This window comes from Caloenas nicobarica, chromosome 28, assembly GCF_036013445.1.
Source record: "Caloenas nicobarica isolate bCalNic1 chromosome 28, bCalNic1.hap1, whole genome shotgun sequence".
Lineage (NCBI taxonomy): Eukaryota > Metazoa > Chordata > Aves > Columbiformes > Columbidae > Caloenas > Caloenas nicobarica.
Window position 1 is genome coordinate 1,064,622 of NC_088272.1, and position 60,948 is coordinate 1,125,569.

At 52.0% G+C, this 60,948-nt stretch overlaps 2 protein-coding genes across 2 annotated transcripts; one reads left to right on the forward strand and one right to left on the reverse strand.

The window, feature by feature from the left end:
• Positions 1-17,722: 17,722 nt before the first annotated feature.
• LOC135999550 (olfactory receptor 14J1-like) lies at positions 17,723-18,625 on the reverse strand (the record flags this gene model as incomplete). The annotated part of the gene is made up of 1 exon (XM_065653120.1): positions 17,723-18,625. A coding segment is annotated over exon 1 (903 nt), but the record flags the coding sequence as incomplete, so codon positions are not given.
• Positions 18,626-31,261: 12,636 nt separating this feature from the next.
• LOC135999333 (olfactory receptor 14A16-like) lies at positions 31,262-60,277 on the forward strand. The gene is made up of 2 exons (XM_065652893.1): positions 31,262-32,152; positions 60,239-60,277. The coding sequence occupies exons 1-2, from the start codon at positions 31,262-31,264 to the stop codon at positions 60,275-60,277; spliced, it is 930 nt and encodes a 309-aa protein (XP_065508965.1).
• Positions 60,278-60,948: the final 671 nt, after the last annotated feature.

Sequence of the window (60,948 nt, forward strand, 5' to 3'; positions counted from 1 at the left end):
CAGAGGGGACAGAGGAAGGGACATCGTGGGCTGCTCCTGTGCTGCTGAGCTGGGCTGGGCTCCTGGGACAGAGGGAGCTCATGGCAAGCGGCAGCGCTGCAGAGAGACAGCTCTGCCCAGGAGCAGCTCCTCTGCAAAGCGCAGCAGGGCTGAGGGCTCTGCCTGCAGCACCGAGGGCAGAGGAGCCAGGGTGACAGGGGGAACGCAGTCTGGGGTGGGAGGACAGATGAGAGCTCACTTGGAGAATAATCCTCACAGCCCTTAGCATGGTAAGTTTCTGGCTCCAGGGCAATGCAGTTGCAGTTCCTGGAAAGATCTAAAGCTGGTACCTCTTACAGTTTATGAGACTTTTCAGGAGGGCTCTCTCAGTGTCTCTAATATTGAGGAGGATGTTCCCCAGAGCAGGGCTTCCCTGCTGCACCATCGGAGGGACAGGACATGATGGCTTCTTTCTCCCAGGGATGGTTGTAGAGATGTGCATCTGCAGAGCAGGGTCCCTGTACCCCAGGGCTGTGCCGGGGCAGGGACTCTGCCGCCTGCCAGGGTCAGCGCTCAGCCTGCCTGGGGACATCCCCACGGTGCTGTGGGGAGAAGCTGTGGGGGAAGTAGTGACCCCTATCAGGGCAGGAAAGGTGCTTCTGCTGTTAAGGGGGTGCTGTGTGGGTCAGGGCTCCTCACAGCTCCAGATGACCCACAGGAGTTTTCCAAGGATTTTCCCCAAGAGTTTTAATGAAAACTCCCCACAGGAGTTTTTTCCAAGAGTTTTCCCCAAGGACAAGATCAATGCAAGGATTAGCAGACAGATAAGGAGCTTTCCTGAGCCTGCCTTTCAGTTTCTTATCCCAAGGGGTGGGGTGTGCAGTAAAGGATAAAATGAAAATGAGCCCTCATGCTTAAAAAAGTCATTGAGACTCCTGAACTGCAAATTTGAGTGATGAGTATGTCTGCCAGAAGGCTGATAACATCCCTTCACCATCCCTCTGCCTATGGACAGCACTTGCATCACCTTTGCTGCACCCCTCAGCCTTTATCTGACTTGTCCTATTTCCCAACCTGCAAACAGGAAGATGCCCCCAGGCAGTGCCCTGTGAACAGGCAGGATCTGTAGGGCCAGCCTGAGGGCACAGAGCATGGGATGACCTGTGAGCACTAACAGGGAAGAGACATGGACAGGGAAACACCTCCCAGGAGGAAAATCTCCAGACTCAGAGATGTGATAAGGGAAGAAGAAACCAAAACCAGAAATGTTGTGGGAGGGAGAATTCAGAAATCTTTGTATGATCCCCTGCAGTGCAGATCCCCCCTGTGAGCAGCCCCCTCGCCTCCTCTCCCACCCAGCAAAGCCTCTGCCCTCAGGGCCGGGGGCTCCAAGGCATGAAGCAGCTCCTGTGCAGCCAGAGCTCCAGTTCCCTCTGCAGAGCACAGGGGCTGAGAGCAGCTGCCCGGCAATGCTGGTGTGTGGGAGGTGGCTGCACAGCTGGGGAAGGGTGACGCTGTCTGAGTGCCCGGCTGCCTCTGCCCTGGCCTCTCTCACACCCACCCTCACCGCAGTTTCCTTCTTGCTCCACTGCTCTGGGTCACTGTTGGTGTGATCTGGTTTTTGCTGTCAGGCTCTCTGGGGATGGGAGTTTCAGCTGCAGAGTCACAGCCTGATCTTGTGGGTCCTTTCCTGCAGCTGTGTCCATGGGAACACGTGTCCCAGCTTTGCTCTGAGCTGTGGGGCTGTGGGCAATGCAGTCTGTGGGGCTGGGGAATGAGCTGAATCTGCCTGAATCAAATGCCATTATTAGGACTCTTGGCTGTCTCATTGAGTTTTTCTTCCAAGCTGTGAGCTTCCCTCCAGGATGCAAACCTGTCCTATAGCACGTTAGCATTATCTGAATTCCCCATGCGGAAGTGCAGAGATGCTATGATGGAAGAAATGCTGTTTGGTTTGTGAAATGAGCCGTGTGTGTCCTGGGATAGAAGTGGGGTGCTGAGACCTGAGGAAAGGGTGAGACATGTCGAGGTCTGAGGTGGGTCCCTCTGCTCTCAGCAGTGCCTGGTGGCTTTTCAGGGTAACATGGCAGTGTGATCACCCTCCATCTCAGAAAGGTGCCAGCCCAGGGCAGCTGCAGCAAGACAGAGGGACAGAGCAGCTGACAGTCCCTTCTGCACCAGGAGCGGTTCCATCTGACAAAGCTGAACCCCAGGACTGGCCCCTGCCCCACCCATCACACAGGCTCAGGCGGACTCCTCAAGAGCCCCTGGGCAGAGACCCTGCTCTTCATTGCACACTCATCAAGCACCGACGAGGGCTCCAGCCAGGACGTTCTCCTGGAAAAAGAAAAGGGTCTCTTTGTGGGAGGGTCTGTGGGAAATGGCTTTGGTTTTTCCCAGACAAGTCTCATCTGAACCGTCACTGTCTTTTCCTCCTTGCACAGGTCCTCATGCCCACAGGCAGCAAATGTCCAACAGCAGCTCCATCACCCAGTTCCTCCTCCTGGCGTTCACAGACACACGGGAGCTGCAGCTCTTGCACTTCTGGCTCTTCCTGGGCATCTACCTGGCTGCCCTCCTGGGCAACAGCCTCATCATCACCACCATAGCCTGTGACCAGCACCTCCACACCCCCATGTACTTCTTCCTGCTCAACCTCGCCCTCCTCGACATGGGCTGTATCTCCATCACTGTGCCCAAATCCATGGCCAACTCTCTGTGGGATACCAGGGTCATTTCCTTTGCAGGATGTGCTGCCCAGGTCTTCTGTGTATTTTTCTTGTTAGGTGCAGAGTATTTTCTTCTCACCATCATGTCCTACGACCGCTACGTTGCCATCTGCAAACCCCTGCACTACGGGACCCTCCTGGACAGCAGAGCTTGTGTCCACATGGCAGCAGCTGCCTGGGCCACTGGGTTTCTCCATGCTCTGCTGCACACAGCCAATACATTTTCACTGCCACTGTGCAAGGGCAATGCCCTGGAGCAGTTCTTCTGTGAAATCCCCCAGATCCTCAAGCTCTCCTGCTCCGACAGCTCCGTCAGGGAACTTGGGCTTATTGTGGTTAGTGCCTGTTTAGTTTTTATGTGTTTTGTGTTCATCATACTGTCCTATTTGCAGATCTTCAGGGCTGTGCTGAGGATCCCCTCTGAGCAGGGACGGCACAAAGCCTTTGCCACGTGCCTCCCTCACCTGGCCGTGGTCTCCCTCTATGTCACCACTGCCTTGTTTGCCTACCTGAAGGCCCCCTCCATCTCCTCCCCATCCCTGGACCTGGTGGTGTCTGCTCTGTAGTCGGTGGTGCCTCCAGCAGTGAACCCCCTCATCTACAGCATGAGGAACCAGGAGCTCAAGGATGCCCTGTGGAAACTCATATCTTAGTGTTTTCTGAAGCAATAAACTGCTCATCTCCTTCTACACAGCAGTTTTAATGTAACCAGTTACAGGTCCAGCCTCTCATCTGTATTTTCTCTTGTTATTAGCCTTTTTTTAAATTGTGATAACATTTTCATCCCCTTTCTAATTCACTGTCTGCTTTTCTTTTATAACCCCTGGCTGTGTAAATGAGGAGCCATGATCTGTGTGTATTTAAACAAAATAAAGCATCCTGTAGTGACTTGTTTTTCAATATATATCCTTCCTGCAAGGCCTGTTTGGAGCTGCAGGGACAGCTCCTGTGTGCATGGGAGGAGGGGAAAAGAGTCCAGCCTGGCAGCCCTGCCAGGGAGCACCAGCGCTTGGCCTTCCAGAGCTGTTCTCGTTCCACTCCCACACTCTCCTTCTCATCCCTTGTGTTGGTGCAAGGCCTGAGTGCTCTGGCAGCCTGGTCACCGTCCTGCTGTGTGTGAGTCCTGTGAGCGCAGGCAGGGACAGGCCATGGGCACTGCTGTGACAGAGCTGGCCTCTGAACGGCCTTTCCAGAAAGAAAGGTGATCTCCTATGGGCAGGGCCAGAAGGTTTAGGTCTTTTTACAAAGCTTCTCTCAAAAACTTGGCCACGAAAGTGGCTACAGACGCAAACAGCAGGGTACAGCTGCACAGTGTGTGTGTGCAGGGCTGGGCACTCAGCAGTGTCCTCTCACAGCCAGGCCTCCTGCCAGAGACCTGCAGGACCAGCAGAGCAGGGGCTGGGCTGTGCCCCTGGGCTGCACCCCTCACAACCTTCCTTTCCAGCACTGGTCCCTCACCCACAGAGGTTGTTCTTCCCTCCATGGATGGACACTGAATGAGGAGGTCAGACGTCCATGTTTGCATTGTTCATATGAGATGTGAGCATGCACATCATGTATGAGAGGTGAGATGAACCCGAGTGAGCACAAACACCATCAGCTGTTCCTGGGGGTTCCATGAATGTCTGTGGGACAGACATTGTCTCGAGGTCACTTCACATTGAGAGTAACAGCCCATGGGAAACCACCCACTGGGATCTTCTTCCTTGAACTGAGATCCCCGTGTCCATTCCTCATGATGTGGAACATCTCAGATGAGTGCAGAGCAGGGTGACACACCACAGGGCTGAGGTGTCTCCCATCCCTACTGGCTACAGGAGGCCAGAGACCCACTGTGACTCCTGCCTCTGCGAGTAAAAGGGACAGACTGTCTCTGAACATCCCTGGGTGCATAAGGAGTCCTGAGACCAGCTCCGACACGGATGCCTGTTTGAACCCTGGCATTTCTGTGTGTGACTCCAGGAATAAACCTCAGTGGCCCAGTGAGATTCATCTCAGCTGCTGGGACAGGCTCATTGCAAGTGCTCCTGTCTGCTACATCACCCTTGCCCATGATTCTTGGTTGTGCTTTCAAAAGTGACAGCAGAATCAGAGAAGTTCTGAGTTCCTTGGGAAAGGAAGATGTCAAACCCATCTTCAAGAAGGGCAGGAAGGACAATTTGAAGAATTACGGGCTGGTCAGCCTACCTCTGTCCCTGGGAACGGGATAGGCCGCATCTTCCTGCACCAATCTGCAGGCACCTGAAGGACAAGGAAGGGATTGCTGAACCGAAAGGAGCGGAAAACCCAATGAGTCCCAAGAAATGCTCTGAACCCATTCCAGAGCTTTAGACCCCCAGGAAAGAGCTCAGTGACAGTGCAGCCCATGCAGTTGCATCTGTGTCCCTCACTGAGCAGCACAACCAGTGTGGAGTCACCCCATGGTCCTGCAGCCAACCTGCTCTGTAGAGCATCAGTGCCAGGTTGGGGCCCTGTGGGGAGCACAGGGAAGGGGCCAGGAGCACCAGACCAGATCAGAGGAGGGATGGGGGGAGATCAGACAGGAGCTGACCGGGGCTGGAAATTGCCTTGGAGAGAAAAATGCTGGTGTTCAGCTGCCCCAAGATAATACCCAGAGTTCAGGGTGCAGGGCCAGAAGTCCTTGCTGTCCTGGTGCTTCACCAGGCCGGGGAAGTAGCTGGAGAAGGATCGGTGTCCCCCACTTGCCATCTTTTAGTGCATCATCCCTTGTGAAGGGTGGCATGGAAAGCAAGTCTGGGACCCTGTTTCAGGATTTGCACCGAAGAAAGTATTCACCCAGAAGCCACATCATTTTGCTCTGGTACTTCAGTCCTGGTGCTCATCACATGTCCTTAAGACAAACTTATGCACCCCTCTTGTCAACCTTACCCCAAAAGTCACCCCTAGACAAGGCTCCTGAGCTGGGGCCGAGCTGGAGAACTGGGGTCCAGCTGTGACCAGAGGAAGGACAAGGCCTGTCCTGGGTCCTCTAAAGGGCCAGCAGCCTCTGTGATCTCCACCAGAAAAGGCAGCATGCAGGAAACTGTAGACCATCCCCAAGCCCATTGGAGGCCCTTAGGAAGAGTTCCTCTCTCCAAATATCCAGCCCAGCTTGTTGCTGCATGAACAACCAGGAGAAACTGCCCCAGGACCCTCATTCCAGACCCCATCTCCTCCACCCCATACAGGCAGTGCTCTCCCCCTTGTCACTGAGGTGGTTCCAGGGACCCAAGAGACACCTGTGGGGAGGAGATGCTGGATAGGGATTCGATGTCCTTCAGTGCTCCTCATGGCACCTCCTGCTGGGCTTTGTGCCGCTGGTCACAACCCTCTGAGCCTGGCTGTTCAGTCAGTTCTCAGTGGTGCTAAACAGGAATATGCCCATGAGCACATTGGGCTGCACTGGGAGGAGTCACACAACTGGAGTGTTCGATGTCAGTCTGGCCTTTTGCCGTTCTGCCATTTTGCAGTTGGCCTTTGGGCCTTTTGCACTTTTACTTTCTCTTGCTGGGATCGGCTGTTCAGGACCAGGGCGCTCCCTTCTCTTGGGCTGTCTGTTTGGCACAACTGGAGTTATGTGAGGGACTGCACTGAGTATCATATATTTTACTTTATGTATATTCTAGTATATTAGTAGTAGTAGTGTATTATTTTTATTGTCTTATTATTTTTTTTTTCTAAACCCACAAGTTTCTCCCTTCCCTTTCAGTTCTCTCCCTTACCCCACTTGGGGACTAGGAGCAGGATATGAGCAGCTCTCATGGTCTTAGTTGGTGGCTGTGGTAAAACCACGACAAGAAAGAGTACTAGTAGCTTCAGAAATCTTGAAAATCACTTTCCAAGATGATGGCACTTTTTTGGGTTTGGTTTTTTTTTTTGGTAGAGGGAAACAACATGAGAAAGGAAAACCGTCAGAAACTGCAGCTCTGGAGGTCCAGAGTGGACCTCAGGATAAATAAATGTCATTCTGAGCACAGTGCTGTGGTCATTCAGAAGGACTCTGGATCAGCCATGGCTTTGTGTTTCAAGGAACAGCGGGTGGGGATGGAGAGACAGCAGCACAGGTGGGGACACACTGGGGTGAGAACAAGCTGGGGAAGCGCATGGGGTGTCTGCAGCCTGTGGGGAAACAGCCACAGGCCTGGGACAGTGTAGGATGGACCATGGTGGAGATGGCCAAGGGCGCTGGCAAGGCTGCATGTCCCTGAAAGCCCCGAGGTCTTTGTCCCCTTGGCTATGGCTGATGTCCCTGACAGCGAGGCCGAAGAGGAGACACATGGTTGTCATGGCCATGGCACCCCATTGCCTCCTTGCACCCCCCAGGGAGTGTCACACCATTGTCCTGCACTGGGCATCACCCCCACATCCCCAGGAAGAGCCCTGAGACACACGTGAGGGACAGGATCTCCCTTCCCAGGGGCAGGGGGTCAAGGCTTGGCCATTCTCCTTCATCAAACAAATCAAGGGTTTTCTCAGCATCAGAGCTGCTGCACTTTGCCTTTGCCTGATGCAATCACTGCCTCCAATTATCTGCTCTAACGAGTCCCTGGGGAGGCTTTGTCAGTAACAGCCCTCAGTGGGGCCCATTAATGCTTCAAGGTACTTTGGGCTTTGCTTCTGACTTGGGCTTCTTGAGGAGATTCTTCAGTCTGTCCTTGGTATCTGAGGTTCATGGACTCAGCACCAAATACGCCATGGGGCTCATTAAAACACAGAAAGCCCTAACAAGCCATGTTTCTTTCCTAATTTTCTTCCAATCTTCAAGACTTGTAGAACTAACTGGAGAGGTTTCAATGGGACACTTACTGATGAAGATTTCAAAGAAGATTTCATAAAGGAGGGTTTTTTCTTTCAAGGGTATTTTCTGTCATTTTTCAGTGTGTAGAAGTGACAGCAGCATTCTGCAATGGACATTGATCCAGAGGGTCTCCTGAAGCCATCTGGACAGGCAGGAGAACAGTCCCTTGAGGCTGGACACTGTATGGACACTCTTGCTGCTCACCGCCCACCCCCAGTCTGCCCGTTCCCTCATTGGCCACCTGGGACTTGCATCACTTTTCCTCACATCAGACTTCTGCACTGAGCTCTGCAGGTGGATGCTGCAGCTCCTGCACACCAGCTCCCACCTGCTCTCCTGTGTAAACACTACACAATTTCATAAACACTAAACCACTTTCCTCAACTGTGTGTGTGAGCTGGATCTAATGAGGTCCACCATCCACACGGGACATCCACACAAGAACTGTTTTAGACAGAGAGATAGGAAAGGATATATATAAACACAATTAACACGTTAACTACCATGTTAATTAGACTTCTGAAGAATGAGGCAAGTTTGTAACTCCCTGAAGCTCTGAAGCAGAAAGCAGACAGTTGAGAGGCAACTGAGTGACCAAAGAGCAAGTGGAGGAGGAAACCTGAGAGCACTGGGAAGGGCAAACGTCCAGACAGTCTGCTGGAAAGTTGTCCTTTGACATGGACATTTAATCAGGAGAGGTGGAAACTCCTGAATGATGAGGGAGATGAAATAAAGGAGTGTTGGTAATAGAAGTACAGGGGAAGACCAACATTTGTTTTCATACTCTTAGTACACTTCCTGGTAATTCACTTTTTAGCATTTTTTTGCGTTTCTGGTGGGGGTTTTTTTGTTTGTTTTGGATTTTTGTGTTAATATGTTAAAAAAGAAACAAACAAACAAAACCAGAAACAAACAAACAAACCAACCAAACAAAAAACAACAAAAAAACCCCTACAAACCAAACCAAACCACAAAACAACAACAACAACAAAGTGCACCTTTCGAGGCAGACATCAGTCATCAGTTGTCTCACCATAAACAGCCAGTGCCATTTTCGGGGCCCCAGTGCACGGGAGGTGCTGGCCTGGGATTGGCATCTATCACAGAGGACCTGGGGGAGACCAGAGCACCTTGCGATGCAGGGGGAGCCTGGGCAGGGGTTCCCGGGGCATCTACACTGGCACCAGGTGTTTGTGTCCCTGGAGCTGAAGACATTTGTGTCCTAAATCCATTCCCAGTTCTGGAAAACTCTTTCCTTTACACAGAAAAGAAACCCTGCCCAAAAAAAAAAGAAAAATAAAGACAAGTATGTTGACACCTTCCTTTGCTTTGGATCTTTGTCTTCAGTTCTTCTTATTTCAATTTTCATTGACATTAAGTGACATCTGTTGGGCCTACAGGTATTAAGCCAAGATCATTTTGTGTCTTGCATAGCACCCCATGCCCTCTAAACCTTCCCTACCCAGGACTCCTCACACTTTGCCCAGAGCAAGTCACACTGAGCTGTTGGCTGGTTCACTGGTTGAGATGTTGGTTTAGATGGTCACCTCCAGCACAGCTGGACTCATGGCCCATAATCGTCTGCTCTGACCAGTTAGAAACAGAGCCCAGCATCACAATGGGATCATATGAGAAGTGAGGTTGAAGGGACCTCAGGAGTCTGCAGTCCAACCTGTCACAAACTGGGTCAGACCAAGGTGTTCAAGCCTTAATTCAATCAGAGATTGAAAACCTGCAAAGACAGAGCCTGTGCAGCCTCTCTGGGTGACCTGAGGCAGCACTTGGCTGAGCTCCTGGGGAAAAAGCTTTTCCTTATGTCCTGGCTGAACCTCTCTCACCTTCCACCCATTCTCTTTTGTGCTTCTACCACACACCATGGTGAAGAGCCTGGCTGTGTGTTCTCCATGACCTCCTGTAAAAGCCGGTCCGAGGAACAGTATTTCCCTCAACATCACCATCAGGGACTTGGAGAACAGATACCCTGACAGAAAGAATTGGACAATGGCTTGGAGAGAGGCCTGAGGAAAAGAACTGTGTTGCACAGGTCTCTCCAACCTGGGGGCTACAGGTAACAATGGCTGCTGTACGGATTCCACCTGCTGCCGCAGCCAGACTTGCCCCCACCTCCTAAAAGGAATTGTGTTGTACAGGTCTCTCCCACCTGGGGACAATAACTGCTGTCCAGAAGATGGATTTCACCTGCTGCCTCAGCCAAACTTGCCCCCACCTCCTCCCTGCTACTAAGGCCAACAAAGAAGAGCATGCGCAGAGGCTTGACGAAGGTCTTGATGTCACCCAATGGACCAGTAAGAGACCCCTGAACCGAGGCGACGCAGTCGGGTTCTGGCAAGCGAAGCGGGGACTCTTCAGACCTGCGCAGTTAAGCCTGGATGGCGAAAAAAAGGCGGTGATTGGCCTCAATCCCTGGGAGCGAGGTGGGGCGAAGAAGCATAAAAGACAATTCCGAAGTGGACATCATGGAGCTCACACCACCAAAGGATCACGCGTCATGACGGAGGACCAGCAGGACGCTGCTTTCGGGACCTGAGACCATAGGGACGCCTTTGGAACTCATGGTGGTAGCTAATCCTCTTTCCCCCTTTTTTTTTCTCTTTCTCTTTTCTCCACTTTCTCTATCGCGTGCCGATTTACAGACAAAATAATAAAGTTAACACTGTTTGGTTGGATTATGGCCCCTTGGTATTTTGGTCGCTTCGAGATCAAAGTAAATGAACCATCACGAGTCCATCAACGAATGGACTGTGACATTAAATTTGTGTCATGGACAGGAGTACTGTGTGGTCTATAATAGGGGAAGAAAGTTTCACTCCATTCACACCTGGCCCTACACCCGATAAGGTGAGAGGTGTCCAGAAAGCAAGGGGGGGCGATTCAGATTTCCCACACACCATGCACACCTTGGTGTTGAGTGCTCCAAACTTGACTTGAGGGCTCTGTCTCTCGGATCTCAAAGTGCAAATATAGGTGTTGTTCTCATGTTGATGAGAATTGCCTGCCAGGGAGAGTGAAGGGGCAATCCTGTGTCTTCGCGTAACTATGTTGAGCCTTCCCATAGCAGATTTTTGGCCCCTCCAACCACTCGGGAAAGAGAAGGGTGACACAGCAGTTGCTGTGCTTTTGTATAACTAAGTTGTCCCTTCCTGAAGTGGGTTTGGTCCCTTCATAATAAGAATGACTGAAAAGGCTGATAATCAAGATTTTTGGTTAGGGAAAGATAGAGACTCGTTCTACACACTTTTAGCAAAGTATGGGGCTCGACCCTCTGTATCTGGAGAAGATTGGGCTCGTGATAATTGGGCTGATTTACAGAGTGTAGTGGACCGAGTGATTTCTCTACAGGCTAAGTCTAAGTTTAGATCAGATAACAGCAAAGCTACAGCCTGTGCTGTCCGAGGAGCCAGCCTAGTCGCAGTGATTGAAGATCGCCTCAGGCAGCGTAGTAATGAAAGCAAAATTATAGAATCCCTTGAAAATCTGGTGCAGATTTTGCGAAAAACAATATCCAATTTAGAACAATTAGAAAATTGTTCACAACAATTAGAAAAAGAGGGAAGAAAACTGCTCATTAAAAGCTACTCTAAAGGAAGAATGTTTAAGAAACACGGGAGTGCTGAGGGAGCGGGAGCTAGAGGAGAAAAGTATCCAACAAATAAATCAAATTTACCCTCTGAAAGAATTGGAGGAGGTGAGAAAACGTGATGAGGAATACCCACACGTGAGACCCTTAGTGAAAACAGAATATTTTTATGCAAATGAGGAGGATACTGACCCTCACATTACAACTAAGCAAACACCTTACACTGCCACGAGCTGGCAAACTAAAGAAAGAGTATGGGCGCCTCCCTAAAGAACCTGAAATGGAGTACATGTGGCACATATCCCTAACTGGGAGAGACCAAATTCAGTTGAGTGAACAGGAAGCTCATGGTTACTGGGGGCATGAAGTTTTCTTAACAACTGGTGACAGACGTGCCCCGTGGTCCCTAACCCAGTGAGCTGCTTATTGGGCTGGAGGGCTAAACCCTTTCGATAGGGGAGAGCCCCTGGCAATCACTGTCACACCTGATCAATTGCTAGAAAGTGTACACAAAGCAGCCTGCTTGCAAATGATGCATGAAAGAAAATTGATTCCCGAATGTGAATCCCCAATGATGATGCCAGTGAATCCTGACATGATCACTCCTTTGATAAGGGGACTCCCAGAGTCACTTGGAAGGTTTGATCAGAAGCCAGGGTACCAGAAGTGGGAGCCAGAGGGATGGACCTGACACTGCCGTTGATTCACTGTTCACCCCTGCCCCGACTTCCCCCAGCCAACCAAATACTAAAAAGGTGTGGATGTGGGGGGAAGCAGCACAAGAATTGATACATTATATAATAGGAAATATGGCCCTGTAAAAATCCTAGAAGAAAGGTCGAGAGGAATCTGTCATGTTGAAGTCAAGAATCTGCCCCTTTCTACCAGTACTGCTGCTGCTACCAGTGCTCCAAGAAAGAAGCATCCGCATATTAGAAGAGGAAAGGGGGAACAACCTAAGATCCGACAACAATGGTGGGTTTTGGGAATTAAAAAGGGAGTTCCCGGAGATATAATGGAGGGCTTACTTACCCCTTGATAAACTGAGTAAACAGGTGTCAAGGTGGCATAATCCAAAAGAACATTCACAGAGCATGAAAGAAGTCCTACCTGGTACACCTTCAGCTCCCTTCTCCACCAAGGATGAAACTCTCCCAGAAACAGGAAAACGAGAACCTGCATTCCCTCCATTCCGCACTCATACCTGAGGGCAGGACGTGACAGGCTGTGGATATTACAACATAGTCCAGAAGCTTCTCAGTCTCTCTGGGCACCTCCTTTGCTGAGGACCCTGTCAACTGACTGAGGGTCCCACCCCTCCTGCCCCCCAGCTGGTGCAGGTGAAGTCACCCTGCCCGGGGCAGGGGAGGATGTGACTGTCAGCACCTTGGTACCACCCTGGTGTGTACGTGGGGACAGGCACAGTGGGGCACAAAAGGTGCGAAGGAGCCATCGACTGCCCCATTGAAGGCTCTGGATCTCAGGGGGATGTGCAACTGCCACAGTGGGGCATTGTGATGTCACTGGTGATGTCACAAAGGGCCCCACCCAGGCACCCTTTAAAAGCGGGGCTGGGGGTGCAGAGCTGCATCCTCTGGCAGGACAGGGAGGTGGCCACTCCACCATGGCCCTGTCCTGGTGAAAGAGGAGACGTGGTGGCAGCCGGACACGCTGCCATGGCCGGCACTGCTACCGGAGTCATTCTCGCTGCCGCTATGTCCCATCCCTGGAAACTGTGAGGCCACTAAGAGCCAAAATCTCCCATCCCTGGACACCTTGGGCCGCTCAGGGTTAAATTTCCTGTCCCTGGACCCATTAGGGCCCCAAAACTTAAAATGGCACGTCCCTGGACTCCTTGGGCCACTGAGAGCCAGAATGTCCCATGCCAGACACCGGATATCCCATCCCTAGAGACTTTGGGACCAAGACCTAAAATGTCCCATCCCTGGATCCAAGATGTCCCATCCCTAGACAATTTAGGCCACCCAGGCCCAGATATCCCATCTCTGGACCCCATGAAGCCTCCGAGACCCAGGATGACCCATTCCTGGAAACTTTGGGGACACCAAGTCCTAAGATGTCCCATCTCCAGCCCCCTTGGACCACCCAGACCAAGATTTCCCATCTCTGGACAACTTTGGCCACAAAGACATAAAATGTCCAATCCCAGAACCCGGATGTACCATCCCTGGAGACTTTGGGTGATCAAGACCTAAAATGTCCCATCTCTGGACCCCTCAGACCACCAAGACCAAAAATGTCCTATCCCTGGACCACTTGGGCCACAGAGAGCAAGGGTGTCTCATCCCAGACCCCGGATGTCCCATCCCTGGACATTTGGGCCAACCAGAGCCAAGAGGTCCCATCTCTGGACCCCTTAGGCCAAAGTGACCAAGATGTCTCATCCCTGGACACTTTGGGCCAACAAGACCCAGGATGTCCCATCTCTGGACACAATATGTCCCATCTCCAGCCCCCTTGAGCCACCAATACCTAAATGCCCCAATCCATGGACCACCCAGGCCAAGATGCCAATTCCCTGGACACTTTGAACCACCAAGACCCAGGATGTCCCTTTTCTGGACCCCTTAGGCCACCAAGATATAAAACGTCCAATCCCAGACCCCTGGACACATTTGGCCACCAAGACCTAAAACGTCCCATCCCTGGACACTTTGGGACACCCAGGCCTAGATGTCCCATCCCTGGACACTGTGAGGACACCAAGACCAAGGATGTCTCATCCCTAGACCCTTTGGGGACACCAAGTCCTAAGATGTCCCACGTCCAGCCATCTTGGGCAACCAAGACCAAGATGTCCCATCTTTGGACTCCTTGGGCCACTGTGAACCAAAATGACCCATCTCAGAGCTCCGATGCCCCATCCCTGGAAACTTTGGGCCACTGAGACCAAGATGTCCCATCCCTAGATCCAAGACGTCCCATCTCTGGACACAAAATGTCGTATCCCTGGACACTTTGGGCCATCAAGATGCAGGATGTCTCATCTCCGGAACTTTTAAGCCACCAAGACCCAAAATGTCCCATCTCCAGGCATCTTGGGCCACCAAGTCCTACAGTGTCCCAACCCTTGGGCCCATTGGACCACCCAGGCCAAGATGTCCCATTCCTGAACACAAGAAGTCCCATCCCTGCACACTTTGGGCCACCAAGACGAGGATGTACCATCTCCAGTCATCTTGGTCCACCAAGACCAAGATATCGCATCACTGGACCCCTTGGGCCACCGAGACCAATATGTCCATTTCCTGGAGCAAAGATGTCCCCTGTGAGCAGGTAAAACTAAGCTGGTTTCATCAAATTTATCTAATAGATTTCCTATCAAGGGTTTGAGTAGAGAAACGTTCCTCAGAGGAGCTGCTGTATTTACACTGGGGCATTTTATATCTCTGCTTCTGCCTCTTTTTTCCATTCTTCCTCTTCCTCTGTCTATTCTGATGTGCAAGAGCTCTCCAAGGAAAAGATTCATGGAATCCTACAATAACACAGGTTAGAAGAGATCCCTGAACACCACCTCTGTCCAACTGTCATTTATGGCACTCTAATGAATAGCTGATAGCATTTGTGCTCCCTTGGGTTCATCTCACCACATGCACGCAGTGGACATGCACATGATGTGTATGTTTACAACTCATCTGCACAATGAAAACATGGATTTTTAACCTAGTATTTCATAGAATCATAGAATGTCCTGAGCTGGAAGGGACCAACATGGATCATCGAGCCCAACTGCTGTCCCTGCACAGGACACCCCACAGGTCACACCGTGTGTCTGAGGACGTTGTCCAGTCTCTTCTTGATCACTGTCAGGTTGGGGTGTGACACCTCCCTGGGGAGCCTGTTCCAGTGCCCAGCACCCTCTGGGTGAAGAACCTTTTCCTCATGTCCAACTGACCCTCCCCTGGCACATCTTCCTGCCATTCCCTTGGGTTCTGTCACTGGTCACCAGAGAGAAGAGATCAGTACCTACTCTTCCTTCTCCCCTTGTGAGGAAGCTGTAGCCACCATGAGGTCTCCTTTTAGTGTTTTCTTCAGCTCTGATGGTGAGAAACCCCTTGGTTTGCTTTCTGCAGCAGAAAGGAGAAGCCATGAGCCCCAGGCAATGGGAAGGGGGATCCTGTCCCTCACACACGGCTCAGGGCTCTTCCTGGGACCGTGGGATGTGGGTGTGCAAGGCCGAGGGAAGGACAACGCTGGGACAACAACTTCCAGCTTCCCCATGGGGCCGCAAGGAGGCAACGAGGCCCCAGTGCCATGAGGACAACATGTCTTCTCCTAGGCCTCAGTGGCAGGGACAACTGCCATGGCCAAGGGGACAGAGACCTGGGTTCTGTTGGTGCCTTGAGCCTCTCCAGCGCCCTTTGCCATCTCCATCACAGGCTGTTCTACACAGTCCTACACCTGCCCCTCTTTCCCTGCAGGCTGCAGACACCCATCTGCTTCCCCACCTGCTCTCACCCCAGCATTTCTGTCCCTTCACTGATGTGTCTGCACCCTCCCTGCCTGTTCTTTGGAACACAAAGCATGGGCTGATCCAGCTCCCTCTGGGTGACCTCTTGCACCACAGCACTGCCCTTCCAGTGACATTTTTTCCTCCTGATATCCAGTCTCCACTTCCCAATCTGCACTTGGTAGCTTTTTTTTCCTCTCCTGGTTGTTCCTACTACTTGGGAAAGCTCAGCCACCTCAGAAACTGCCCATCAAGCAGGGAACCCTACCTGTTAGTCTTCTTGTGGTCTTCCACTAGACCGGAGAGAAGTAACCTCACCATGACTGCTGCTGGACCTTCACCTTCTCTGATAGACATGAGCATATCCCTGTTTCTGTCCCATCATGTACTCAGGTGGGATGGACATGACAACCTGTCTCCAAGGCCTCTTCCTGGGTAGGGCCTGTGGGTACTTATGCAGAGGTTCTTTCCCAGCCACGTTCCTGCTGCTGGGCTGTCACCTCCAGAGACAGAACTGACCTCACTGTCCCCTTCACAGTCACATACTGCTTACTGGATTATGAGTGCCTGAGACACAACTGATGTCATAACACACCATACCCATCCATAAAACCCCTATGGCCCAGGACCTGACCAGATGATTGTATGTTTCTTTTATCAAAGTTATCAAATACATTTCCTACTAACGATTTAAGTGGGGAAATATCCCAGTGCTGCATCTAGGCTGATTTCTCTGGTATGTAACATCCAACATGAAGTGAGCTCTAGACACTGTCTGCCCCACAGGCCTTCATGGAATCTCAAGGAATGGCTGTTTGTTTTCACCTGGGCTCATCTCACCTGAGGTTCCTCTCACCTCACATACATGACGTGCATGCTCACAGCTCATCTGTTCGATGAAAACCTCCTGTTGCCACTCCGAAGGGATGGGAGGTACCTCAGCCCTAAGGTGTGTCCCCCTGCTCTGTATTCGTCTGAGATGTCCCATGTCACGTGGAATGGACACAGGGAGGGATCTCAGTTCAAGGAAGCACATCCCAGTGCTGCATTCTGGTGGATTCCCATGGGATGTTATTCTCAACATGAAGTGACCTCGAGACACTGTCTGTCCCATGGGCCTTCATGGAACCCCCTGGAATAACTGATGGCGTTTGTGCTCACTTGGGTTCATGTCAACTCATGTACATTATGTGCATGCTCACATCTCATCTGTACAATGCAAACTTGGACTGCTGAGCTACTCATTCAGTGTCCCTCCATGGAGGGAAGAACAACCTCTGTGAGCTGGGGTGAGAGGACAGGGCTGGAAATGTTGGTTGTGAGGGGCCAGTCCATGACGATGCCCTGGGGCAGCTTCCACGGGGTGTCCAGTGCACATGGCACAGCCCAGCCCCTGCTCTGCTGGTCCTGCAGGTCTCTGGCAGGAGGCCTGGCTGTGAGAGGACACTGCTGTGTGCCCAGCCCTGCACACACACACTGTGCAGCTGGACACTGGTGTTTGCATCTGTGGCCACCTTGTTGTGCATGTTCTTGACAGAAACTTGAAGAAGACCTAAGCCTTCCGGCACTGCCCTGAGGAGAGCACTCTTCTTTATAGAAGTACTGTTACAGAGGCCAGCTCTGTCACAGCAGTGCCCATGGCCTGTCCCTGCCTGCGCTCACAGGACTGACACACAGCAGGACGGTGACCAGGCTGCCAGAGCACTCAGGCCTTGCACCAACACAAGGGATGAGAAGGAGAGTGTGGGAGTGGAACGAGAACAGCTCTGGAAGGCCAAGCGCTGGTGCTCCCTGGCAGTGCTGCCAGGCTGGACTCTTTTCCCCTCCTCCCATGCACACAGGAACTGTCCCTGCAGCTCCAAACAGGCCTTGCAGGAAGGATATATATTGAAAAACAAGTCACTACAGGATGCTTTATTTTGTTTAAGAGAAAAAGAGAGCACGGCTCCTCATTTACACAGCCAGTGGTTAAAAAAGAAAAGCAGATAGAGATTTAGAAAGGGAATGAGAATGTTATCACAATAAAAACCAACTTCAATAAAAACAGAAATTACAAGTGAGAGGCTGGACCTGTAACTAGTTACATTAAAACTACTATGTAGAAGGAGAGAAGCAGTTTATTGCTTCAGAAAACACTAAGATATGAGTTTCCACAGGGCATCCTTGAGCTCCTGGTTCCTCATGCTGTAGATGAGGGGGTTCACTGCTGGAGGCACCACTGAGTACAGAACAGACACCACCAGGTCCAGGGATGGGGAGGAGATGGAGGGGGGCTTCAGGTAGGCAAACATGCCAGTGCTGACAAACAGGGAGACCACGGCCAGGTGAGGGAGGCACGTGGAAAAGGCTTTGTGCCGTCCCTGCTCAGAGGGGATCCTCAGCACAGCCCTCAAGATCTGCACATAGGATACCACAATGAACACAAAACACCCAAATGATAAACAGACACTAACTACAAGGAGCACAGCTTCCCCGGAGTGGGACTGTGAGCAGGAGAGCTTGAGGATCTGGGGGATTTCACAGAAGAACTGGTGCAGGGCATTGCCCTTGCACAGTGGCAGTGAAAATGTATTGGCCGTGTGCAGCAGAGCATTGAGAAACCCAGTGGCCCAGGCAGCTGCTGCCATGTGGACACAAGCTCTGCTGCCCAGGAGGGTCCCATAGTGCAGGGGTTTGCAGATGGCAACGTAGCGGTCGTAGGACATGACGGTGAGAAGTGAATATTCTGCTGTAGCACAGAAAAAGAAAAAAAAGAGTTGGGCAGCACATCCCGAGTATGAGATGGCCCTGGTGTCCCAGAGGCTATTGGCCATGGATTTGGGGACAGTTGTGGAGATGGAGCCCAGGTCGAGGAGGGCGAGGTTGAGCAGGAAGAAGTACATGGGGGTGTGGAGGTGCTGGTCACAGGCTATGGTGGTGATGATGAGGCCGTTGCCCAGGAGGGCAGCCAGGTAGATGCCCAGGAAGAGCCAGAAGTGCAAGAGCTGCAGCTCCCGTGTGTCTGTGAATGCCAGGAGGAGGAACTGGGTGATGGAGCTGCTGTTGGACATTTGCTGCCTCTGGGCATGGAGCACTGTCACAGGAGGGAATAAAAGCGACATGTTAGGGGAGACTTCTCTGAGCAAAATCAAAGCCATTTCTCACACACCCTCCCCTGCTCCACACCCCTTGTCCTTTTCCAGACCTCCCTTCGGGTCCGTGGCTGAGCCCTGGGTGGTGCTGGCTGGAGGTGCCGTGAGGAGCAGGGCCTGTGCCCGCTGGCTGCCCAGGAGTCAGCCCTGCTCTGCAGCAGGGGTCATGGAACTGGGGGCAGGGGACGGAACTGGGGACAGGGGACGGACCTGGGGTTCAGCTGTGTCAGATGGACCCGTTCCTGGTGCAGAAGGGACTGTCAGCATCTGGTCTCCTAGTGATAATGAACCAAGACGGAACAAGGCAGTTTGAGAGGCTTGTTTTTTTCCAGCTTCCTGCAACTCCCCTGAAGAGTGCTGTTGGGTGTCAGAAACCCTCAGCATTTCTGCTGCACTCAGGGAGAACAGAGCGAGTCCTGCGAGACGAGAGGATGCCTGTGGGTCAGTGCAGAGTGAGGGCAGCTGCTCTGTCCCTCTGTCTTGCTCCAGCTGCCCTGGGCTGGCACCTTTCTGAGATGGAGGCTGATCACACTCCTATGTTACCCTGAAAAGCCACCAGGACTGCTGAGAGCAGAGGGATCCACCTCAGACCATGACATGTCTCATGCTTTCGTCAGGTCTCAGCACCCCACTTCTATCCCAGGACACACACGGCTCATTTCACAAACGGAACTGCATTTCTTCCATCATAGCATCTCTGCACTTCTGCATGAGTAATTCAGATAATGCTAACATGCTATAGGACAGGTTTGCATCCTCGAGGGAAGCCCACAGCTTGGAAAAAAAACACTCAAGGAGACAGCCAAGGGTCCTAATGATGGCATTTGATTCAGGGAGACTCAGCTCTTTCCCCAGCCCCACACACTGCATTGCCCACAGCCCAACAGGGCAGAGGAAAGCTGGGACACGTGTTCCCATGGACACAGCTGCAGGAAAGGACCCACAAGATCAGGCTGTGACTCTGCAGCTGAAACTCCCATCCCCAGAGAGCCTGACAGCAAGAACCAGATCACACCAACAGTGACCCAGAGCAGTGGAGCAAGAAGGAAACTGCGGTGAGGGTGGGTGTGAGAGAGGCCAGGGCAGAGGCAGCCGGGCACTCAGACAGCGTCACCCTTCCCCAGCTGTGCAGCCACCTCCCACACACCAGCATTGCCGGGCAGCTGCTCTCAGCCCCTGTGCTCTGCAGAGGGAACTGGAGCTCTGGCTGCACAGGAGCTGCTTCATGCCTTGGAGCCCCCGGCCCTGAGGGCAGAGGCTTTGCTGGCTGGGAGAGGAGGCGAGGGGGCTGCTCACAGGAGGGATCTGCACTGCAAGGGATCATATAGATTTTTCTGTGTTCTCCCTCTGATAACAATTCTGAGTTTAGTTTCCACTCATTTCTGATCATTTCCCTGCTTCCTGGAGATTCTCCCCTGGGAACTGTTTTCCTGTCCATGTCTTTTCCCTGTCAGCACTCACAGACCATCCCACCCTCTGTGCCCTCACCCTGGCCCTACAGATCCTGCCTGTTCACAGGGCACTGCCTGGGGGCATCTTCCTGTTTGCAGGTTGGAAAACAGGACAGGTCAGACTAAGGCTGACGGGTTCAGCAGATGTGATGCTGGTGCTGTGCACAGGCAGAGCAGCAGCTGAAGGGACGGTATGAGGCTTCTGGCAGACGTACTGATCACTCAGAGTTGCAGTTCAGGAGTCTCAGTGACTTGTTTAAGCATGACAGCTCATCTTCATTTTATACTTTCCTGCACCCCCCACCCCTTGGAAAAAGCAACTGAAAAGACAGGCTCAGGAAAGCTCCCTATCTGTCTGCTAATCCTTGCATTGGTCTTCTCCTTGAGGCATCAACTTGCAAAAAATCCTGGGGGTGATCTGGAGCTGTGAGCAGCCTTGACCCACGCAGCACCTCCTCAACAGCAGAAGCACCTTTCCTGCCCGGATAAGGGTCGCTCCTTCCCCCCACAGCTTCCCCCCACAGCACCGTGGGGATCTCCCCGGGCAGGCTGAGCGCTGACCCTGGCAGGCGGCAGAGTCCCTGCCCCGGCACAGCCCTGGGGTGCAGGGACCCTGCTCTGCAGGACAGCCCTGGGCACCCCTGGGTGCTCACCCAGCTTCACAGCTGTTCAAAATTGCCTGACAAGAGCCCCCTCCTTACAGATCCCTCAAGCTGTGCCTGTGCTAACTTGAGGAGATGCCTCCAGGAGCTACAGCTGCATTGCCCTGCACCCAGAGACTTACCATGGCAAGGGCTGCAAAGATTTCTCCTCCAGTGAGCTCTCAGCCGTCTCACTACCCCAGACTGTGTTTCCCCTCTCTGTGCCTGTCTCCTCTCCCCTCGGTGCTGCAGGCAGAGCCCTCAGCCCTGCTGCGCTTTGCAGAGGAGCTGCTCCTGGGCAGAGCTGTCTCTCTGCAGCGCTGCCGCTTGCCATGAGCTCCCTGTGTCCCAGGAGCCCAGCCCAGCTCAGCAGCACAGGAGCAGCCCAAGGCGCTTTAATGACCCCTCTGGTGGGTTTGCTGCTGAGTCCATGAACAACAGACCCTGGAGGAAGCTGAAGAAACCTCTCAAGAAGCCCAAGTCAGATTCAAACTCCAAAGTTTCTTGTAATGTTACTGCGTCCCCCTGAGGAACACTACTGAGGAACTGACCCCAGGGTCTGGTTAGAGAAGAAAACTGGAGGCAGGGATGACAGGTCCGGACAAGCAATGTGAAGGTCTCTCTGATGATCAGTAAACCTGGATGTGTTTCATTAACCAAAGGGCCAAGCCCTGACCCCCAACCCTGGGAAGGCAGATCCTGTCCCTCCCACGTTGCCCAGGGCCCTTCCTGGGACAGTGTGATGTGGGGCTGTGCAAGGCCAAGGGCAGGACTATGGTCCCACACCTCCCAGGTTCCTGGCTGGGGACAAGGAGGCCATGAGGCCCCTGTGCTGTAAGGACAAGGTGTCTCCTCACAGGCAGCAGAGCTGGAGACAACAGCCACAGCCAAGGGGAGAAGAAGCTCCAGCTGTTAGTGTTCACATGCAGACGGTTTATCCTGATGAGAGCGTCTATCCCAAGATAACATCATGAGCAGTTACAGGACACTACGAATACCACCTGCAGGAGAAACTTTGCGGTCTTGGGGGGCTAGTGCTCGTAATGCCAGAGGTCTGGACTTAGAGGGGAAGTTTCCCTTCATGTGGGAGAACATCAGGAATGCGTGGAGCTCTGCCCGGGGACAGAGAATATCAGCTGAAATTTGAGGATTCAGCGTGATAGGGCAGAGCAACATGGACAATGTTGTGGTGGGTGGACATCAGCTGCTGACTCACTGATGAGGAAGAGGAATTAGATGAGGCCTCCTTCAGACAAATGAAAGAAGCCTCATGTTTCCAGGCAGTGTCCTCATGGCAGACCTAAGATATCCCAATATCTGCAAGGTACCAGCCATGCAGGAGGGTTTTGGAGCTCATGGACAACATCTTCCTGACACGGGTGGCTGAGGAGTCAGTGAGGTGAGGTGCCCTGTGGGACTTCACACTTACAAACCAGAAAGGGTTGGTCAGGGATGGAACAGTCAGGGATGGGAAAGTGGAGTTGAGGCTCCTGGAAGATGCTAACAAGGCAAAGAGCAGGATTTCAGGAGAGCAGGCTTTGGCCAGCTGAGGGACCTACTTGGGTCCTATGGGATATGACCTTGGTGTTTGCAGTGTTTTTTCTCTCACATTTCCTCCCTGCTCTCTCCCACCTGCTGTTGTGCAGCGGTTTTTACCCTTTCTCAAATACAATATCACAGAGGTGCTGCCAGCATCCCTGAGTGGCTCAGATTTGGCAAGGAGTGGGTCCATCTTGGAGCCAGCTCATATCGGCTCTGTCTGACATCAAACTCCTGTTGTCTTCTCAGAGAGGTGACAACTGTAGCACACCCACACTCACTCCAGTTCCAAGACTTTGCCATGTAAACCCAATACAGGGTGATAAAGTGTCGGATGTTACAAACTTCTTGATCATGGAGAAGAAATGGAAAAGATCTTATGTTAGTAACCTGAGGAAGTCTCCAGTCAATGAGCAGGTTCCTATGGGGAACTGTCATTGCCCTGACATTCACTGGCCAGGCAAAGCGGCAGCTGCCAACAGTCCAGAGGATCTTGGGACAACTTCTTAACGTGACTGCCTGGTGGGACAACAAGGGTGATGCTCACCTGGATCTGGAACTGGGAGACAAAGAAGAGCTGGTGAGGGATGTGAACATCAGTGTCCACCTTGGCTGTGGTGACCAGGCAACAGTGGGATTCCAGGCACCAGAGGGGAGGGAGGAAGGCCAGCAGCAGAGCACGGGCTGGTGGGCTCCAGAGGAGAAGACACGGACATACTGGGAGACGGTGGCCAATAAAGGTGGTGACATGGAAGTAGGTCTGAAGGGTGAAGGAGCTCAGGAAATCCGAGAAGCCTTACAGGACAGCCTGCTCCAAGCACAAGAATGATCTCTCCAAGTACCTATGAAAAGAAGACTTTACGTCATGAGGCTGCTTGTCTGAACTGACAGAGCTCCAGGGCAAAAAGGCAGCACATGGGAGGTGGATCAGGTCAAGCTGTAAAGGAAGAATTTAGAAACCTTGTCCATGGATGTGGGGATGATGCCAAAGCTGCCCTGGACTTGATACCTGCAGGAGAGGCTGAGGGCAGCAAGATGAGCTGACATTGCTTCCTTACAGTAAAAGAATAGACAGGGTGAACGTGAGCCTGCTGCTGAACTTTGTAAGAGTAGTATCAGACAGGACGGAGGTACTTCATGGCTTCTTTGCCTCCATCTCCACCAGCAAGGTCTCCTGGGACTTTGTTCCTGAAGGCAGGAGTCTGGAGAACAGCCAGGAGTGGATGGGGCTCAAGTCAGGAGTTACCTGAGCAAACTCAGACACCATTACAGAAAAGGAGATGGGTCACTTGACCAGCTCCCTGAACACAAGTATCGCTGTGCTGTGGCACCTGAGATTCCCAGGAACTCCCACCTCTGGGTCCAGAGTTGTGTGATTCCTCTTGAGGTGTCCTGGCCTGTCTCCTCACTCAAGTGGTGCGTCAGGCACCCAACTTTCTGACACATTCAGTCTTTATCAGGAGATTCTCTAGATCAATATTGGAGATTGTTGATACCAGTTGTTCTGGCAATGAGGGCATTGGGAGGGGGACAGAAATATAAGAAATTTGGCTTTATGACTACTTATTAAGGAAATGCTCACTGTTTGGCTACAGTTCTGAAATCTCTCTAATTATCCACACCAGACTTGACGCCTTTAGGCAAGTGCTGCAGAGAGCCTTGGCTTATAAACTCATTTTGGCTGTTAATGAGCCCTCTGCTGCCATGGTCCTGAACTGCAGCTACTGAAAGAATGAACAAACCTCTAATGAAGTGAAAGGCAGAAACAAACCCCAAGTTTCTGAGGGTGTTTGGGACCCCACGAGGGGCCATCGCTGACACAAGCAGTCCCTGTCCCTGGAGGCTGCTGAAGGAAAAGCCTGGAGACGATGGTCAGAGGTGGTAAAGGCGATGTGGAGGTGGCTCTGGTGCCCTGTCAGCCCTTCATGGTTGTTTAGCATCAGAATGGCCAAGCCCTGACCCCCAGGGCCTGGCAAAGGAGACCCTTTCAGTCAAATGTTTCTCAAGGCTCTGCCTGTGGTCACTGGGAGGGTATTTGTGTTTTGGGTGTGGGTTTGGTGCCAAGTGCTGTTACTTTTACCACAAGGCTATGGTTTTCTGAGGGTTTGGCAATGCCTGTGAGGCCCCCCAAGCCCATGCAGCTTCTTTCATAGACCTGCAATGGTCAACAATCACCTGAGCTGTCCCAGTCCCAAACTTGCTTGAATCCACTCTTTGGATCCATGGCCCAGCACTAAAAGCACACGTTCCTTCTTCTGCTGCCCTAAAATAAAAAAGAAAAATCAATCTATTCCACATTAGCATGACCAGCTCATGCTCTTTAGGTCTTCCTCTTGCCTTTAGCACATTTACTGCTACGCATAGACCCCTCTCTTCCTGCACTCCCATTTGTCTCTCAGACCTTTCACTCTTGTCCTCCAGTAATGGGGCAACACTCCAGGAGGTTGGTGCTTCCTCCAGGCTCATGGATGATTCCTGAGGACCATCCAAGCATGGGGAGTGCAAGAGAGGAGCAGAGCAAGGTCAGCTCATGGGCCATGCCTGAGCACAGCCCCCCCAGCAGCAGCCATTCCCCATCTCCCAGGCACAGCCATGCCCACAGCAGGCAAATGTCACTGCCATGTATGATTAGTCCAAGAGAAGGCTGCCTTCTTTCCATAAACTCCCAAAAAACTTCCTCCTATTCCTCCTCCACCCACAAACATCAACCACATCCCACTTGCGGGGTTAAACATGGTCGTAAGGATTTGCTGAATTCATCAGCCATCACCCTTCTCTACCTCATATCCCCTGACCCTCCCACACCACACATGGCCGCTCACTGCTGCTCAGGGCCTCTCACTCTTCAGAAGAGGCCTTGAGCTTCTTGGTTCTTCCTGGTGCTTGTTATAATCTTCCTCACTCCCTCCAGAGCTCATGGTGAGATTTCTTGTCCATAACAGCACCTTTATGACCATGTTTTACTAAATGGGTGTCTTTTTGTGAGCATTTGTGCAGAAAGAGTAGTCTCAGGAAAAAAACAAATATATAAAAACTGATGCCAAGTGAAATGCCATGAAGACCTGAGGAGTTACTCCCATTGCTGTGTCTTTCCTGGAAGGAGTCTGTCCCAAGAAGGGGATCCAGCTTCTGCCACTCTAGAGAGGCACATGAGCAGTGTCCATGCACCTGGGGAGGAACAGGGTGATTTTTGCCAGACCACCCTTCATCTGAACCACTTAGATATGTACTTATGGATGGGGTGTCATGCCTTATACTGCAAATACCTGTTTGATTGGCACTGGCCATGTGGCTACCACAGATGCAGACTGCTGTGTTGCAGGTATTTATATGTAGGCAGATGAACCCTTTTCTATTTTTTTAATTATTATTATTTTTAATACTGACACTCTTAGAGAAATTACACAAAGACTTGAATGATTATTGATGCCTCTTAACATGATTATCCACAGAAGGCCCAGCAGCTTTGCATCTCAAGAAATGGGATGCCAGAGCACAAGGGCAGGATGGCTTGGGCTCTGTCCTGGCATCTGGAAACTGAAGTGTGCGCCCATCTCCCAACACCTGCCCTGCTCAGTGAAGGGTGTGAGAAACTCTGAAGTCACAGCCATGACAGGTATCTTATGTGTAACTGCAGACAGTGTTGTCCTGCCAGCTCAGGATTGGAGCTTCCATCCCTGAAGGTATTGAAAAGATGTGTAGACATGGCGCTTAGGGATATGGTGTAATGGGTGGACTTGGCAGTGTCGTATTTACGATTGGACTTTATGACCTTAAGGGTCTTTTCCAACCTAAATTATGATTTGAGTCAAAACCATTTCAATTCCCATCACCTCCAGCTTCCCCCAAGGTCGGCTGTTGTGTGGCACCACTCACCTGGCTCTCCAGGCAGGTTGGGCACTGGTTTGGTGCCTGCATTGGGAGTTTTCCCCTTTCTGGGGTAAAAGATCTTCGATGAGAGACAGTTGTAGAGATTTGGGTTGCAGAGATTTCAAGCAGTCCTTTCAAAATCTGAGCAGGCTCAGTTTTGGAGCCAGCGAAAAATAGAGACAATCTCAAGGATGTTTTTGAAAAGTGGTACAATCACTAATAAGAATAACAGGGAGTTCCTTATTCTTGATGATGATGATGATGAACTAAAGTTTTTTAATTTTATTCCTATCAGTCATTCTTGCTTCTCAAAAGAGCTGCTACATCTCAGTAGCTAACCTCTTGCATGGAGTTCTTTTTAAGAGCTTTTTCTCTCACTTCTACCAGATTTATAATTTTAAAAGTACTTCCTAGGACAGAATTGCTCTTAAATCACCCCCTCTTCCATAATTTTTCCCCCTTTTTTCTGGTGTGAGGGGAGGTGACATAGGGCAGTTTTATTTCTTTTTTAGCCAAAGAAGGCCAAGGAACAGATCTCAGGTCAGTGCAAAGGCAGAAAGGAAGCCAGAATGTTTATGTGGTGTGCCCTGACACACACCGTCACCTGCATTTCCAGTCTCTGAAGTTCCAATGGTGCAGCAGAGACTGGAGTTCTGAGCTCCCTTCATCTGCCCTTGCTGACACCTGTTGAGCAACCTGCTCTGAAAGGATCAACAAGGTGGGCATGAGGACAGCAAAAAAGAAGAACTTGGATGGGGGCAAATGAAAAAGGATGCACAAGATGTCGTCAGGGCTGTTTGGGGGCACTTGTAAAGCAGCCCTGCACCTCATGTGAATTATTCCTGTGGACAGGGAGAACTTGAAAGCCGTCCCTAAATTGAAAACATGAAGGGAATGAAAGGACAGCATCATTCAGGCTGGATGGGACCTCGGGACGTGTCTTGACCAACCTCCTGCTCAAAGCAGGGTCAGACCAGATTACTCAGGGCTCTATCCAAACACATCTTGGTCACTTTCTGGGGTAGAGTGGATGAGCACCCCTGGGAAACAGCTTCCAGTGCTTGACTGTCCTCAGGATTGGAAAGTTTCTCCCTTTCTATAGCAGCTTTCCAGGCCTGACCATCCAGATTGGTTTTTACCCATCTACTTACACACTGACACAAACCATAATATCCTACCTTGGACACAAGAATATTGTGGGGGATGATGCTGAATGCCTTGCTGACTTCCAGGTAACAGTCCACCACTGCTCTCCCCACGTCCAGCAACCCTGTCCTTTCCTCACAGAAAGCAAAGAGGATGGACAGGCACAATCTGCCCTGGGTAAACCCCGTCACCTTCTCTTTCAGACACCCAGAAATGGGGTCCCAGTGGACATGTTCTGGGGCACAGCCCTTAGTTCCCCTGCTCACCCATTGGCCATTTTTGAAAAGTGCACACAATGTGTGAGAGTTGCCAGTAGTCAGGGAGTCCCCCCCAGTCTCCATGAGCTTTCCAAGAAGGTGGAGAGTGGCCTCACTGTGACATGGTCCTGCTGTCTCAGCTCCTGGGATGCTGCCCCTCCTGTCCCATAGACTGGAAAGGATTGTGTTAGCTCCAGGGACCCCTGACTTGATCCCCATCCACTGCTGGTTGTTCTGCCTCCAGTCACAGAGGCCTGGGAGACCTTGCTGGTGAAGATGGAGGACCAGAGACACAGAGAATATCACTTCTTTCCCTTATTAAATTAATCAGTACCCACACGGTGTCTTTGTTTCTCCTTTAACTGTTCCTGCAGTAGTAACAACTCATTAGGGTGCCCTTGAATTGCCTTACAGGTCTAGACTGAGTTTTGCTCTGGCCTGTTGCTGTGCTTGGAGGCTGCTGTCCTTGCAGACCAGATGAACTAATTTCCGCCACCCTGCCTTGGCAGTTTATTCCATCCGTGTCACAGCTCTGTCTGCAACACTGACAGCTCCAGCTCAGCCAGTCAGGTCCCTGGCTGAGGCCATTGCCTCACATCTGGGCTGAACCACCCCAGCTGTGGCACCAGGAAACCTCTGAGTCGCCCCATGGAAACCTGGTACCAAGTGTCCAAGAGCCCATGGGTGCAAAGGCTTTGCTTCAGAGCACAGACATGACATGGTCAAAAGATTGATGAACATCTCTCTAGACCTGAGTGTATAAAAGCAGAATATAATGCCTAAATTCATTCAGATGAAGAGATTCCTCCCCTAGCTTGGAGAATTTAGATCCTTTGCTATAATATTCCTGGTGTCCTGTCTAATGATGGGACAAGAAAAGATGATTCTCATACCAATTTATTTTCTAATAGAAAGAATGCAATGCTGGTAAGAAGTGTCTGTGCAGAGGAGAGAGAATCAACATCACTGATTACTTCAGGTTGTTTCAAAGGATGTGCCCCTGGAGCCCCAGGGACAGAGGGAGGGAGACCAGAGGGGACAGAGGAAGGGACATCATGGGCTGCTCCTGTGCTGCTGAGCTGGGCTGGGCTCCTGGGACACAGGGAGCTCATGGCAAGCGGCAGTGCTGCAGAGAGACAGCTCTGCCCAGGAGCAGCTCCTCTGCAAAGCGCAGCAGGGCTGAGGGCTCGGCCTGGGGATCTCAGGGAGACGAGCAAGGCAGAGAGAGATGAAAGGTGGTCAGGATGGGGAGGATGACTGAGAGCTCACTGGAGGAGAAATCTTTGCAGCCCTTGACACGGTAAGTCTCTGGGTGCAGGGCAATGCAGCTGTAGCTCCTGGAGGCATCTCCTCAAGTTAGCACAGGCACAGCTTGAGGGATCTGTGAGGAGGAGGCTCTTGGCAGGCAATGTTGAACAGCTGTGAAGGTGGGTGAGCACCCAGGGGTGCCCAGGGCTGTCCTGCAGAGCAGGGTCCCTGCACCCCAGGGCTGTGCTGGGGCAGGGACTCTGCCGCCTGCCAGGGTCAGCACCGCCCAGGGAGATCCCCACGGTGCTGTGGGGAGAAGCTGTAGGGGGAAGGAGTGACCCCTATCAGGGCAGGAAAGGTGCTTGTGCTGTGGAGAGGGTGCTGTGTGGGTCAGGGCTGCTCACAGCTCCAGATCACCCCCAGGATTTTTTGCAAGTGGATGCCTCAAGGAGAAGATCAATGCAAGGATTACCAGACAGATAAAGAGCTTTCCTGAGCCTGTCTTTTCAGTTGCTTATTCCAAGGGGTGGGGGGTGCAGGAAAGTATAAAATGAAAGTGAGCTCTCATGCTGAAACAAGTCACTGTGACTCCTGAACTGCAACTCCGATTAATCATCACATCTGCCAGAAGCCTCATAACATCCCTTCCAGCTGCTGCTCTGCCTGTGCACAGCACCAGCATCACATTGGCTATACCCGTCAGTCTTACTCTGACCTGTCCTTTTCCCCAGTCTGCAAAGAGGAAGATGCCCCCAGGCAGTGCCCTGTGAACAGGCAGGATCTGTAGGGCCAGGGTGAGGGCACAGAGGGTGGGATGGGGTCTGTGAGTGCTGACAGGGAAGAGACATGGACAGGGAAACACCAACCAGGGGGAAAATCTCCAGGAAGCAGGGAAATGATCAGAAATGAGAGGAAACTAAACCTGGAATTGTTCTGGGAGGGAGAACAGAGAAAACTCCGTATGATCCCCGCAGTGCAGATCCCTCCTGTGAGCAGCCCCCTCGCCTCCTCTCCCACCCAGCAAAGCCTCTGCCCTCAGGGCCGGGGGCTCCAAGGCATGAAGCAGCTCCTGTGCAGCCAGAGCTCCAGTTCCCTCTGCAGAGCACAGGGGCTGAGAGCAGCTGCCCGGCAATGCTGGTGTGTGGGAGGTGGCTGCACAGCTGGGGAAGGGTGACGCTGTCTGAGTGCCCGGCTGCCTCTGCCCTGGCCTCTCTCACACCCACCCTCACCGCAGTTTCCTTCTTGCTCCACTGCTCTGGGTCACTGTTGGTGTGATCTGGTTCTTGCTGTCAGGCTCTCTGGGGATGGGAGTTTCAGCTGCAGAGTCACAGCCTGATCTTGTGGGTCCTTTCCTGCAGGTGCGTCCATGGGAACACGTGTCCCAGCTTTGCTCTGAGCTGTGGGGCTGTGGGCAATGCAATGTGTGGGGCTGGGGAATGAGCTGAGTCTCCCTGAATCAAATGCCATCATTAGGACTCTTGGCTGTCTCATTGAGTGTTTTTCTTCCAAGCTGCGAGCTTCCCTCCAGGATGCAAACCTGTCCTATAGCACATTAGCATTATCTGAATTACTCATGCAGAAGTGCAGAGATGCTATGATGGAAGAAATGCTGTTTGGTTTGTGAAATGAGCCGTGTGTGTCCTGGGACAGAAGTGGGGTGCTGAGACCTGACGAAAGGGTGAGACATGTCATGGTCCGAGGTGGATCCCTCTGCTCTCAGCAGTGCCTGGTGGCTTTTCAGGGTAACATGGCAGTGTGATCAGCCTCCATCTCAGAAAGGTGCCAGCCCAGGGCAGCTGCAGCAAGACAGAGGGACAGAGCAGCTGCCCTCACTCTGCACTGACCCACAGGCATCCTCTGGTCTCGCAGGACTCGCTCTGTTCTCTCTGAGTGCAGCAGAAATGCTGAGGGTTTCTGACACCCAACAACACTCTCCAGGGGAGTTCAATGATTGGACTACATGATCTTTCGGGGTCCCTTCCAATCCCTAATATTCTGTGATTCTGCAAAGCTGTCAAAACCCCAATCATTTCAAACTTCATTTTACCATCCTGTTCCATTCTCTGTCACTGTGCAGATGCTGACAGGCCCTTCTGCACCAGCAGCAGTTTCAGATGACAACTTTGAACCCCAGGTGTGTCGCCTGCCCCCCGTTCCATGACCCCTGCTGCAGAGCAGGGCTGACTCCTGGGCAGCCAGCGGGCACAGGCCCTGCTCCTCATGGCACCTCCAGCCAGCAGCACCCAGGGCTCAGCCACGGACCTGAAGGAAGGTCTGGAAAAGGACAAGGGGTGTGGAGCAGGGGAGGGTGTGTGAGAAATGGCTTTGATTTTCCTCAGAGAAGTCTCCCCTAACTTATCACTATCTTTTGCTCCTGTGACAGTGCCCCATGCTCATCAGCAAATGTCCAACAGCAGCTCCATCACCCAGTTCCTCCTCCTGGCGTTCACAGACACACGGGAGCTGCAGCTCTTGCACTTCTGGCTCTTCCTGGGCATCTACCTGGCTGCCCTCCTGGGCAACGGCCTCATCATCACCACCATAGCCTGTGACCAGCACCTCCACACCCCCATGTACTTCTTCCTGCTCAACCTCGCCCTCCTCGACCTGGGCTCCATCTCCACCACTGTCCCCAAATCCATGGCCAATTCCCTCTGGGACACCAGGGCCATCTCATACTCGGGATGTGCTGCCCAACTCTTTTTTTTCTTTTTCTGTGCTACAGCAGAATATTCACTTCTCACCATCATGTCCTATGACCGCTACGTTGCCATCTGCAAACCCCTGCACTATGGGACCCTCCTGGGCAGCAAAGCTTGTGTCCACATGGCAGCAGCTGCCTGGGCCACTGGGTTTCTCTATGCTCTGCTGCACACGGCCAATACATTTTCACTGCCGCTGTGCAAAGGCAATGCCCTGGACCAGTTCTTCTGTGAAATCCCCCAGATCCTCAAGCTCTCCTGCTCACAGTCCTACTCCAGGGAAGCTGGGCTCCTTGTGGTTAGTGTCTGTTTATCATTTGGGTGTTTTGTGTTCATTGTGGTATCCTATGTGCAGATCTTGAGGGCCGTGCTGAGGATCCCCTCTGAGCAGGGACGGCACAAAGCCTTTGCCACGTGCCTCCCTCACCTGGCCGTGGTCTCCCTGTTTGTCAGCACTGGCATGTTTGCCCACCTGAAGCCGCCCTCCATCTCCTCTCCATCCCTGGACCTCGTGGTGTCTGTTCTGTACTCAGTGGTGCCTCCAGCAGTGAACCCCCTCATCTACAGCATGAGGAACCAGGAGCTCAAGGATGCCCTGTGGAAATTCATATCTTAGTGTTTTCTGAAGCAATAAACTGTCCATCTGCTTCTACATAGCAGTTTTAATGTAACTAGTTAGAGGTCCAGCCTCTCATCTGTATTTTCTGTTGTTATTAGCCTTTTTTTAAATTGTGATAACATTTTCATCCCCTTTCTTATTCACTGTCTGCTTTTCTTTTATAACCCCTGGCTGTGTAAATGAGGAGCCATGATCTGTGTGTATTTAAACAAAATAAAGCATCCTGTAGTGACTTCATTTTCACTATATCCTTCCTGCAAGGCCTGTTTGGAGCTGCAGGGACAGTTCCTGTGTGCATGGGAGGAGGGGAAGATAGTCCAGCCTGGCAGCCCTGCCAGGGAGCACCAGCGCTTGGCCTTCCAGAGCTGTTCTCGTTCCACTCCCACACTCTCCTTCTCATCCCTTGTGTTGGTGCAAGGCCTGAGTGCTCTGGCAGCCTGGTCACCGTCCTGCTGTGTGTCAGTCCTGTGAGCGCTGGCAGGGACAGGCAATGGGCACTGCTGTGACAGAGCTGGCCTCAGAACAGCCTTTCCAGAAAGAAAGGTGATCTCCTATGGTCAGGGCCAGAAGGTTTAGCTCTTCTTACAAAGATTCTCTCAAGAACATGCCCAAAAAAGTGGCCACAGATGCAAACACCAGTGTCCAGCTGCACAGTGTGTGTGTGCAGGGCTGGGCACTCAGCAGTGTCCTCTCACAGCCAGGCCTCCTGCCAGAGACCTGCAGGACCAGCAGAGCAGGGGCTGGGCTGTGCCCCTGTGCACTGGACACCCCGTGGAAGCTGCCCCAGGGCATCGTCATGGACTGGCCCCTCACAACCTCCATTTCCAGCACTGCTCTGTCACACCAGCTTGGAGAATTTGTTCCAGAATGGGTAGGTCAGAAGTCCATGTTTGCATTGTACAGATGAGATGTGAGCACGCACATCATGTACATGAGGTGAGATGAAACCGAGTGAGCACAAACACCATCAGCTATTCCTGGGAGTTCCATGAAGGCCTGTGGGACAGACAGTGTCCCAAGATCACTTCACACTGGGAGTAACAGCTCATGGGAAACCACCCACTGGGATCTTCTTCCTTGAACTGTGATCCCCGTGTCCATTCCTCATGACGTGGGACATCTCAGATGAGTGCAGAGCAGGGTGACACACCACAGGGCTGAGGTGTCTCACATCCCTTTGAGTGGCAACAGGAGGTCAGAGAGACACTGTGACTCCTGCCTCTGTGAGTAAAAGGGACAGACTCTGTCTCTGAACATCCCTGGGTGCATAAGCAGTCCTGAGACCAGCTCAGACATGGATGCCTGATGGAACCCTGGCATTTCTGTGTGTGACTCCGGGAACAAACCCCACTGGCCCAGGGAGATTCATCTCAGCTCCCTTGGACAGGCTCATTGCAAGTGCTCCTGTCTGCTATGTCACCCTTGCCCATGATTCTGGATTGTGCTTTCAAAAGTGACAGCAGAAACACGGGAGTTCTGAGGTCCTGGGGAACGGAAGATGTCAAACCCATCTTCAAGAAGGGCAGGAAGGAGAATTTGAAGAATTACAGGCTGTTATTCCGTCCCTGGGAAGGGAATAGGCCGCATCTTCCTGCACCAATCTCCAGGCACCTGAAGGACAAGAAAGGGATTGCTGAACCAAAATGAGCAGAAAACCCAGTGAGTCCCAAGAAATGCTCTGAACCCATTCCAGAGCTTTAGACCCCCGGGAAAGAGCTCAGTGACAGTGCAGCCCATGCAGTTGCATCTGTGTCCCTCACTGAGCAGCACAACCAGTGTGGAGTCACCCCATGGTCCTGCAGCCAACCTGCTCTGTAGAGCATCAGTGCCAGGTTGGAGCCCTGTGGGGAGCACAGGGAAGGGGCCAGGAGCACCAGACCAGATCAGAGGAGGGATGGGGGGAGATCAGACAGGAGCTGACCGGGGCTGGAAATTGCCTTGGAGAGAAAAATGCTGGTGTTCAGCTGCCCCAAGATAATACCCAGAGTTCAGGGTGCAGGGCCAGAAGTCCTTGCTGTCCTGGTGCTTCACCAGGCCCTGGAAGTAGCTGGAGAAGGATTGGTGTCCCCCACTTGCAATCTTTTAGTGCATCATCCCTCGTGAAGGGTGGCATGGAAAGCAAGTCTGGGACTCTGTGTCAGGATTTGCACCGAAGAAAGTATTCGCCCAGAAGCCACATCATTTTGCTCTGGTACTTCAGTCCTGGTGCTCATCACATGTCCTTAAGACAAACTTATGCACCCCTCTTGTCAACCTTACCCCAAAAGTCACCCCTAGACAAGGCTCCTGAGCTGGGGCCGAGCTGGAGAACTGGGGTCCAGCTGTGACCAGAGGAAGGACAAGGCCTGTCCTGGGTCCTCTAAAGGGCCAGCAGCCTCTGATCTCCACCAGAAAAGGCAGCATGCAGGAAACTGTAGACCATCCCCATGCCCATTGGAGGCCCTTAGGAAGAGTTCCTCTCTCCAAATATCCAGCCCAGCTTGTTGCTGCATGAACAACCAGGAGAAACTGCCCCAGGACCCTCATTCCAGACCCCATCTCCTCCACCCCATACAGGCAGTGCTCTCCCCCTTGTCACTGAGGTGGTTCCAGGGACCCAAGGGACACCTGTGGGGAGGAGATGTTGGGTAGGGACAAGGTGTTCTTCAGTGCTCCTCATGGTACCTCCTGCTGGGCTTTGTGCCGCTGGTCACAACCCTCTGAGCCTGGCTGTTCAGTCAGTTCTCAGTGGTGCTAAACAGGAATATGCCCATGAGCACATTGGGCTGCACTGGGAGGAGCGTGGCCACCCAGCCAAGGGCAGTTATTGTCCATCTTGACTCCACACTGGTGTGGTCACATCTGGAGCGGGGTGTCCCAGTGGGAGGTTCCCCACTCTGCAGGAACGGGGAGGAGCTGTCGTGTGGCCAGAGACAGTCTGGGTCATGTGTGGAGATGTTGAGAGACCCAAACTTCTTTAGCCTGGTGAAGTGGAGGCTGAGGAAACGTGCTGTTTTTACTGAGATTGAGTTAATTTTCTTCATGCATTTTGAATCTCTCTCCTTCATAGCTACTACAGTCTTTTGTTTAGATTTGCTATGAGAATAATAACGCTGTTTCTTCCCTGGGATAGAGTTAATTTTTTCTTTTAGGAGCTTTACAGTGTTTGCCATTTGGTATGAAAGGAATGTCAGAACTCACTGATATCTTGGCTGTTGTCAGGGAAACCAAGGACTTCTTTGGCCATCCAGCTGCAGATGCAAATTGGCAGGAGGGGACACAGACAGGACAGCACCTGGATTGACATGCAGGCTGATCAATGAAATATTCCCTGTGATTAGCGTCATGCTCAGTATAAAGCCGGAGCTGGCTTTTAGGGCTTGTTACATCCGTTATTTTGGGTTTTCCGGCTGGTTTGGTTAGTTCCATTCAGAAGTTTCGTTCTGTCTGGAGTTCGATGTTAGTTCGGCCTTTTGCTGTTCTGCCATTTTGCAGTTGGCCCTTGGGCCTTTCTGCCTGTCGCCTTTTTGCTCTCTCTTGCTGGGATTGGCTGTTCAGGACCAAGGTGCTCCCTTCTGCAGGACTGTCTGTTCTGTGTGACTGGAGTTACATGAGGGATTGCACAGAGTATGTTTTCTTAATTTAATTTATCTATTTCTATTTAATTTACCTTGACTATTAGTGAAACCAAGGACTTCTTTGGAGTCCAGCTGCAGGTGCAAATTGGTAGGAGGGGGCACAGACAGGACAGCACCTTGATTGACACCCAAGTCAATCAACGAGCTATTCTCTACCATTAGCATCATGCTCGGTATAAAGCTGGAGATGCCTTTTCCAGCTAGTTCATTTCAGTTTTCCGGCTACTATGGTTAGCTCTGTTGGGCTTGCACTGAGTAGCGTATATTTTACTTTATGTATATTGTAGTATAAGTATATTATTATTAGTAGTGTATTATTTTTATTGGTTTTATTGTCATCTTATATTTTTTTCTAAACCCACAAGTTTCTCCCTTCCCTTTCAGTTCTCTCCCTTATCCCACTTGGGGACTGGGAGCAGGATGTGAGCAGCTCTCATGGTCTTAGTTGGTGGCTGTGGTAAAACCATGACAAGAAAGAGTAGTAGTAGCTTCAGAAATCTTGAAAATCACTTTCCGAGATGATGGCATGCTTGTTTGGTTGGTTTTTTTTTTGGTAATGGGAAACAGCATGAGAAAGGAAAACCATCAGAAACTGCAGCTCTGGAGGTCCAGAGTGGACCTCAGGACAAAGAAATGTCATTCTGAGCACAGTACTAAGGTCATTCAGAAGGACTCTGGATCAGCCATGGCTTTGTGTTTCAAGGAACAGCTGGTGGGGATGGAGAGACAGCAGCACGGGTGGGGACACACTGGGGTGAGAACTAGCTGGGGAAGCGCATGGGGTGTCTGCAGCCTGTGGGGAAACAGCCACAGGCCTGGGACAGTGTAGGATGGACCGTGGTGGAGATGGCCAAGGGTGCTGGCAAGGCTGGATGTCCCTGGAAGTCACAATGTCTTTGTCCCCTTGGCTATGGCTGATGTCCCTGACAGCGAGGCCGAAGAGGAGACACATGGTTGTCATGGCCATGGCGCCCCATTGCCTCCTTGCACCCCCCAGGGAGTGTCACACCATTGTCCTGCACTGGGCATCATCCCCACATCCCCAGGAAGAGCCCTGAGACACGCGTGAGGGACAGGATCTCCCTTCCCAGGGGCAGGGGGTCAGGGCTTGGCCATTCTCCTTCATCAAACAAATCAAGGGTTTTCTCAGCATCAGAGCTGCTGCACTTTGCCTTTGCCTGATGAAATCACTGCCTCCAATTATCTGCTCTAACGAGTCCCTGGGGAGGCTTTGTCAGTAACAGCCCTCAGTGGGGCCCATTAATGCTTCAAGGTACTTTGGGCTTTGCTTCTGACTTGGGCTTCTTGAGGAGATTCTTCAGTCTGTCCTTGGTATCTGAGGTTCATGGACTCAGCACCAAATACGCCATGGGGCTCATTAAAACACAGAAAGCCCTAACGAGCAATGTTTCTTTCTATAATTTTCTTCAAATCTTCAAGACTTGTAGAACTAACTGGAGAGGTTTCAATGGGACACTTACTGATGAAGATTTCAAAGAAGATTTCATAAAGGAGGGTTTTTTCTTTCAAGGGTATTTTCTGTCATTTTTCAGTGTATAGAGGAAGTGACAGCAGCATTCTGCAATGGACATTGATCCAGAGGGTCTCCTGAAGCCATCTGGACAGGCAGGAGAACAGTCCCTTGAGGCTGGACACTGTATGGACACCCTTGCTCCTCACCGCCCACCCCCAGTCTGCCCGTTCCCTCATTGGCCACCTGGGACTGGCATCACTTTTCTTCACATCAGACTTCTGCACTGAGCTCTGCAGGTGGATGCTGCAGCTCCTGCACACCAGCTCCCACCTGCTCTCCTGTGTAAACACCACACAATTCCATAAACACTAAACCACTTTCCTCAACTGTGTGTGTAAGCTGGATCTAATGAGGTCCACCATCCACACGGGACATCCACACAAGAACTGTTTTAGACAAAGAGATAGGAAAGAATAGGTATAAACCCAATTAACATGTTGACTACCATGTTAATTAAATCTCTGAAGAATGGGGCAAGTTTGTAACTCCCCGAAGCTCAAAGCAGAAACCAGAGAGTTGAGAGGCAACTGAGTGACCAAAGAGCAAGTGGAGGAGGAAACCTGAGAGCACTGGGAAGGGCAAACGTCCAGACAGTCTGCTGGAAAGTTGTCCTTTGACATGGACATTTAATCAGGAGAGGTGGAAACTCCTGAATGATGAGGGAGATGAAATAATAGAGTGCTGGAAATAGAAGTACAGGGGAAGACCAATATTTGTTTTTGTACTCTTAGTACACTTCCTGGTAATTCACTTTTTAGCATTTTTTTGTGTTTCTGGTGGGGGTTTTTTTGTTTGTTTTGGATTTTTGTTTTAATATGTTAAAAATAAGCAAAAAACCCCAGAAACAAACAAAACAAAACAAACAAAAAACAAAAACAAAACCCCAAACCAAACCACAAAACAACCACAACAACAAAGTGCACCTTTCCAGGCAGACATCAGTCATCTGTTGTCTCACCATAAACATCCAGTGCCATTTTCGGGGCCCCAGTGCACGGGAGGTGCTGGCCTGGGATTGGCATCTATCACAGAGGACCTGGGGGAGACCAGAGCACCTTGCAATGCAGTGGAGCCTGGGCAGGGGTTCCTGGGGCATCTACACTGGCACCAGGTGTCTGTGTCCCTGGAGCTGAAGACATTTGTGTCCTAAATCCATTCCCAGTTCTGGAAAACTCTTTCCTTTTCAAAGAAAAGAAACCCTCCCAAAGAAAAAAAGAAAAATAAAGACAAGTATGTTGACACCTTCCTTTGCTTTGGATCTTTGTCTTCAGTTCTTCTTATTTTAATTTTTGTTGACATTAACTGACATCTGATAGGCCTGCAGGCATTAAGCCAAGATCATTTTGTGTCTTGCATAGCGCCCCATGCCCTCTAAACCTTCCCTGCCCAGGACTCCTCACACTTTGCCCAGAGCGAGTCACACTGAGCTGTTGACTGGTTCACTGGTTGAGATGTTGGTTTAGATGGTCACCTCCAGCACAGCTGGATTCATGGCCCATAATCGTCTGCTCTGACCAGTCAGAAACAGAGCCCAACATCACAATGGGATTGTAAGAGAACTGAGGTTTAAGGGACCTCAGGAGTCTGCAGTCCAACCTGTCACAAACTGGGTCAGACCAAGGTGTTCAAGCCTTGATTTAATCAGAGATTGAAAACCTGCAAGGACAGAGCCTGTGCAGCCTCTCTGGGTGACCTGAGACAGCACTTGGCTGAGCTCCTGGGGAAAAAGCTTTTCCTTATTTCCTGGCTGAACCTCTCTCACCTTCCACCCATTCTCTTTTGTTCTTCTACCACGCACCATGGTGAAGAGCCTGGCTGCGTGTTCTCCATGGCCTCCTGTAAGAGTCGGTTCAAAGAACAGTATTTGCCTGAATATCGCCATCAGGGACTTGGAGAACAGATGCCCTGATAGAAAGAACTGTACAAGGACTTGGAGAGAGGCCTGAGGAAAAGAATTGTGTTGTACAGGTCTCTCTGACCTGGGGCTACAGGTAACAATAGCTGCTGTCCAGAAGATGATTTCACCTGCTGCCTCAGCCAAAATTGCCCCCACCTCTTAGCTGCTACTCAGGCCAACAATGAAGAGCATGCAGAGAGGCTGGCAGAGGGTCTTGAGGTCACCCAGCAGACCAGTAAGAGACCCCTGAACCGAGGTGATGCAGGCACAGACAAGTTCTGGCAAGCAAAGCAGGGACTATTTGGGCCTGCACAGTTCAGCCTGGATTGCGAAACAAAGGCAGAGATTGGCCTCAATCAGTGGGAGAGGGGACGGGTGAAGAAGAATAAAAGGTGTCTTGTGACTGAACATCATTGAGATGTCCCCACCACAGGATCGCGGATCACGATGGAGGACCGGCAGGACGCTGTACGGGACCTGAGTCCATAGGGACGCCTTTGGACTCATGGTGGTAGTTCATGCTCTTTCCCCCTTTTTTTCTCTTCCCCTTTTCTCCACTTTCTCTATCGCGTGCCGCTTTATGGGCAAAATAATAAAGTTAACACCGTTTGATTGAATTATAACCCCTTGGCATTTTGGTCGCTTCAAGATCAAGGTAAACGAACCACCACGAGTACATCATCGAATGGACCGTGACATTAAACCGGTGTCATGGACAGGATTCTGAGAAAACAGAGGAGTGCAGGTACTGTGTGGTCTGTAATAGGAGAAGAAAGTTTCGCTCCAGCCACACCTGGCCCTACACCCAATAAGGTGAGAGGTGTCCAGAAAACAAGGGGGGCGATTCAGATTTCCCGCACACCACACACACCTTGGTGTTGAGCGCTCCAAACTTGAGTTGAGGGCTCCGTCTCTCAGATCTCAAAGTGCAAAAATGGGTGTTGTTCTCATTGATGAGAATTGCCTGCTAGGGAGAGTGAAGGGGCAATCCTGTGTGTTTGCGTAACTAAGTTGAGCCTGCCCATAGCAGATTTTTGGCCCCTCCAACCACTCGGGAAAGAGAAGGGTGACACAGCAGTTGCTGTGGGTTTGTATAACTAAGTTGTGCCTTACCGAAGTGGGTTTGGCCCCTTCGTAATAAGAATGACTGAAAAGGCTGATAATCAAGATTTTTGGTTAGGGAAAGATCAAGACGCTCTACACACTTTTAGCAAAGTATGGGGCTCGACCCTCCGTACTTGGAGAAGACTGGGCTCGTGATAATTGGGCTAATTGACAGAGTGTAGTGGGCTGAGTGATTTCTCTACAGCCTAAGTCTAACTACAGATCAGATAAGAACAAAGCTATAGTCTGGGCTGTCCTAGGAGCCAGCCTAGTCGCAGTGATCAAAGATTGCCTCAGGCAACATAGTAATGAAAGCAAAATTATAGAATCCCTTGAAAATCTGGTGCAGATTTTGCAAAAAACAACCTCTAGTTTAGAAGAATAATTAGGAAATTGTTCACAACAGTTAGAAAAAGAGAGGGAAGAAAACGGCTCATTAAAAGCCACACTAAAAGGAGGAATGCTTAAAAACCACAGGAGTGCTGAGGGAGCAGGAGCTAGCGGAGAAAAGTATCCGACAAATAAATCAAATTTACCCTCGGAAAGAATTGGAGGAGACAAGAAAACGTGATGAGGAATACCCACACGTGAGACCCTTAGTGAAAACAGAATATTTTCCTGCAAATGAAGAGGATACTGACCCTTATATTACAACTAAGCAAACACCTTACACTGCCACCGAACTGGCAAACTAAAGAGAGAGTATGGGCGCCTCCCTAAAGAACCTAAAATGGAGTACATGTGGCACATATCCCTAACTGGGGGAGACCAAATTCAGTTAAGTGAACAGGAAGCTCATGGTTACTGGAGGCGTGAGGTTTTCTTAACAACTGGTGACAGACGTGCCCCGTAGTCCCTAACCCTGCAAGCTGCTTATTGGGCTGGAGGGCTAAACCCTTTAGATAGGGGAGAGCCCCTGGCAGTCACTGGCACACCTGATCAATTGCTAGAAAGTGCACACAAAGCTGCCTGCTTGCAAATGATACATGAAAGAAAATTGATTCCCGAATGTGAATCCTCAATGATGCTGGCAGTGAGTCCTGACATGATGACTCCCTTGATAAGGGGACTTCCAGAGACACTTAAACCTTCAAAGGACAATCGCATTGATGAGCCCAGTAGAAAGACTGGAAGGTTTGATCAGAAGCCAGGGTACCAGAAGTGGGTGCCAGAGGGATTGACCTGACACTGCCATTGATTCACTGTTCACCCTTGCCCCGACTTCCCCCAACCAACCAAATACTAAAAAGGTGTGGACGTGGGGGGAAGCAGCACAAGAATTGATACATTATAATAGGAAATATGGCCCTGTAAAAATCCTAGAAGGAAGGTCGAGAGGAATCCGTCACATTGAAGTCAAGAAACTGCCCCTTTCTACCGGTACTGCTGCTGCTACCAGTGCTGCGAGAAAGAAGAATCCGCATATTAGAAGAGGAAAGGGGGAACAACCTAAGATCCGACAACAATGGTGGGTTTTGGGAATTAAAAAGGGAGTTCCCGGAGATATAATGGAGGGCTTACTTACCCCTTGATAAACTGAGTAAACTGGTGTCAAGGTGGCATAATCCAAAAGAACATTCACAGAGCATGAAAGAAGTCCTACCCATTATACCTTCAGCTCCCTCCTCCACCGAGGATGAAACTCTCCCAGAAACAGGAAAACAAGAACCTGCATTCCCTCCATTCTGCACTCGTACCTGAGGGCAGGACGTGACAGGCTGTGGATATTACAACATAGTCCAGAAGATTCTCAGTCTCTCTGGGCACCTCCTTTGCTGAGGACCCTGTCAATTGACTGAGGGTCCCACCCCTCCTGCCCCCCAGCTGGTGCAGGTGAAGTCACCCTGCCCGGGGCAGGGGAGGATGTGACTGTCAGCACCTTGGTACCACCCTGGTGTGTACGTGGGGACAGGCACAGTGGGGCACAAAAGGTGCGAAGGAGCCATCAACTGCCCCATTGAAGGCTCTGGATCTCAGGGGGATGTGCAACTGCCACAGTGGGGCATTGTGATGTCACTGGTGATGTCACAAAGGACCCCGCTCAGACACCCCTTCAAAAGCAGGGCCGGGGGTGCAGAGCTGTATCCTCTGGCAGGACAGGGAGGTGGCCACTCCACCGTGACCTGGTCCTGGTGAAAGAAAAGATGTGGCCGCAGCCGGACATGCTGCCGTAGCCGGCACTGCTACCAGAGCCGCTCTCGCTGCCGCTATGTCCCATCCCTGAAACTGTGAGGCCAATAAGAGCCAAAATTTCCCATCCCTGCACACCTTGGGCCACGCAGGATAAAATTTCCTGTCCCTGGACCCATTAGGGCACCAAGACCTAAAATGTCACATCCCTGGACCCCTTGGGCCACCGAGAGCCAGAACGTCCCATGCCAGAACCCGGATATCCCATCCCTGGAGACTTTGAGACCAAGACCTAAAATGTCCCATCCCTGGATCCAAGATGTCCCATCTCTAGACACTTTAGGCCACCCAGGCCCAGATATCCCACCTCTGGACCCCATGAAACCATCAAGACCCAGGATGACCCATCTTTGGAAACTTTGGGGACACCAAGTCCTAAGATGTCCCATCTCCAGCAACCTTGGGCCACTAAGATCAAGATGTCCCATCCCTGGACACTTTGGGCCACCAAGACCTAAAATGTCCCATCCCTGGATCCAAGATGTCTCATGGCTGGAGACTTTGGGCCACCAAGACCTAAAATGTCCCATCCCTGGATCCAAGATGTCTCATGGCTGGAGACTTTGGGCCACCAAGATGCGGGATGTCCCATCCCGGGACCCAAGATGTCCCATCTCCAGCCCCCTTGGGCTACCCAGGCCAAGATGTCCCATCCCTGGAAACTTTGGGCCACCAAGACAAAGGATGTCCTATGTCTGGATCCTTAGGCCACGAAGACCTAAAATGTCCCATCCCTGGACACTTTGGGCCACCAAGACCAAGATGTCTTATCTCTGGACACTCTGGAACACGAAGACCAAGATGTGTCATCTCTGGACCCAAGATGTCCCATCTCCAGCCACCTTGGGCCAACCAGACCCCTGATGTCCCATCCCTGGAACCCTTAGGCCAACAACATGTCCCATCCCTGGACTCTGCGAGGCCATTAGGAGGCAAAATTTCCCATCCCTGGATCCCTTAGGTGACCAAGGCCAAGATGTCCCATCCCTGAAAACTAGGAGGTCACCAAGATCAGGATGTCCCATCCCTGGACCACTTGGGCCACCCAGACCCAGGATATCTCACCCCTGGACCCAAATTGTCCCATCTCCAGCCCCCATGGGCCATCAAGAGCCAAAATTTCCCATCCCTGTATCCCCTGGGCTACTCAGAGCAGGAGGTCCATCCCTGGACCCCTTCAGCCACCAAGACCTAGAATGTCCCATCCCTGGACACTTTGGGGACACCAAGACCCAGAATGTCCCACCTCTGGACCCAAGATGTCCCATTTCCAGCCATCCTGGGCCACCAAGATGTTAAATGTACCATCCCTTGGACCCCTTGGACTACCCAGGCCAAGATGTGCCATCCCTGGACCACTTAGGCCACCAAGACCAAGGCCACTGTGAGCCAGGATGCCCCATCTCAGACCTCCGATGTCCCATCCCTGGAAACTTTGGGCCACTGGGACCAAGATGTCCCATCCCTGGATCCAAGATGTCCCATCTCTGGACCCAAAATATCCCATCCCTGGACACTTTGGGCCACCAAGATGCAGGATGTCCCATATCTGGAACTTTTAAGCCACCATGACCCAAAATGTCCCATCTCCAGGCATCTTGGGCCACCAAGACCTACAATGTCCCAACCCTTGGGCCCATTGGACCACCCAGGCCGAGATGTCCCATTCCTGAACACAAGAAGTCCCATCCCTGGACACTTTGGGCCACCAAGACCCGGATGTACCATCTCCAGTCATCTTGGTCCACCAAGACCAAGATGTCCCATCACTGGACCCCTTGGGCCACTAAGACCCAGAATGTCCCATCCCTGGACACTTTGGGCCACCGAGACCAAGATGTCCCATTCCTGGAGTGAAGATGTCCCATCTCTGGACCCAAAATGTCCCATCCCTGGACTCTCTGGGCCACCAAGACCCAGGATGTCCAAACCCTTGGAGCCCCAGAGCTCCCAGGCCAAGATGTCCTATCCTTGCACCGAAGATTTCCCATTGCCAGACACTTTGGGCCACCAAGATGCAGAATGCCCAATCTCCAGCCCCGTTGGTCCACCAAGACCAAGGATGTGCCATCTCTGGACCCAAAATGTCCCATCTCCAGCGCCCTTGGGCCATCAAGAGACAAAATTTTCCATCCCTGGATACCTTGGGCCACTCAGTGCAAGATGTCCCATCCCTGAAACCCTTAGGTCATCGGGACATAAAATGTCCCATCTCTGGACACTTTGGGCCGCCAATACAGAAAATGTACTATCCTGGGACCCCTTAGACCACCAAGACCCAAGATGTCCCATCCTTGGACACTTTGGGGACAATAAGACCAAGGACATCCCTTCTCTGGACTCAAGATGTCCCATTTGCAGCCATCTTTAGCCATCAAGATGTTAAATGCCCCAACCCATGGACCACCCAGGCTAGGATGTCCTATCCCTGGACACTTTGGGCCACCAAGACCTAAAACGTCCCATCCCTGGACACTTTGGGACACCCAGGCCTAGATGTCCCATCCCTGGACATGATGAGGCCACCAAGACTCAGGATATCCCATCCCTGGACACTTTGAGACACCCAGGCCTAGATGTCCCATCTCCAGCTCCACTGGGCCACCCAGGCCCCGACGTCCCATGCCTGGACCCCTTGGGCCAACCAGAACCAAGACCTCAACATCTCCCCCAACTTCATTCCACCTTATGTGGAGAGTGTTGAACTCCAAGACCTCAAAAATTCTCCCCAAACTTACCCCTTCCTCACCTGGGGATGTTCAACCCCAACCGTCTCCCTAACTTCACCGCGCCTCATTTAGAGGATGTTGGACCCCAAGACCAAACATCTCCCCCAATTTCACCCCACCTCACCCGAAGGAGGTTGAACTCCAGCTGAGACCCAGCATCTCCACCCAGTGTTGTCCCACCTGGGGAATAGAGAACCCAAGACCCCAAACACCTCTCCAGCTTTCTCCCACCTCATGTGGAGGGTGGAGAACCCCAATACCCCAACTATCTCCCCAACTTCACCCCACATCATATGGAGGATGTTGAACCCCAACCAAGACCCCAAACATCTCTCCAGCTTTGTCCCACCTCATCTAGAGGGTGGAGAACACCCCAAGACCCCCAACATCTTCCCCAGTGTTGTGCCGCCTGCAGGATGTTGAACCCCAACTAAGATCCGCAAACATCTCCCCAACTTCATCCCTCTTCACCTGGGAGCATGGAGAACCCAAGACCTGAACCATCTCCCCCAGTGTTGTCACACCTCACGCTGACGACTTTGAACCCCAAGACTCCAAGATCTCCCCAACTTTGTCCCACCTGGAGGGTGTTGAATCCCAACTGAGATCCTCAAACATATCCCAAAATTCATCCAACCTCATCTGGAGGCTGGAAAACCCAAGATCCCAACATCTCCCGTCAGCTCCTCCTGATTGGTGAGTGGAGGGGTGGGGCCTGTGGGCAGGGTCTGGGGGTGGGGCCTGCCAGGGGCAGTGGCCACTGCTGCTCTCCCAGGGAAGTTCATCTGGATCCATTTTGGGGCCACCAGGAAGTTGGTGTCACCCAACAAGATGTGTGAGTGAGCGGAGGGCCCAGCAGGGGGCATCTAGTTGGCCGGCATCTACTTGTCCATCATCCATCTGTTCATCCGTCCGTCCCTCCACATGGCCATCCCTCCATCTCCTCATCCCACCACCCACCTGACCCTCATTCTCCATCTCCTGGTGTCTCCACCCTCATCTGTCCGTATGTCCATCCCCACCTTCTCACCCACCTCCTGGTCCCTCCATCATCTCCATCTCCATCTCCATCTCCATCATCTCCATCTCCACCTTCATCTCCATCTCCATCTCCATCTCCACCTCCATCTCCATCTCCATCTCCACCTCCACCTCCATCTCCACCTCCACCTCCATCTCCATCTCCATCTCCATCTCCATCTCCGTCTCCACCTCCATCTCCACCTCCACCTCCACCTCCATCTCCACCTTCATCTCCATCTCCACCTCCATCTCCATCTCCATCTCCATCTCCATCTCCATCATCTCCACCTCCATCTGCACCTCCATCTCCACCTCCATCTCCATCTCCATCTCCATCTCCATCATCTCCATCTCCATCTCCATCTCCACCTCCATCTCCATCTCCATCTCCACCTCCATCTCCATCTCCATCTCCACCTCCATCTCCTGGTGTCTCTGTCCATCTGTCCATCCCGAGCTCCTCACCCACCACCCACCCGACCCTCCCTCTCTTGGTGTCTCTATCTCCTCATCCATCCGTCTCCTCACATCGCCCTCTCCTGGCCCCTCCATCTCACAGAATCACAGAAATCAGGGATTGGAAGGTATAAGAGTTGGTCCAAAGAACAGTATTTGCCTGAACATCTCCATCAGGGACTTGGAGAACAGATGTCCTGATAGAAAGAATTGGACAATGACTTGGAGAGAGGCCTGACGAAAAAAGTTGTGTTCTACAGGTCTCTCTGACCCGGGGGCTACAGGTAACAATGGCTGGTGTACAGATTCCACCTGCTGCCGCAGCCAGACTTGCCCCCACCTCCTAAAAGGAATTGTGTTCTACAGGTCTCTCCCACCTGGGGACAATAGCTGCTGTGCAGAAGATGGATTTTCACCTGCTGCCTCAGCCAAACTTGCCCCCACCTCCTCCCTGCTACTAAGGCCAGCGAAGCAGAGCATGCGCAGAGGCTTGACGAAGGTCTAGAGGTCACCCAGCAGACCAGTAAGAGACCCCTGAACCGAGGCGACGCAGGCGCAGACGGGTTCTGGCAAGTGAAGAGGGGACTCTTCAGGCCTGCGCAGTTCACCCTGGATTGCAAAACAAAGGCGGTGATTGGCCTCAATCAACGGGAGAGAGGAGGGGTGAAGAAGCGTAAAAGATGATTCCCAACTGGACATCATTGAGATGTCCCCACCAAAGGATCATGGATCATGATGGAGGACTGGCAGGATGCTGCTTTTGGGACCTGAGACCATAGGGACGCCTTTGGAACTCGTGGTGGTAGCTAATCCTCTTTTCCCCTTTTTTTTCTCTTTCCCTTTTCTCCACTTTCTCTATCGCGTGCCGCTTTACGTGCAAAATAATAAAGTTAACACTGTTTGACTGAATTGTAACCCCTTGGCATTTTGGTCACCTTAATTTTGCGCTTCGAGATCAAGGTAAATGAACCATCACGAGTCCATCATGGAATGGACCGTGACATTAAATTGGTGTCACGGACAGGATTCTGAGAATACAGAGGAGTGCAGGTGCTGTGTGGTCTGTAATAGGGGAAGAAAGTTTCGCTCCAGCCACACCTGGCCCTAACTAATAAGGTGAGAGGTGTCCAGAAAGTAAGGGGGGCGATTCAGATTTCCCGCACGCCACACACGCCTTGGTGTTGAGCGCTCCAAACTTGAGTTGAGGGCTCTGTCTCTGGGATCTCAAAGTGCAAAAATGGGTGTTGTTCTCATGTTGATGAGAATTGTCTGCTAGAGAGAGTGAAGGGGCAATCCTGTGTGTTTGCGTAACTAAGTTGAGCCTTCCCGTAGCAGATTTTTGTCCCCTCCAACCACTCGGGAAAGAGAAGGGTGACACAGCAGTTGCTGTGCTTTTGTATAACTAACTTGTGCCTTCCCGACGTGGGTTTGGTCCCTTCATAATAAGAATGACTGAAAAGGTTGATAATCAAGATTTTTGGTTATGGAAAGATCGAGACTCGTTCTACACACTTTTAGCAAAGTAAGGGGCTCGACCCTCCATACCCAGAGAGGACTGGGCTTGTGATAATTGGGCTAATTGACAGAGTGTAGTTGTGGATAACTTGTTAGGAGACATAACATGTATGTGTGGTAAGCAATCCAGGGCTCCACATGGCCGCGGTTTAGGTTTAGGCTGCCGCTTGCCGTCCTCTGCCAGCAGAGACATGGAACGTCACGGCGCGTGGACAGTGGCTGATCACCAATAGCAAATGGGGATGGGACGCGTGATCAGCGCATTGTAGCCAATCATTACTGTTTCTTTAGCGCGTGCTCAGGGAAAAAGTTCTATATAGTCTTTGTTGTTATGTTGAATAAAGGAGAATGATTTAACCCACATTGGGATGCTGTCGTTATTCTGGCCGACTCTTTCCGTCCAACGAGGCTCGTCCTAAGGATCCACTCCGACATGTAGTGGACCGAGTGCTTTCTCTACAGACTAAGTCTAAGTTTAGATCAGATAAGAACAAAGCTATGGTCTGTGCTGTCCTAGGCCAGCCTAGTAGCAGCAATTGAAGATCACCTCAGGCAACGTAGTAATGAAAGCAAAATTATAGAATCCCTTGAAAATCTGGTGCAGATTTCGCAAAAAACGATCTCCAATTTAGAACAATTAGAAAATTCTTCACAATGATTCGAAAAAGAGAGGGAAGAAAACCGCTCATTAAAAGCTACTCTAAAGGAGGAATGTTTAAAAAGCACAGGAGTGCTGAGGGAGCGGCAGCTAGAGGAGAAAAGTATCTGAGAAATAAATCAAATTCACCCTCAGAAAGAATTGGAGGAGATGAGAAAACATGATGAGGAAAACCCACACGTGAGACCCTTAGTGAAAACAGAATATTTTTGTGCAAATGAAGAGGATACTGACCCTCACATTACAACTAAGCAAACACCTTACACTGCCACCGAGCTGGCAAACTAAAGAGAGAGTATGGGCGCCTCCCTAAAGAATCTGAAACGGAGCACGTGTGGCACGTATCCCTAACTGGGGGAGACCAAATTTAGTTAAGTGAACAGGAAGCTAATGGTTACTGGGGGCATGGAGTTTTCTTAACAACTGGTGACAGACATGCCCCATGGTCCCTAACCCAGCGAGCTGCTTATTGGGCTGGAGGGCTAAACCCTTTAGATAGGGGAGAGCCCCTGGCAATCACTGGCACACCTGATGAATTGCTAGAAAGTGTACACAAAGCAGCCTGCTTGCAAATGGTACATGAAAGAAAATTGATTCCCAAATGTGAATCCTCAATGATGCTGGCAGTGAGTCCTGACATGATGACTTCCTTGATAAGGGGACTCCCAGAGTCACTTAAACCTTCAAAGGACAATCGCATTGATGAGCCCAGTAGAAAGGTTGGAAGGTTTGATGAGAAGCCACGATACCAGAAGTGGGAGCCAGAAGGATGCAGCAGACACTAGCATTGATTCACTCTTTACCCCTGCCACAACTTCCCCCAACCAACCAAATACTAAAAAGGTGTGGACATGGGGGGAAGTAGCACAAGAATTGATACATTATAATAGGAAATATGGCCCTGTAAAAATCCTAGAAGAAAGGTCGAGAGGAATCCGTCACATTGAAGTCAAGAAACTGCCCCTTTCTACGGGTACTGCTGCTGCTACCAGTGCTGCGAGAAAGAAGCATCCACATATTAGAAGAGGAAAGAGGGAAAAACCTAAGATCCGACAACAATGGTGGGTTTTGGGAATTAAAAAGGGAGTTCCCAGAGATATAATGGAGGGCTTACCTACCCCTTGATAAACTGAGTAAACTGGTATCAAGGTGGCATAATCCAAAAGAACATTCACAGAGCATGAAAGAAGTCCTACCCGTTACACCTTCAGCTCCCTCCTCCACCGAGGATGAAACTCTCCCAGAACAGGAAAACTAGAACCTCCATTCCCTCCATTCCGCACTCATACCTGAGGGCAGGACGTGACAGGCTGTGGATATTACAACATAGTCCAGAAGCTTCTCAGTCTCTCTGGGCACCTCCTTTGCTGAGGACCCTGTCAACTGACTGAGGGTCCCACCCCTCCTGCCCCCCAGCTGGTGCAGGTGAAGTCACCCTGCCCGGGGCAGGGGAGGATGTGGCTGTCAGCACCTTGGTACCACCCTGGTGTGTACGTGGGGACAGGCACAGCGGGGCACAAAAGGTGCGAAGGAGCCATCGACTGCCCCATTGAAGGCTCTGGATCTCAGGGGGATGTGCAACTGCCACAGTGGGGCATTGTGATGTCACTGGTGATGTCACAAAGGGCCCCACCCAGGCACCCCTTTAAAAGCAGGGCCGGGGGTGCAGAGCTGCATCCTCTGGCAGGACAGGGAGGTGGCCACCCCACTGTGGCCCGGTCCTGGTGAAAGAGGAGACGGGGTGGCAGCCAGACACGCTGCCATGGCTGGCACTGCTACCAAAGTCGCTCTCGCTGCTGCTATGTCCCATCCCTGGAAACTGTGAGGCCACTAAGAGCCAAAATCTCCCATCCCTGGACACCTTGGGCCGCTCAGGGTTAAATTTCCTGTCCGTGGACCCATTAGGGCCCCAAAACTTAAAATGTCATGTCCCTGGACTCCTCGGGCCACTGAGAGCCAGAATGTCCCATGCCAGACCCCGGATATCCCATGCCTAGAGACTCTGGGACCAAGACCTAAAATGTCCCATCCCTGGATCCAAGATGTCCCATCTCTAGACACTTTAGGCCACCCAGGCCCAGATATCCCATCTCTGGACCCCATGAAGCCACCAAGACCCAGGATGACCCATTCCTGGAAACTTTGGGCACACCAAGTCCTAAGATGTCCCATCTCCAGCCACCTTGGGCCACCAAGATCAAGATGTCCCATTCCTGGACACTTTGAGCCACCAAGACCTAAAATGTCCCATCCCTGGATCCAAGATGTCTCATGCCTGGAGACTTTGGGCCACCAAGACGCAGGATGTCCCATCCTGGGACCCAAGATGTCCCATCTCCAGCCCCCTTGGACCATCCAGGCCAAGATGTCCCAACCCTAGACACTGTGAGGCCATGAAGACCCAAGATGTCTCATCCCTGCACCCTTTGGGGACACCAAGTCCTAAGATGACCCATCTCCAGCCCCCTTGAGCCATCCACGCCAAGATGTCCCATCTCGGGACCCCTTAGGCCACCAAAAGACCAAAAATGTTCCTGTCCTGGACCCACTGAGCCACCAAAACCCAGGATGTCCCATCCCAGACTACAGATGTCCTATCCCTGGACACTTTGGGCCAATCAGACCCAAAATGTCCCATCCTTGGAACACCCAGGGCAAGATGTCCCATCCCTGAACACCTTGGGCCACCAAGACCTAAAATGTACCATACCTGGACTCTTTGGAACACCCAGGCCAACATGTCCCATCCCTGGACTGTTTGGGGCCACCAAGACCCAGGTTGTCCCATCTCAGGACCCAAGATGTCTCATCTGCAGCCATCTTGGGCCACCAAGACCTTAAATGTCCCAACCTTTGCACCCCTTGGAGCACCCAGGCCAAGGTGTCCCATCCCTGAACACTGTGAGGACACCAAGACCCAGGATGTCTCATCCCTAGACCCTTTGGGGACACCAAGTCCTAAGATGTCCCATGTCCAGCCCCCTTGGACCACCCAGACCAAGATTTCCCATCTCTGGACAACTTTGGCCACAAAGACATAAAATGTCCAATCCCAGACCCCGGATGTACCATCCCTGGAGACTTTGGGTGATCAAGACCTAAAATGTCCCATCTCTGGACCCCTCAGACCACCAAGACCAAAAATGTCCTATCCCTGGACCCCTTGGGCCACAGAGAGCAAGGGTGTCTCATCCCAGACCCCGGATGTCCCATCCCTGGACATTTGGGCCAACCAGAGCAAAGAGGTCCCATCTCTGGACCCCTTAGGCCAAAGAGACCAAGATGTCTCATCCCTGGACACTTTGGGCCAACAAGACCCAGGATGTCCCATCTCTGGACACAATATGTCCCATCTCCAGCCCCCTTGAGCCACCAATACCTAAATGCCCTAAACCATGGACCACCCAGGCCAAGATGCCAATTCCCTGGACACTTTGAACCACCAAGTCCCAGGATGTCCCTTTTCTGGAAACCTTAGGCCACCAAGATATAAAATGTCCAATCCCATATCCCAGATGTCCCATCCCTGGACACATTTGGCCACCAAGACCTAAAACGTCCCATCCCTGGACACTTTGGGACACCCAGGCCTAGATGTCCCATCCCTGGACACTGTGAGGCCACCAAGACCCAGGATGTCGTATCTCCAGACCCCTTCGGCTACCAAGACCAGGATGTCCCATGTTCAGCCATCTTGGGAAACCAAGACCAAGATGTCCCATCTTTGGACTCCTTGGGCCACTGTGAACCAAAATGACCCATCTCAGAGCTCCAATGCCCCATCACTGGAAACTTTGGGCCACTGGGACCAAGATGTCCCATCCCTAGATCCAAGATGTCCCATCTCTGGACCCAAAATGTCCCATCCCTGGACCCTTTGGGCCACCAAGACCCAGAATGTCCAAACCCTTGGACCTCTGGAGCTCCCGGGCCAAGATGTCCTATCCTTGCACAGAAGATTTCCCATCGCTGGACACTTTGGGCCACCAAGATGCAGAATGTCCAATCTCCAGCCCCCTTGCGCCACCAAGACCAAGGTTGTGCCATCTCTGGACCCAAAATGTCCCATCTCCAGCGCCCTTGGGCCATCAAGAGCCAAAATTTCCCATCCCTGGACACCTTGGGCCACCAGGACATAAAATGTCCCATATCTGGACACGTTGGGCCATCAATACTGAAAATGTTCTGAACCGGGACCCCTTAGACCACCAAGACCCAAGGTGTCCCATCCTTGGACACTTTGGGGACAATAAGACCAAGGACATCCCTTCTCTGGACTCAAGATGTCCCATTTGCAGCCATCTTGAGCCATCAAGATGTTAAATGCCCCAACCCATGGACCACCCAGGCCAGGATGTCCCATCCCTGGATGCTGTGAGGCCACAAGACCCAGGATGTCCCATCTCTGGACCCCTTTGACTACCAAGATGAGGATGTCCCATCCCTGGACCACCTGGGCCACCCAGACCCAGGATATCTCATCCCTGGACTCAAATTGTCCCATCTCCAGCCCCCTTGGGCCATCAAGAGCCAAAATTTCCCATCCCTGGACCCCTTAGGCCAACGAGACCTAGAATGTCCCATCCCCGGACACTTTGGGCCACCCAGGCCAAGATGTCACATCCCTGGACCCTGTGAAGCCATCAAGACTCAGGATGTCCTATTCGTGGACACTTTGGGGACACCAAGTCTTATGATGTCCCATCTCCAGCTCCATTGTGCCACCCAGGCCCCGATGTCCCATGTCTGGACCCCTTGGGCCAACCAGAACCTCAACATCTCCCCTAACTTCATCCCACCTTACGTGGAGAGTATTGAACTCCAAGACCTCAAAACTTCTCCCCAAAATTACCCCCTCCTCACCTGGGGATGTTCAACCCCAACCATCTCCCTAACTTCACCGCACCTCATCTAGAGGATGTTGGAACCCAAGACCAAACATCTCCCCCAACTTCACCCCACCTCACATGGAGGAGGTTGAACTCCAGCTGAGACCAAACATCTCCTCCAATGTTGTCCCATCTGGGGAATAGTGAACCCAAGACCCCAAACACCTCTCCAACTTTGTCCTACCTCATCTAGCCGGTGGAGAATCCCAAGACCCCAACCATCTCCCCAGATTCACCCCACCTCATATGGAGGATGTTGAACCCCAACAAAGACCCCAAACATCTCTCCAACATTGTCCCACCTCATCTAGAGGGTGGAGAACCCCAAGACACCAAACATCTCCCGCAGTGTTGTCCCACGTCATCCAGAAGATGTTGAACCCCAACATCTCACCCAATTTTGTCCCATCTGGAGGATATTGAACCCCAAGACCCCAAACACCTCCCCAACTTCATGCCTTCTTCACCTGGAGGATGTTGAACCCCAACCAAGACTCCAAACATCTTTGCCAACTTTGTCCTACCTCATCTGGAATGTGGAGAACCCAGGACTCCAAAACATCTCCCGCAGTGTTGTCCCACCTGAGGGATGGAGTACCCAAGACCCAACCATCTCCCCCAACTTCATCGCTCCTCATCTAGCCGGTGGAGAACTCCAAGACCCCCAACATCTCCCTCAGTGTTGTCCCACCCAGAGGATGTTGAACCCCAACTAAGACCCGCAAACATCTCCCCAACTTCATCCCTCTTCCCCTGGGAGGATGGAGAACCCAAGACATGAACCATCTCCCCCAATGTTGCCTCAACTCACGCTGACAATGTTGAACCCCAAGACTCCAAGATCTCCCCAGCTTTGTGCCACCTGGAGGATGTTGAACCTCAACTGAGACCCCCAAACATCTCCCCAACTTCATCCAACCTCATCTGGAGGATGGAAAACACAAGACCCTAACATCTCCCACGAACTCCTCCTGATTGGTGAGTGGAGGGGGTGGGGCCTGTGGGTGGGGTCTGTGGGCGGGGCCTGCCAGGGGCAGTGGCCACTGCTGCTCTCCCAGGGAAGTTCATCTGGATCCATTTTGGGGCCACCAGGAAGTTGGTGTTGCCCAACAAGACGTGTGAGTGAGCGGAGGGCCCAGCAGGGGGCATCTAGTTGGCCAGCGTCTACTTGTCCATCATCCATCTGTCCATCCATCCGTCCCTCCACATGGCCATCCCTCCATCTCCTCATCCCACCACCCACCTGACCCTCATTCTCCATCTCCTGGTGTCTCCACCCTCATCTGTCCATCTGTCCATCCCCATCTTCTCACCCACCTCCTGGTCCCTCCATCTCCATCTCCTGGTGTCTCCATCACCTCGTGTCTCTGTCCATCTGTCCATCCCGAGCTCCTCACCCACCACCCACCCGACCCTCCCTCTCTTGGTGTGTCTATCTCCTCATCCATCCATCTCCTCACATCTCCCTCTCCTGGCCCCTCCATCTCACAGAATCACAGAAATCAGGGATTGGAAGGTGTAGGAGTCAGTCCGAAGAACAGTATTTGCCTGAACATCGCCATCAGGGACTTGGAGAACAGATGCCCTGATAGAAAGAATTGGACAATGACTTGGAGAGAGGCCTGACGAAAAAAATTGTCTTGTACAGGTCTCTCCAACCTGGGGGCTACAGGTAACAATGGCTGCTGTACGGATTCCACCTGCTGCCGCAGCCAGACTTGCCCCCACCTCCTAAAAGGAATTGTGTTCTACAGGTCTCTCCCACCTGGGGACTACAGCTGCTGTCCAGAAGATGGATTTTCACCTGCTGCCTCAGCCAAACTTGCCCCCACCTCCTCCCTGCTACTAAGGCCAGTGAAGAAGAGCATGCGCAGAGGCTTGACGAAGGTCTTGAGGTCACCCAATGGACCAGTAAGAGAACCCTGAACCGAGGCGATGCAGGCACAGACGGGTTCTGGCAAGTGAAGCGGGGACTCTTCAGGCCTGCGCAGTTCAGCCTGGATTGCGAAACAAAGGCAGAGATTGGCCTCAATCCATGGGAGCGAAGCAGGGTGAAGAAGCATGAAAGACGATTCCCGACGGGACATCGCTGAGCTCTCCCCACCAAAGGATCACGGATCACAACGGAGAACCGGCAGGACTCTTCTCACGACACCCGAGACCATAGGGACGCCTTTGGATCTTGTAGTGGTAGCCAACCCTTTTTTTTCCCCCTTTCTTTCCTTTCCTTTTTCTCCACTCTCTCTATCACGTGCTGCTTTACGGGCAAAATAAATAAAGAAATATTGATGATTGAATTACAACCTCTTGGCTTTTTGATTCCCTTAATTTTGCACTTCAGGATCAAGGTAAATGAACCATCACGAGTCCATCACCGAATGGACCGTGACAGGCCTGGATCACACGTCTTATGAGGAGCAGCTGAGGGACATGAGGCTGTTTAGCCTGGAAAAAAAGAGACTGAGGGGAGACCTTATCGGTCTCTACAACTACCTGACAGGAGGTTGTAGCGTGGTGGGTGTTGGCCTCTTCTCCCAAGCAGCAAGTTATAGGATGAGAGGAAATGGTCTCATGTTGTGCCAGGGAAAGTTCAGATTGGATATTAGGAGACATTTCTTCATGGAAAAGCAGTGGAACAGGCTGCCCAGGGCAGTGGTGGAGTCACCATTCCTGGAGGTGTTTAGAAGACATTTAATTGGGTTTCTTAGGGACATGGTTTAGTGCTAGAGTTGGGTTATGGTTGGACTCGATGATCCTGAGGGTCTCTTCCAGCTGAAATTTTTCTATAATTCTATTGACAAATCAAATTCAGGGCGGTTATTCCCTTTAATGCCAGTTACAGGCCTGCAGTGTTACGTGAGGTGCCAAGGCTCTCGCACACTCCTACATGCATTGGGCAGGGACAGCGATGGTCCTGTCCAGGGCAGCCATCCCCATCCACAGCGAGTGTGGGACAGACACCCCAGACAGCACTGCAGACAGATTCGGTGCCTTTGTGCAAGAAACTCATTCCCACCTCTGAAGCATCGCAAGATCTGTCCCTTCTCTATCCAGTAGATGTAGGGCAGCCCATGAATAGGAAGCGCTTCACACCGCGGTGTCCATGCGTATAGCAACACTTCCAAATCTCCTTTTTTTCTTTTCACCAAACCTGTTCTCAACTCCTTGATAACATAATCAAGGAACAGACAAACTACTGTCACCTTGGGCCTGTCAGCAGCACCTTGTCATTCCTAGAGATCAGTGACACGTCTGCCCAAGTACCTCAGGGGCAGCAGAGACGCCACTGACAAAACACACGTTTCCTTCCAGGTCTGTCATTCCCAGCCCTGTTTCTCTCTGGCCTTGGGGACAGCAGGGCTTGCTCACTCTCCTGTTGCCCAATTTCAGCCCTAACTTTCCATCTGCCAACCACTGTGACATTGCTCTGCTCTGAAGTCAAACCTTTGCACACATGGGGACCTGGATTCTTGAGACCAACCAGATTTCCCGAAGACTCTCAGAGCTTGGCCGGGTGCTACAGCTGAGGTGCCACAGCCCAACTGTGCACTGATGCCCTCAGCCAAGGGCACAGCCAGGACAAGCTGCAGCCTGTGCTGTTTGACACCCATGGAGTCACTGCCAGGCGTTGTGGGACAAATCACACAGCTTGGGGTGCTGCAATGGCTGGGTACAGGCTTTTCAGGAGAGACGGGCTGGAAGGGTCAGCAGTGGGATTCCCTCAGAGTGAAGAAGTTGCTTGGATGTTTGGAGCTCCTTTATGTGGGGAGTGACAAGATGGGTTTTCCCTTGTGAGTGAGAGCACCAATGACAAAGCCCTGGGGCTGTGGGGGCACATGGCCATGGCCCCCAACAATCTGGTGCCACCGAAAGTGGGGCACAGCAGTCAGGGAGAGGCACCAGCATAAGGAGGAGAAAGCAGCACTGAAAGACTGTGCTAGGGAAATTGGAAATTATTTCCTTTTTCTTGAATAAACTCTGGATGGAAGCCTGCTACTGCTGCCATTTTAGTGGCCACTTTCTGGGCTCAGGAGAGTCCTGGAGGCTGAGGCCCCTTTTCTTTAGGGGGCACCGGGGGCTCCCCGGGCGAGCGGTCCCTGTCCTGGCTGGAATTGGAGGGAATGCGGCTGCAGCAGTGCAGGGAGAGTCCAGACCTGGAGAAACTTTGGGGTTCCACCATCAGGAATCTCCTAAGTTTCAAAAGGAGAAGCGGCCAGTCCTGTATCGGGGCAGGAGAATAACCCCATCCATCAGGACAGAGCAGGACCTGACACGCTGAGCAGGGACCCTGAGGAGAAGGGCCTGGGCACTACAAGGGCCGCCACACAAGCCCGTGCTGCACGCTCACCATGAACAAGGCAGCTGCACACGGGGCTGCATGAGGAGGAGCGTGGGGACCCAGACACCTGGAGTTCTCATCCCATTCGGTTCAGCACTGGTGTGACCCCACACACACGGGTGTGTGCCAGTGTGCGGCTCCCAGTTTGGAGAAGCAGGGAGGAACTGGAGAGTGCAGGGCTGTGCCAAGGCAGGGGTCAGGACCTTGTGCACATGGTGTGGGATGCTGAGGGACCTGGGCTGCTCTGGCCCAGCAGCGCTGGGGAGGCTGCAGCAGTGTAGGAGTAGCCTGAGAGTGCTGGAAGGGTGGTTTCAGAGAGGGTGGAGGTTTTCTTCATAGTGGGAAACAGAATAGGAAAGAAATAATGGCACAAACTGCAGCTGGGGAGGTCCAGGCTGCACAAGAGCAGCAAGGAATGTGAGTGGAAGGGCAGTGCTGTGGTGGAGCAGGTCACCCAGAGGAGTCTGCATCAGCCCAAGGCTTTGTGCTTCAAGGAACAGCTGGGGAGGATGGAGAGAGATCAGCAAAGGAAGGAAGATGCTCAGACAAGAGCAAGGTGGGGCAGCAGGGGGGATGTGTCCAGCCTGCAGGGAAAGAGGTGCAGGGGATGCCACAGCATAGGACAGGCTGTCGTGGAGAGGATCAAGGGATGTAAAGAGGTTTAAAGCCCCCAACAGACATGAGCTCCTTCTCCCCTTGGCTGTGGCTGTTGTCTCCAGCTCTGATGCCTGTGAGGAGACACCTTGTCCTTACAGCACAGGGGCCTCATGGCCTCCTTGTCCCCAGCCAGGAACCTGGGAGGTGTGGGACCATAGTCCTGCCCTTGGCCTTGCACAGCCCCACATCACACTGTCCCAGGAAGGGCCCTGGGCAACGTGGGAGGGACAGGATCTGCCTTCCCAGGGCTGGGGTCAGGGCTTGGCCCTTTGGTTAATGAAACACATCCAGGTTTACTCAGCATCAGAGAGACCTTCACCTTGCTTGTCCTGACCTGTCATCTCTGCCTCCAGTTTTCTTCTCTAACCAGACCCTGGGTTCAGTTCCTCAGTAGTGTTCCTCAGTGGGACCCATTAACATTACAAGAAACTTCGGAGTTTGAATCTGACTTGGACTTCTTGAGAGGTTTCTTCAGCTTCCTCCAGGGTCTGAGGTTCATTGACTCAGCACCAAACCCACCAGAGGGGTCATTAAAGCCCCTTGGGCTGCTCCTGTGCTGCTGAGCTGGGCTGGGCTCCTGGGACACAGGGAGCTCATGGCAAGTGGCAGCGCTGCAGAGAGACAGCTCTGCCCAGGAGCAGCTCCTCTGCAAAGCGCAGCAGGGCTGAGGGCTCTGCCTGGGGATCTCAGGGAGACGAGCAAGGCAGAGAGAGATGAAAGGTGGTCAGGATGGGGAGGATGACTGAGAGCTCACTGGAGGAGAAATCTTTGCAGCCCTTGCCATGGTAAGTCTCTGGGTGCAGGGCAATGCAACTGTAGCTCCTGGAGGCATCTCCTCAATTTAGCACAGGCACAGCTTGAGGGATCAGTAAGGAGGGGGCTCTTGTCAGGCAATTTTGAACAGCTGTGAAGCCAGGTGAGCACCCAGGGGTGCCCAGGGCTGTCCTGCAGAGCAGGGTCCCTGCACCCCAGGGCTGTGCCGGGGCAGGGACTCTGCCGCCTGCCAGGGTCAGCGCTCAGCCTGCCCGGGGAGATCCCCACGGTGCTGTGGGGAGAAGCTGTGGGGGGAAGGAGCGACCCGTGTCAAGGCAGGAAAGGTGCTTCTGCTGTTAAGGGGGTGCTGTGTGGGTCAGGGCTGCTCACAGCTCCAGATCACCCCCAGGATTTTTCCAAGTGGATGCCTCAAGCAGAAGACCAATGCAAGGATTACCAGACAGATAGGGAGCTTTCCTGAGCCTGTCTTTTCAGTTTCCTATCCCAAGGGTTGGGGGGTGCAGGAAAGGATAAAATGAAGATGAGCTCTCATGCTTAAACAAGTCACTGAGACTCCTGAACTGCAACTCAGAGTCATCAGTACATCTGCCAGAAGCCTCATAACATCCCTTCAGCTGCTGCTCTGCAGCACATTGGCTATACTCGTCAGTCTTACTCTGACCTGTCCTTTTCCCCAGTCTGTGAACAGGAAGATGCCCCCAGGCAGTGCCCTGTGAACAGGCAGGATCTGTAGGGCCAGCCTGAGGGCACAGAGGGTGGGATGGTCTGTGAGTGCTGACAGGGAAGAGACATGGACAGGGAAACTGTTCCCACGGGGAGAATGTCCAGGCAGCAGGGAAATGATCAGAAATGAGAGGAAACTAAACTCAGAATTGTTATCAGAGAGAGAATACAGAAAACTCCGTATGACTCCTGCAGTGCAGATCCCTCCTGTGAGCAGCCCCCTCACCTCCTCTCCCAGCCAGCAAAGCCTCTGCCCTCAGGGCTGGGGGCTCCAAGGCATGAAGCAGCTCCTGTGCAGCCAGAGCTCCAGTTCCCTCTGCAGAGCACAGGGGCTGAGAGCAGCTGCCCGGCAATGCTGGTGTGTGGGAGGTGGCTGCACAGCTGGGGAAGGGTGACGCTGTCTGAGTGCCCGGCTGCCTCTGCCCTGGCCTCTCTCACACCCACCCTCACCGCAGTTTCCTTCTTGCTCCACTGCTCTGGGTCACTGTTGGTGTGATCTGGTTCTTGCTGTCAGGCTCTCTGGGGATGGGAGTTTCAGCTGCAGAGTCACAGCCTGATCTTGTGGGTCCTTTCCTGCAGCTGTGTCCATGGGAACACGTGTCCCAGCTTTGCTCTGAGCTGTGGGGCTGTGGGCAATGCAGTGTGTGGGGCTGGGGAATGAGCT

Bases quoted from the DNA above. Each gene is read 5' to 3' on its own strand.
- LOC135999333 (XM_065652893.1), top strand. From the start codon at position 31,262: ATGTCCAACAGCAGCTCCATCACCCAGTTCCTCCTCCTGGCGTTCACA. The intron at 32,153-60,238 runs GCCCTGTGGAAA...CCTTTTCCCCAG, and splicing joins GGAACCAGGAGCTCAAGGAT to TCTGTGAACAGGAAGATGCC.